Here is a 72089-nt window from a genome sequence, read left to right as displayed (position 1 = left end):
ATTATGTTGCAAAGTACATGTAAAACAAAAAAGTATGTCAAAATGAAATATATATAATATATTATGTGTATTATATATAATATATGCATATATAATATATATGTAATATATGTGTATATATACATATATATACATGTGTATGTGTGTGTGTGTGTGTGTAAAACAAAAAAGCATGTGAAAATGAAATGAAGAAAACTAGAGATTCTAATCAATACCTGGGAGGGGGAGGGAAGGGGCTCAAAAGATGAGGCATATTTGTAATGACATACAAGGAGAACAAAGGATACATGAGTTATTTCAAAGTGCAAATGCCTGAGATTCTCAAAATACTACTGACAGTAATATAAGAAACCTAAATACACAGAAAACGTCAAGCATGTTTAAATATATGCACACAAAAAGAAATAACACCTATGCATAACCACATTCAAGCTTCAAAATGCCAAAGGCAAACAGGAAATCCTGACAGGAGCCAGATCATCAACGTATCCTGCTTGTGGAGGAAGAAGACAACTACAGTGTGCTTGCTAACAGAAGCACATCAGAAGATCAAAAGGCAACTACAGTGTGCCTGCTAACAGAAGTACATCAGAAGATCAAAAGATGGTGTATTTAAATAGAGAAAACAATCGTAAAGAAAAGTGCACAGTTCCTTGCAAGGCACAAATGAAAAAAAAAAGGAAGGAAGGAGGGAGGGAGGGAGGGAGGGAGGGAGGGAGGGAGGGAGAGAGGGAAGGGAGGGAGGGAGGGAGGAAGGAAGGGAGGAAGGAAGAGAGGCAGGCAAAGTAAAGAAGACAAGAAAAGAAGATAGAAAGAACTCTAAAAGGAATATACTCATAGTTCACAGAAATTAAGTGCAACCAAAGAGCATACATGGGCTATTCCATGGCCCCAGTCACATATGTAGCAGAGGACTGCCTTGTCTGGCCGCTGTCTGAGAGGATGTGCCTAAAGGGTGAGCAACTTTATGCCCCAGGGAAGGGAGATGCTGGGTGGTTGAGGTTGGGGAAGGAATGTGTGGGTGAGCCATACCCTCCTAGAGGCAAAGGGCAGAGAGGATGAAGAACTGTGGGAGGAGCCAGTAAGGAGAGGACAACATTTAGAATGTAAATAAATTAATTAATTTAATAATAAGAAATATTTTAAATAACCTTCAGCATTTTGTTTAAAGGAGCCTTTAGATATGCTGAAAATTTATATTTCAAATCTCTTCATTAAATAATAAAAATAATTGAAATGCCAATAGCAATGAAATGAAAATGAGCGAAATGTTCAACTGAAAACAGAGAAAGCAGAAAAAAAAGTACACAGCCGGAGGACAGTGATCTGCCCTGCAGGGAGCGCCATCTTGGCTCCGGGACTCCTCCGAACTTAGTCTGCAGAGGTGAGAGTGAGGACCACAGAGGCAGACAGCTTCTGGGACAGGCGGGAGCCACAGAGCCGCTGAGGCAGCACCCTTTTGGGGCCGCAGACATCCGGCACCCTCCCAGCCAGAGGACAGTGATCTGCCCTGCAAGGAATGCCATCTTGGCTCCGGGACTCCTCCGAACTTAGTCTGCAGAGGTGAGAGTGAGGACCACAGAGGCAGACAGCTTCTGGGACAGGCGGGAGCCACAGAGCCGCTGAGGCAGCACCCTTTTGGGGCTGCAGACATCAGGCACCCTCCCAGCTGGAAGACTGTATTCTGCCCTGCACAGGAGCCCTCTGCCTCAGGAGCAGGGAGCACATCTTGGAGCCAGGACTCCTCTGAACTTAGGAACGTAGTCTGCACAGCTGAGAGTGTGCACCACAGAAGCTGACAACTTCTGTGATCTGCCAAAGCAACACAGCATCTGGGAAAGGTCCTGTTTTCGGCCTTCTTCTTCGGCCAGGAGAAGGTCCAAACGCCAGATATCTGTACACCTTCACTTTAAGAGGAAAGCTTGTCAGAGGGAGTGCTCTAACCACTGAAACTCAGAGGAGAGAGCCTGTCTCCAAGGTCTGCTGACAGACGATACTCAGAATCACCAGAAGAACAACCTCTGAACATAGAATACTATAACAACTCCAGAGATTACCAGATGGCTAGAGGTAAACGTAAGAATCTTACTAACAGAAACCAAGACCACTCACCATCATCAGGACCCAGCACTCCCACTTCGCCCAGTCCAGGGCACCCCAACACACCTGAAAAGCTAGACCTGGATTTAAAAGCATATCTCATGATGATGATAGAGGACATCAAGAAGGACTTTAAAGAACTACAGGAGAACATGGCTAAAGAGTTACAAGTCCTTAAAGAAAAACAGGAAAACACAACCAAACTGGTAGAAGTCCTTAAAGAGAAACAGGAAAACACATCCAATCAGATGATGGAAATGAACAAAACCATACTAGACCTAAAAAGGGAAGGAGACACAATAAAGAAAACCCAAAATGAGGCAAAACTGGGGATAGAAACCCTAGGAAAGAAATCTGGAACCATAGATGCGAGCATCAGCAACAGAATACAAGAGATGGAAGAGAGAATCTCAGGTGCAGAAAATTGCATAGAGAACATCGGCACAACAATCAAGGAAAATGGAAAATGCAAAAAGATCCTAACTCAAAACATCCAGGAAATACAGGACACAATGAGAAAACCAAACCTACGGATAATAGGAGTGGATGAGAATGAAGATTTTCAACTCAAAGGACCAGTAAACATCTTCAACAAAATTATAGAAGAAAATTTCCCAAATCTAAAGAAAGAGATGCCCATGAACATACAAGAAGCCTACAGAACTCCAAATAGGCTGGACCAGAAAAGAAATACCTCCCGACACATAATAATCAGAACAACAAATGCACTAAATAAAGATAGAATACTAAAAGCAGTAAGAGAAAAAGGCCAAGTAACATATAAAGGCAAGCCTATCAGAATTACACCAGATTTTTCACCAGAGACTATGAAAGCCAGAAGATCCTGGACAGATGTTATACAGACACTAAAAGAACACAAATTCCAGCCCAGGCTACTATACCCAGCCAAACTCTCAATTAACATAGATGGAGAAACCAAAGTATTCCACAACAAAACGAAATTCACACATTATCTCTCCACGAATCCAGCCCTTCAAAGGATAATAACAGGAAAAAACCAATACAAGGATGGGAACCACGCCCTAGAAACAACAAGAAGGTAATCCCTCAACAAACCTAAAAGAAGACAGCCACAAGAACAGAATGCCAACTTTAACAACAAAAATAACAGGAAACAACAATTACTTTTCCTTAATATCTCTTAATATCAATGGACTCAACTCCCCGATAAAAAGACATAGACTAACAAACTGGCTACACAAACAAGACCCAACATTTTGCTGCTTACAGGAAACTCATCTCAGAGAAAAAGATAGACACTACCTCAGAATTAAAGGCTGGAAAACAATTTTCCAAGCAAATGGTAGGAAGAAACAAGCTGGAGTAGCCATTCTAATATCTGATAAGATTGACTTCCAACCCAAAGTCATCAAAAAAGACAGGGAGGGGCACTTCATACTCATCAAAGGTAAAATCCTCCAAGAGGAACTATCAATCCTGAATATCTATGCTCCAAATACAAAGGCAGCCTCATTCATTAAAGAAACTTTAGTAAATCTCAAAGCACACATTGCACCTCATACAATAATAGTGGGAGACTTCCACACACCACTTTCACCAATGGACAGATCATGGAAACAGAAACTAAACAGGGACACAGTGAAACTAACAGAAGTTATGGATCAAATGGATCTGGCAGATATCTACAGAATATTTTACCCTAAAACAAAAGGATATACCTTCTTCTCAGCACCTCATGGTACCTTCTCCAAAATTGACCACGTAATTGAGCACAAAACAGGACTCAACAGATACAAAAATATTGAAATTGTCCCATGCATCTTATCAGATCACCATGGACTAAGGCTGATCTTCAATAACAAAATAAATAATAGAAAGCCAACATTCACGTGGAAACTGAACAACACTCTTCTCAATGATACCTTGGTCAAGGAAGGAATAAAGAAAGAAATTAAGGACTTTTTAGAGTTCAATGAAAATGAAGCCACAACATACCCAAACTTATGGGACGCAATGAAAGCATTTCTAAGAGGAAAACTCATAGCTCTGAGTGCCTCCAAAAAGAAACAAGAAAGAGCACACATTAGCAGCTTGACAACACACCTAAAAGCACTAGAACAAAAGGAAGCAAATTCACCCAAAAGGAGTAGATGGAGGAAATAATCAAACTCAGGGGCGAAATCAATCAAGTGGAAACAAGAAGAACTATTCAAAGAATCAACCAATCAAGGAGCTGGTTCTTTGAGAAAATCAACAAGATAGATAAACCCTTAGCCAGACTCACTAGAGGGCACGGGGAAAGCATTCTAATTAACAAAATCAGAAATGAAAAAGGAGACATAACAACAGTTCCTGAAGACATCCAAAACACCATCAGATCCTTCTACCAAAGGCTATACTCAACAAAACTGGAGAACCTGGATGAAATGGAGAAGTTCCTAGACAGGTACCAGGTACCAAAGTTGAACCAAGATCAGGTTAATGATCTAAACAGCCCTATATCCCCCAAAGAAATAGAAGCAGTCATTAATAGTCTCCCAACCAAAAAAAGCCCAGGACCAGATGGGATTAGTGCAGAGTTCTATCAGACCTTCAAAGAAGATCTAATCCCAGTTCTTCACAAACTATTCCACAAAATAGAAACAGAAGGTACTCTACCCAACTCATTCTATGAAGCCACAATTACTCTGATACCTAAACCACAAAAAGACCCAACAAAGATAGAAAACTTCAGACCAATATCCCTTATGAATATTGATGCAAAAATCCTCAATAAAGTTCTTGCTAACCGAATCCAAGAACACATCAAAACAATCATCCATCCTGACCAAGTAGGTTTCATCCCCGGGATGCAGGGATGGTTCAATATACGGAAATCCGACAACGTAATCCAGTATATAAACAAACTCAAAGACAAAAACCACACGGTCATCTCGTTAGATGCGGAAAAAGCATTTGACAAGATCCAACACCCATTCATGATAAAAGTCTTGGAAAGATCAGGAATTCAAGGCCCATACCTAAACATGATAAAAGCAATCTACAGCAAACCAGTAGCCAACATCAAAGTAAATGGTGAGAAGCTTGAAGCAATCCCTCTAAAATCAGGGACTAGACAAGGCTGTCCACTTTCTCCATACCTATTCAACATAGTACTTGAAGTCCTAGCCAGAGCAATTCGAAAACAAAAGGAGATCAAAGGGATACAAATTGGAAAAGATGAAGTCAAAATATCACTTTTTGCAGATGATATGATAGTATATATAAGTGACCCTAAAAATTCCACCAGAGAACTCCTAAGCCTGATAAACAGCTTCAGTGAAGTAGCTGGATATAAAATTAACTCAAACAAATCAATGGCCTTTCTCTACACAAAGAATAAACAGGCTGAGAAAGAAATTAGGGAAACAACACCCTTCTCAATAGTCACAAATAATATAAAATATCTTGGCGTGACTCTAACTAAGGAAGTGAAAGATCTGTATAATAAAAACTTCAAGTCTCTGAAGAAAGAAATTCTAGAAGATCTCAGAAGATTGAAAGATCTCCCATGCTCATGGATTGGCAGGATCAACATTTTAAAAATGGCTATCTTGCCAAAAGCAATCTACAGATTCAATGCAATCCCCATCAAAATTCCAACTCAATTCTTCAACGAATTAGAAAGTGCAATCTGCAAATTCATCTGGAATAACAAAAAACCTAGGATAGCAAAAACTCTTCTCAAGGATAAAAGAACCTCTGGTGTAATCACCATGCCGGACCTAAAGCTTTACTACAGAGCAATTGTGATAAAAACGGCGTGGTACTGGTATAGTGACAGACAAATAGACCAGTGGAATAGAATTGAAGACCCAGATATGAACCCACACACCTATGGTCACTTGATCTTCGACAAGGGAGCTAAAACCATCCAGTGGCAGAAAGACAGCATTTTCAACAAATGGTGCTACCACAACTGGTTGTTTTCATGTAGAAGAATGCGAATCGATCCATTCCTATCTCCTTGTACTAAGGTCAAGTCTAAGTGGATCAAGAAACTTCACATAAAACCAGAGACACTGAAACTTATAGAGGAGAAAGTGGGGAAAAGCCTTGAAGATATCGGCACAGGGGAAAAATTCCTGAATAGAACAGTAATGGCTTTTGCTGTAAGATCGAGAATTGACAAGTGGGACCTCATGAAACCGCAAAGCTTCTGCAAAGCAAAAGACACCATCAATAAGACAAAAAAACCACCAACAGATTGGGAAAGGATCTTCACCTATCCTAAATCAGATAAGGGACTAATATCCAATATATATAAAGAACTCAAGAAGGTGGACTCCAGAAAGTCAAATAACACCATTAAAAATGGGGCTCAGAACTGAACAAAGAATTCTCACCTGAGGAATACCGAATGGCAGAGAAACACCTGAAAAAAATGTTCAACATCCTTAATCATCAGGGTCAAATCAAAACAACCCTGAGATTCTACCTCACACCAGTCAGAATGGCTAAGATCAAAAATTCAGGTGACAGCAGATGCTGTCGAGGATGTGGATAAAGAGGAACACTCCTCCATTGTTGGTGGGATTGCAAGCTTGTACAACCACTCTGGAAATCAGTCTGGCGGTTCCTCAGAAAATTGGACATAGTACTACCGGAGGATCCAGCAATACCTCTCCTGGGCATATATCTAGAAGATGTCCCAACCGGTAAAAAGGACACATGATCCACTATGTTCATAGCTGCCCTATTTATAATAGCCAGAAGCTGGAAAGAACCCAGATGTCCCTCAACAGAGGAATGGATACAGACATTATGGTACATTTACACAATGGAGTACTACTCAGCTATTAAAAAGAATGAATTTATGAAATTCCTAGCCAAATGGATGGACCTGGATGGCATCATCTTGAGCGAGGTAACACAATCACAAAAGAACTCACACAATATGTATTCACTGATAAGTGGATATTAGCCCAAAACTTAGGATACCCAAGATATAAGATACAATTTGCTAAACGTATGAAACTCAAGAAGAATGAAGAGCAAAGTGTGGACACTGTGCCCCTTCTTAGAATTGGGAACAAAACACCCATGGAAGGAGTTACAGAGACAAAGTTCGTAGCTGTGATGAAAGGATGGACCATTTAGAGACTGCCGTATCCAGGGATCCATCCCATAATCAGCTTCTAAACGCTGACACCATTGCATACACTAGCAAGATTTTGCTGAAAGGACCCAAATATAGCTGTCTCTTGTGAGACTATGCCGGGGCCTAGCAAACACAGGAGTGGATGTTCACAGTCAGCTATTGGATGGATCACAGGGCTCCCAATCGAGAAGCTAGAGAAAGTACCCAAGGAGCTAAAGGGATCTGCAACCCTATAGTTGGAACAACATGATGTACTAACCAGTACCCCGGATCTCTTGTCTCTAGCTGCATATGTATTGAAAGATGGCCTAGTCGGCCATCACTGGAAAGAGAGGCCCATTGGACTTGCAAACTTTATATGCCCCAATATAGGGGAATGCCAAGGCCAAAAGAATGAAATTGGGTGGGTAGGGAAGTGGGGGGCGCTATGGGGGACTTTTGGGATAGCATTGGAAATGTAATTGAGGAAAATATGTAATAAAAAATATTAAAAATTAAAAAAAAGTACACAGTGATGCGAAGGAAAATATTTTATATATGTAATGGATATTTAAATTGCACAAATAATCACTTAAATGCCAATTTAAATTGTCATAGGTTGTTAGAGATACAAACCTGGATTGTATGTTACCTATTAAAATGATTCCTACAGGACGCATTTGATAGATGTGTGATTTGATAAGCGTTTAAAATGTAAATTTTAATGACTGAATATTCAGTGAAACCTTCCTACTACTATAGGATACAGAAGCATAGAAGCAAAAGTCTCCATCAAGGAAGCCTTTTATTCAAAAGTAATAAATTCTTTGTTCAGCAAATTGAAATCTGCACTGTGGTTATATGGGAATACCTGTCACTTGTATGAGAGTGACAACAGCCAAATTAATAATTAGAAGTTAAACACGACAAACAATTTTATTAAGCATATGCCCCAGAATCATTAGAGTGGAAAGCTGAAAATAGTAACTCCAGTGGCAGAGGGGAAGAAAAGCAGTAATGTCTTACCTTGTAGGAGGGAAATCCAAACTATGGGTGGGAGGGAAGGCAGCATAGTAGAAGACACAAAGTGAGCATTCTGGTCATACAATGGTTGAGTTCAGTGTCGAGCATAGAGGTGTCTAGAAATGTGGCCCAGCTCTCCTATGGAAATACAGATAAAAATTTGGAAATCATGGGAGATGTTTAGATAATTATAAGCAGTCTTGATAAGATTGCTCCTTTTTAAAATTATTTTTTAAATTATATACACACATATATGCAATGCTTTTGTTCAAATTCAGCATCACTCTTTTCTCTAACTCTATAACATCAATGCTAAAATTTTGTATTTCTGTAAAAATTTGTTTATTATTTTCATAATCTACCAGTTTGGGTTTGTCCTGAGAATATATGCATGTGTGTAGAAACACCTACTTGAGGAACCGCATGATTAAAATAGGCATATTCTCCCTTCCTATCAGCCAACAACAACTGTTCAATCTTCTCAGTTGGAAGTGTGGAACACTCCTCCTTCCATGATGGAATCTTATTATGACTTAATTTAGTACAGCTTCTTGCAGGCAGTCAGAGCACACATCCCTGAGTCCATATAATAGCCATGTCATATTCAGAAGGCAGTATTTTGCTCTGTCTGCACCCTCTTCCATGATATTCCCTGAGCTTTTGGGGGCAGGGGTTTGACAGATATGCCCCATTTATATCTGAAAACCCTTATTCTCTGCACTTTGACCATTTTTGAGTTTCTATGATAACTGACCAGTTTTACATGGAGAAGCTTTGCTGATAAGGACTGAAGTATACACTCATCTATGGGTGTAAAGATAGAGATTCAGAGGGCAGTTTAATACTACCATTACATCACCACTTAGTAAAATGATTACAGAAGGTTCAACTTTAGTGCCTATGAGCTCTTCTGATAGACTGTAGGCAAGATTTAGAGGAATAGTTATGCCTTTCCCACTTTAAATCCAATTAGGGCTCTGACTCTCTCTCTCTCTCTCTCTCTCTCTCTCTCTCTCTCTCTCTCTCTCTCTCTCTCTCTCTCTCTCTCTCTCTCCCTTCTTGCTCTTTTTAATTCCCACCCATGTTCCTGGCCAGCCTCTTTCTTCTTTCTTTTCTTTCTTCTTTCTTCCTTCTTCCTTCTTCCTTCTTCTTCTTCTTCTTCTTCTTCTTCTTCTTCTTCTTCTTCTTCTTCTTCTTCTTCTTCTTCTTCTTCTTCTTCTTCTTCTCCTTCTCCTTCTCCTTCTCCTTCTCCTTCTCCTTCTCCTTCTCCTTCTCCTTCTCCTTCTCCTTCTCCTTCTCCTTCTCCTTCTCCTTCTCCTTCTCCTTCTCCTTCTCCTTCTCCTTCTCCTTCTCCTTCTCCTTCTTTCTCCTTCTCCCTCTCCCTCTCTCTCTCTCTCTCTCCCTCTTTCCCTCCTTCTCCTTCTCCCTCTCCCTCTCTCCCACTGTCTCTACTCCTTTCTCAACCCCCCTTCCCATGTCTCCAAATAAACTTTATACTAAAAAAAAATTACAATGAGGAAGTAATTGGTAACCAAAGAGCATTCATGCTACTATTGAACACACAGGGACATATTCCCAGGTGTGTCATTTTGTAGCTTGATGGGTTTGCAGCTGTATAGGATTAATGATGAATTTACTGTCCCAGAATGTACCAGCATATCATCTTCCACCAGTATTCAAGCTAGTAATAAGGTGTTCACATTAGTTCTTTTGAAAATGAACTGGAAGAGCTAAGACATTGCTGAACTGTGAGTCCAGGATGTTAAGAGTCAGGGAGTCAGAGAAGCAAGACAGCAGTGGCAGGAGGACACGAGTATGGGCATCTCAAGCACAAGTGATATATGCAATATGACTGGGAATATCTCGTGAGGAGTAAAATCAGATTAGCATTTAGAGCATGCACTTTTGCTATGATAATATTGAATATCAAGTCCCTGTACAGGGTGGTATAGGCTAAAGAAAAGAAAACCTAAAATCAGAACTGATCTAAAAGAAAAGGCAAGACTTTTTCTTTTTCTTTTTTTCCTTTTTTTTTTTTTTTTGAATTATCTTTAACCATTTTTGCAGTCCAGTTGTTATCCCCCTCCCAGTCTGTGCTCCAACAGTTCCTCATCTCATTCTTCTTCCCCCAGTCTCCAAGAGGATGTCCTCACCCCCTCCACACCCCACCTTTCCAGGACTCCCCACTCTCTGGGGCCTCAAGTCTCAAGAGAGTTAGGCGCATCTTCTCTCACTGAGGCCAGACCAAGCAGTCCTCTGTTGTATGTGTGTCTGGTGCTTCATACCAGCTAGGGTATGCTGCCTGGTAGGTGGCCCAGTGTCTGAGAGATCTTGGAGGTCCATGGTAGTTGAGACTAGTGGTCTTCCTATGAAGTTACCCTCCTCCTTGTCAGCTTCTTCCAATGTTACCCTAATTCAACCAAAGGGGTCCCTAACTTCAGTACATTGGTTGGATGTAAGTAACTGCATTTGTCTCAGTCAGCTGCTTGTTGGGCTTCTCGGAGGGCAGCCATGCTAGACTCTTGTCTGTAAGCACACTATAGTATCAGCAATAGTGTCAGGCCTTGGAGCCTCCCTTTAAGATGGATCCCAAGCTGGGCCTCCTTTCCCTCAGTCTCTCCTCCATTTTTATCTCTGTAGTTCCTTTAGAGAAACAATTCTGGGTCAGACTTTTTGACTGTGGGATGACAACCCCATCTGTACACTTGATGCCCTGTCTTTCTACTAGAGATGGTCTCTACAAATTCCCTCTCCCCACTGATGGGCATTTCATCTAAGGTCCCTCCCATTGAGTCCTGAGTGACTTTCACCTCCCAGGTCTCTGGTATTTTCTAGTAGGTCCCCCACCTCCTACTGCCTGAGGTTGACTGTTTCCACTCATTCTGGTGGCCCTCACTGCTTCATTCCTGTTTCCCCTCTAATACCTGATCATGTTCCCATTTTCCCCTACCTCTCCTCTCTCCTACCCGTGTCCCTCCCTCCCTCGGTCACCTGTGATTGCTAGAAAATATCCTGAGTGAGGCAATTCAGGCCCCTAAAGGACATGTATAGTATGTACTCACTAATAAGTGGATATTAGCCAAAAATTTACTGAATACACATGATACAATCCACAGAATTCAAGAAAGTTAACAAGCTGAAGGGCCCAAGTGAGGACGTTTCAATCCCACTTGGGAGGGAGAAGAAAGAAATCAAGGCCAAGCTTTTGTATGCTATTATTTTATTGAGGATTTTCATCTGTATTTATCAGTGTTTTTCCATGTTTTTCTATTTTTATTTTGCTTTTAAACATTTTTGGGATCAGAGTAAAATGCTCAATTATTATAAGGAATTTGGTAATGTCTCTTTTCTTCTTTTCTTCCTATTTTATTAAATAGCTTGAAGAGCCTTGTTGATAGCTTTTCTTTTTCTTCTTTTTTTTAAAAAATGCTTGTTATTCTCTTATTAACAGCCCGACCTGAACGTTTCCCCCTCTCTCCATGCCTCCTAGTCCTCCTCCCCCACATCTCCCCTCCCTCAGATCAACCTCTTCAGTTTCTTAAAAAAAGAAAGAAAAGAAAAGAAAAGAAAAGAAAAGAAAAGAAAAGAAAAGAAAAGAAAAGAAAAAGTGAAACAAACAAACAGAAACAAAACACACAAAGCAGGCCTCCCAGGGTTATCCATTGAATATAGCCTAACAAGAGAAAATAAAACAGTGCATAATTCCTCATGTCACGGCTGGACATGGCAACCCAAGGGGAGAAAACACTCCCAAGCATATTGGCTGTTTTTATACTGAAGTTAAGGGAATATACAATAGCAGTGTTGTCAGAAGAGCTTTTCAGAATTTTTGAATTAGCACTACCTACATAGAATTCATAGGTAACAATGTAACCATTATGACAACATGAATCTTGTTCAAGTAAGAGTACAGATACATCTGAAATTTAATTCCTGGACAAGGAAAATTAAGTGGTTATAAGAGAAAATCTGTAACAAAGGCTAACAAGCAAATGAAACAGCGAGGATATTGAAAATCAAGAGATGTATGTATAAAATAGACATCATCCAAGGTACACAGTCACCTTGCATAAAGGGGAAAAAAAAAGAGGTATCTTAATTAAGTTATGCAACATTCCATAAATATTGTCCTATTTTTGGTTAAAAATTTCTGCCATAACTTCTTGACTTGTCCTTTCCTCTCAGAAGACCTCAGTTTCATAACTTAATGAAGGTCAAGAAAGGATCTGAAACACTGTTTATGGCTACAATCACTCCCTCTGTGTCACTGAAATTCTCCCATCAAAAGTATCTTCATAACTACTCAGATGATGAAAAACATCATGGCAATTGAGAAACTGGGACAAAGCTAATCTCAACAAAAACAAATGTGTCCAGAGGGAGCCAATTAGATTTTAAGTTGTTAGTGTGATTAATGACAGAGAAGGTGTTTCCAACGACAGTGGCAGCATCTTCATCTTGGCAGGTGTCCTCATTCAAGTGTCCTTGACATTCCTCCGGATACTTTTTCCTTCAAGAGCTTGGGGTCTGATCATAATCAATTGATTATAAAAGTGTCCTCCATTGATAGGTTAGAAATAAAATGCAACCTTTGTTTCACTCATGGACTACTCTGTCTGAATAAGATGTCTTAGTTTTCTGAGTCCATCAGGCTGAGAGAAAGTGTCTCAGAGGTCAAAACAACCACACACAGATGTTTCTTCAAGCATATTCCTCCCAATTGTCTTCCAGCACAAGATACCATGTATTTGCTGCCAGTCTCTCTCTCTCTCTCTCTCTCTCTCTCTCTCTCTCTCTCTCTCTCTCTCTCTCTCTCTCTCTCCCTCTCTCTCCTAATTTTTAATTAACTAATTAATTAATTTTATTGGTTCTTTTATTTGCTTTTCAAATATTATACCCATTTTCAGTATTTCCTCCATAAACCCCTACCTGATATCCCTGCCTCTATGATTGTGCTCCCCCATTCTCCCGCCCACCCACTCCTGCCTCAGGGCCCTAGCATTCCCCTACCCTGGATCATTGAGTTTCCACAGGACCAAGGGGCTCCCTTCCCAGTGATGTCAGATAAGGTAATCCTCTGCTACATATGCAGCTGGAGCCATGGGTCCCTCCCTGTGTACTCTTTGGTTGGTAGTTTTGTCCCTGAGTTGTTTGGTTGGTTGATAATGTTCTTTCTATGGAGTTGCAACTCCCCTTCAGCAACTACATTCCTTGCCTTAACTTCTCCACTGGATCATGTGCTCAGTCTGATGTGTGACTGTGTATTGGTCTACATCTGTATTGGTCAGGGGACAGCTATAATAGGCTCCTGTCTAGTGTCTAGGTTTGGTGTCTGCAGATGGGATGGATCCCTAGGTGGGATGGTCTCTGGATGGCCTTTCTGTCACTCTCTGCTCCACTCTTTGTCTCTGAATTTCCTTTTGACATGAGAAATTATGGATTAATATTTTGGAGGTAGATCAGTGGCAATATCCCTCAACTGGGGCCATGCCTGGATATGGTCTCTACAGGTTCTCTCTCCACTTTTTTTGTGGGGGGGTATTTCAGCTAATTTCCTCCCTGTTGGGTCCTGGGAACTTCTTGGGTTCCTGGCATCTGGGACATCCTAGAGGTTACTTCCAGTTCTCCCTCCCCCACTGCTACACACTTCCTTTCAAATTCCTGACCGTCTATATTTCTCCCCTATCTCCTCCCATATCTGAATTAGCCCCCCAACCCCTTTTCCCTCTGCCTCCTGTCGCCCTCCCAGGTCCCTCTCTTCCTCTACTTCCAGACTACTTTTTCCACCTTCTGAGTAGGTCTGAAAATATTGTTTTATTAATTATTAAACTATAGTAAGCATGCTGGAGAAATCCACTTGGACGGCCTCCAGAGGGCTCAGCTAAGGCAGGTGGAAAGCTGGCCTTCACTTGATGCTTCAAATCAATTAAAACTGATGATCATTCACATGACTGAAACTAGGTGAGACTGCCACTGAGGCCAGCAGTTAGTTATACAGAACTCCTCCATGTTTGCCTTTAGCATAGATCTTTAAGAAGGTTTCAGGCAACAAATGTCCTAAGAGGAAGTCAACACCATGTGGCATTCTATTACCCTGCACCTAGTGCTTTGGATAAGTTTCATCTTTTTCTCTCACTTGCAGATGGCCCAAAAGTTTACCCAAGTTTAAAACGTTGGAATACACACAGAAACAGACACACAGGTTCTCTCTCTCTCTCATTCTCTCTCTCTCTCATACTCCTCCTCTCTCATCCTCTCTCTCAAATAGATAACTTATATAGATATAATTTTATATTATATAGATTTATTTACATATTTACATGTACTACATATGGATACATAATTCATTATTTATAAGAATATTATATATTATATACAATATAATAATATATAACATAATTAACATATTATTTAACCAATATATATGCTGTTTTAATGAAGAATTTTTATGAATTTTCTAACTTTCTTAGAACTCTTCATTCTATTTATATTATTTAGAAAAAAATTGCAAATTAATCATTGTTTATGATGCCAAGCACCAAATTTACAAACTTCAAAAAAAAAAAAACAAGTTTAACAAAGTAAGGTAGATATTTTAAGTTAGTTATCTATTGCTGTGATGAAACATCATGACAAAAAGCAAGTTGGGGAGGAAAGAGTTTATTCTGTTTACATTTCCATATTTATGTTCATTATAGAAGGAAGTCAGGACAGAAACTCAAACAAGGCAGAATTATGGAGGCAGGAACTGATGTGTAGACCATAGAAGGGTGCTGCTTCCTGGCTTAATTCTCATGGCTTGCTCAGAATATCTTTTTAAAGAACCTAGGACCATAAGCTGAGGGATAGCATCACCCACAATAGGCTGGGTTCTTCCCCCATTGATCACTAATTTAGAAAATACTTTACAACTGGACCTCAGGGAAACATTTCCTCAACTGAGGCTCCTTCCTCTATGATGACTCAAGCATGTGTCAAATTGACACACAAAACCAACAAGTTCAGTGGGGCACACACATCTATGAATGAACCTGTGTAAAGCAGTTATTCATTTTATATAATTATTTTGCTCTTGAGTGCTCAAGTCATGGCCTCATACCTCCAGAGATCTAACTCTTCCTCTGTGTTCTATCTAGAATTCTAAAAACTAACCTTGCTCAGAGTGCTCTTAAGAGGCCCTCAGCTGCTCCCATATTTTCATTCAATTATGTCTGTTCATTCAATTATGCCTATTGGCATAATTATTCAGTCAACTTAGAAGTCTTTTTTACTAATGTTTAAGCTATAGGCAAGAACTTTGTGAGCCATTTTCATTTAAAACCCTGACTTTTGTAATAATCTAGTCTAGAACATAATGTTGTTTTTCATCTTTCCTTCCATTCCTTCTTAGCTACCACAGGATTTCCGAATTTGAAGCATTTGGATGATGTAGCCCGATGCCTCCCAGTTCACTGTGAGTATTTGTGTGGTGACACTCACAGCTGTCTACTCTCAGATGAATGGCTCTCTGATTTCTGAATAAGAAGTTGATCTACCAATAATGACTTCAGACCAAGAACTTTGACAGAATGATTTCATCCACTAAACTTGGCTGAGAGAAAAATTAACTTATGTTTCACATGTGCATTTTTGTGCTACCAAATGATGACAAATATTTCCTGGGTTACTCTAGAGAATAATTGTACGAGTCTTTTATGCCCCTCTCCTCTCAGGGTAAATATATTTTAAGGTATGATTTTCTTTTCTTTGCCACCAGTGTACCTCATCATCACAATTCTGGCCACATTTTAATAGTTTATCTCATTGCAACCCAAACACACCCAATCTTTCAGGCAGCGAAGTAACAAGTATAATTTTGAAAGAAATAATCATTAAATCACAATGATTCTTTGAGATGAGAAAACACTATTATGCCTGCCTTTTGAGTGTACTTCAAGTTTGCCTTTAAATATGATTGCATATCATATGCAAAGTTACTAAAAACTAAATTTAAGAAATCCAAACTACAGTGACAACAATCACTGATGTGTTAAAAGTCATCAAAGCTAAAGAAATGAATATTATAGCGGGAGTCAATAAGTTAAAACATGTGGTCAGTAAATAAATAAATAAAATCTTCCTGTACAAAATATGCCCAGAGAACATATTTGCTGAAAAATGTGTGTTATTAGGAAAAAAATCCAACCTTATTAATAAGGGAGATAAGAAAGAAAATATATGTGGCAGCTTGGGAAAATGTGGTTGCTATTTCATAATCACTTGATTCCAATAACATGAAAGGGATTGTATGTAAAGAACACAAATAATAGATCCAGGTTGTATCTGGGAGAAAAATATAGCATTATAAGGCATGGGCACACAGTAACTCTCTAGGGGTTCAGGATCGCAGCATCCTTGTAATATCCACTTTGGTGTTTTCTGTTAATTTTTAACCAAGTGTCTTAATTAGGGTTTCTATTACCTTGAGGAGACACTATGATCACTCTTATAAGAGGAAACATTTAACTGGGCCTGGCTTACAGTTCAGGTGTTAATTCCTTTGCCTTTGTGCCCAGAAGCAGAGTGCCTTACAGGCAGATATGGTGCTGGAGAAGTAGCTGAGAGTTCTGCATCCAGATCTGAAGGCAACAGGAAGAAAGAGTGACACTGGGCCTGGCTGGAGCATTTGAAACCTCAAAGCCATCCCCCAGTGACACAGTTTCTCCAAAAAGCCACACTGACTCCAATAAAGCCACACCTCCTAACCCTGTGAGCCTAGGGATACCATTTTTATTCAAGCCAACACTTCAGGTATTTTGTGTTCAGATGTGTTGACTTGCTAGTTTTATGTAGATTTGACACAAGCTAGAGTCACCGGAAAGAAGGGAAACTCAGTTGAGGAAATTCCTCCATTAGATTGGGTTTTAAAGTATTTTCTAAATTAGTAATTGCTAGAGGAAGGTCCAGCCCATTCTGGGTGCTGCTATCCCTGGGATGATGAACCTAAATTCCATAAGAAAGCAAGCTGAGCAAGTCATGATGATCAAACATCCAAGCAGCACCTTTCCATGGCCTCTGCATCAGCTCCTACTTCTAGGCTCCTGCCCTGTTTCTTTCCCTGTTCTGACTTCCTTTGATGATGAGCAGTGATATGGAAGTCTAAGCCAAACAAACTCTATCATTTGTAGTTGTTTTGGCCATAGTCGTTCATTATAGTAATACAAACCTTACTTAAGACATGCATATTTATGTTTGTGACCACAGAGGCATGCATATATCTGAGATCAACCTCAAGTGGCATTCCTCAGAAAGACCTCTATCTTTTTGTGAGAAAAGATCTCTAGCTGACCAAGAACACTAGGCCAAAAAGAGAAAGAGGCCAGGGGGCTCCATTCGTATATCTATGTTATTACTCCTGATTTTTTTTTAGGTGACTTCTATGATCAAACAGGGTCCATGTAATGGAATAATTAGCACTTTCTGGATGAGCTATTTCCCCAGACCTTTACTGGTTTCTATAAACCATACAGATACACTGTAAAGTAACCGAAACTAAAAGAAATACTGACATTCACTATTGGTAACCTGTTACCAATCTTTTAACCTTACCTTTTACATATATCTAAGTAAAACCTAGGAAAAGTATTTAACACAACTTTGTAAATGAACTTGACTTTTTTTTCTAGAATCAGTAGACTGAACCTCCAAGTACATTTTAAATTCAGCCCACTGCATTTTCAATAATATTTTAAGTACCAGGCAATTATAATTCTCTTCTAAATCTTTTGACTTTGTGCAAAAAGAATATTAAGTGAAACTGTAGATAGGTCTTAAAATTAGATTGCCCTTTATTTTGCTCTTCAGACCAAAACCAAGACCTGAACTTGGCAATCAGAGCACTCGATGATTATGAGAATATTTTAACAAAAATACGGAACTAGAAAACAATATTTCTCTGAAGAATTAGAAAGTATGTAAATGTATTTCATCTGCCCTCTTATCATAGAAGTACAAAGGATGGGCTGAGGCTGGGAGGGAGCTCGTAGTTCAGTACTATTTCCAAGTAACACTATGTCCTCAAGTTCACCATGTCCACCTGTGTGTGACAGCAGAGAAGTTGCCATATGCCACTTTTTTTCTCATAAGGGCACAGGAGGAAATGTTGAAGTGTTTGTTGGTTGATGTTGCCAGAATCTCTGGTGTTAAAGACCCTTGAGTATCTGAACACGTGATCCTCATTTTCAACCACCTTTATTTTGTAAGCAAACACAGGGACAGTTCTTATTCATTGTTTTTTTGATGTAAGGCAGACTAAGGGCCACTTAGACCTGAAGTAATGGTCTTTTTATAGGCTGCTGCTTTATTACATATTACTTTGGCTTACTCCTTACAAGTTATCAGAGATTTACTGTGTTTCTACCTCTGGGAAAAGTAAACATGATATTTTACACTTTGCATTGGGAACCAGGAGAGTGAGTGGGTTTTCTTCAGTGGCAAGCATTTGTTTCACAGTTGTTCACAGTATATTATTATTTTTTTCCACCTGTACATAAGCTCTCTGAGAGTGAGAAGCTTTGTCTTCAACATATTTGTCATAGAGCAAGGCCCAAAAGAGGGAAAGCATCCAGTGCATTTGTGTGAATTCCTGCACAGACGCAACTATTGAATAATGAAGATAATAATATTCATCTGCATAACACATATCAGGTGAATAAAAATGACTCAATTCCTTAAGATTTCAGCCTTACAGGTCTTTGTAATGCGATTTAAGAATAGTGAAATGAAGGGAGGTGTGTATGTATTTTAATGTACCATTTTTTTCCATTTTTTATTAGGTATTTTCTTCATTTACATTTCTTTTTTTTATTACGTATTTTCCTCAATTACATTTCCAATGCTATCCCAAAAGTCCCCCCCCCCACTTCCCTACCCACTCATTCCCATTCTTTTGGCCCTGGCATTCCCCTGTATTGGGGCATATAAAGTTTGCAAGTCCAATTGGCCTCTCTTTCCAGTGATGGCCAACTAGGCCATCTTTCGATACATATGGAGCTAGAGACAAGAGCTCCGGGGTACTGGTTAGTACATCATGTTGTTCCAACTATAGGGTTGCAGATCCCTTTAGCTCCTTGGGTACTTTCTCTAGCTTCTCCATTGGGAGCCCTGTGATCCATCTAATAGCTGACAGTGAGCATCCACTTCTGTGTTTGTTTGGCCCCAGCATAGTTTCACAAGAGAGAGCTATATCTGGGTCCTTTCAGCAAAATCTTGCTAGTGTATGCAATGGTGTCAGCGTTTAGAAGCTGATAATGGGATGGATCCCTGGATATGGCAGTCTCTAGATGATCCATCCTTTCATCACAGCTCCAAACTTTGTCTCTGTAACTCCTTCCATGGGTGTTTTGTTCCCAATTCTAAGAAGGGGCACAGTGTCCACACTTTGGTCTTCATTCTTCTTGAGTTTCATGCGTTTAGCAAATTGTATCTTATATCTTGGGTATCCTAAGTTTTGGGCTAATATCCACTTATCAGTGAATACATATTGTGTGAGTTCCTTTGTGATTGTGTTACCTCACTCAAGATGATGCCCTCCAGGTCCATCCATTTGGCTAGGAATTTCATAAATTCATTCTTTTTAATAGCTGAGTAGTACTCCATTGTGTAAATGTACCATAATTTCTGTATCCATTCCTCTGTTGAGGGGCATCTGAGTTCTTTCCAGCTTCTGGCTATTATAAATAAGGCTGCTATGAACATAGTGGAGCATGTGTCCTTCTTACCGGTTGGGACATCTTCTGGATATATTCCCAGGAGAGGTATTGCGGGATCCTATTAGTACTATGTCCAATTCTCTGAGGAACCGCCAGACTGATTTCCAGAGTGGTTGTACAAGCTTGCAATCCCACCAACAATGGAGGAGTGTTCCTCTTTGTCCACTTCCTCGCCAACATCTGCTGTCACCTGAATTTTTGATCTTAGCCATTCGACTAGTGTGGGGTGGAATCTCAGGGTTATTTTGATTTGCATTTCCCTGATGATTAAGGATGTTGAACATTATTTCAGGTACTTCTCAGCCATTCGGTATTCCTCAGGTGAGAATTTTTGGTTTTGCTCTGAGCCCCATTTTTTAATGGGGTTATTTGATTTTCTGGAGTCCACCTTCTTGAGTTCTTTATATAACTGGATATTAGTCCCCTATTTGATTTAGGATTGGTAAAGATCCTTTCCCAATCTCTTGGTGACCTTTTTGTCTTATTGACAGTGTCTTATGCCTTACAGAAGCTTTACAATTTTTTCAGGTCCCATTTGTCAATTCTTGATCTTACACAACAAGCCATTACTGTTCTATTCAGGAATTTTTCCCCTGTGCCCATCTCTTCGAGGCTTTTCCCCACCTTCTCCTCTATAAGTTTCAGTGTCTCTGGTTTTATGTGTAGTTCCTTGATCCACTTAGATTTGACCTTAGTACAAGGAGATAAGAATGGATCAATTCACATTCTTCTACATGATAACCGCCAGTTGTGCGAGAACCATTTTTTGAAAATGCTGGTTTTTTTCCATTGGATGGTTTTAGCTCCCTTGTCAATGATCAAGGGACCATAGGTATGTGGGTTCATTTCTGGGTCTTCAATTCTATTCCATTGGTCTACCTGTCTGTTGCTATACCAGTACCATGGAGTTTTTTTTTTTTTTCCTAACAATTGCTCTGTAGTAAAGCTTTTGGTCAGGTATGGTGATTCCACCAGAGGTCCTTTTTTCACTGAGAAGAGTTTTTGTTATCCTAGTTTTTTGTTATTCCAGATGAATTTGCAAGTTGCCTTTTCTAATTCATTGAAGAATTGTGTTGGAATTTTGATGGGGATTGCACTGAATCTGTTAGATTACTTTTGGCAAGATAGCCATATTGAGTATCCTGTCAATTCATGAGCATGGGAGATCTTTCCATCTTCTGAGATAATCTTTGATTTCTTTCTTTAAGAGACTTGAAGTTCTTATCATACAGATCTTTCACTTCCTTAGTTTGAGTCACACAAAGTATTTTATATTATTTGTGACTATTGTGAAAGGTGTTGTTTCCCCAATTTCTTTCTCAGCCTGTTTATCCTTTGGGTAGAGAAAGGCAATTGAGTTCTTTGATTTAATTTTTTATCCAGCTACTTCACTGAAGCTGTTTATCAGGTTTTTGAGTTCTCTGGTAGAATTTTTAAGGTCACTTATATATACTATCATATCATCTGCAAATAGTGATATTTTGACTTCTTCCTTGCCAATTTGTATCCCCTTGACATCCTTTATTGTCGAATTGCTCAGGCTAGAACTTCAAGTACTATATTGAATAGGTAGGGAGAGAGTGGGCAGCCTTGTCTAGTCCCTGATTTTAGTGGGATTTCTTCCAGCTTCTCTCCATTTAGTTTGATGTTGGCTACTGGTTTGCTGTAGATGGTTTTTATCATGTTTAGATATGGGCCTTGAATTCCTGATCATTCCAAGACTTTTATCATGAATGGGTGTTGGATTTTGTCAAATGCTTTCTCAGCATCTAATGAAATGATCATGTTGTTTTTGATTTTTAGTTTGTTTATATAGTGGATTATGTTGATGGATTTCAGTACATTAAACCATCCCTGCATCCCTGGAATGAAGCCTACTTGGTCAGGATGGATGATTGTTTTGATGTGTTATTGGATTCAGTTAGTGAGAACTTTTTTGAGGATTTTTGCATCGATATTCATAAGGGAAATTGGTCTGAAGTTCTCTATCTTTGTTGAGCCTTTATGTGGTTTAGGTATCAGAGTAATTGTGGCTTTGAAGAATGAATTGGATAGAGTACCTTCTGTTTCTATTTTTTGGAATATTTTGGAAAACTGGAATTATATCTTCTTTGAAGGTCTGATAGAACTCTGCACTAAACCCATCTCGTTCTGGGTTTTTTTGGTTGGGAGACTATTAATGACTACTTCTATTTCTTTAGGGGAAATGGGACAGTTAAGATCATTAATCTGATCCTGATTTAACTTTGGTACCTGGTATCTGTCCAGAAATTTTCCATTTCATCCAGGTTTTCCAGTTTTGTTGAGTATAGCCTTTTGTAGAAGGATCTGATGGTGTTTTGGATTTCTTCAGGATCTGTTGTTATGTCTCCTCTTTCATTTCTGATTTTGTTAATTAGGATGCTGTCCCTGTGCCCTCTAGTGAGTGTGGCTAAGGGTTTATCTATCTTTTTGATTTTCTCAAAGAACCATCTCCTCCTTTGGTTGATTCTTTGAATAGTTCTTTTTGTTTCCACTTGGTTGATTTAGCCCCTGAGTTTGATTATTTCCTGCAGTCTACTCCTCTTGGGCTAGTTTGCTTCCTTTTGTTCTAGAGCTTTTATGTGTGAGGTCAAGCTGCTAGTGTGTGCTCTCTCTAGTTTCTTTTTGGAGGTACTCAGAGCTATGAGATTTCCTCTTAGGAATGCTTTTATTGTGCCCCATAAGTTTGGGTATATTTTGGCTTCATTTTCATTAAACTCTAAAAAGTCTTTAATTTCTTTCTTTTTTTCTTTCTTGACTAAGGTATCATTGAGAAGAGTGTTGTTCAGTTTCCACGTGAATGTTGGCTTTCTATTACTTATGTTGCTATTGAAGATCAGCCTTAGTCCACGGTGATCTAATAGGATGCATGGGACAATTTCAATAGTTTTGTATCTGTCCAGGCATGTTTTGTGACCAATTATATGGTCAATTTTGGAGAAGGTACCATGAGGTGCTGAGAAGAAGTTATATCCTTTAGTTAATGTCCCATTTTTTAAGGAGAAAGTGCATAAAACAAATATTAAAGGAAATGCAATATTACAGAAGCCATGTGTTATTGAGTAGATTTGGGGTCAATATACATGCTGATGTGCTTAAATGCTCAATCTAGAAGAATCAAAGTGTCCAGGAGAATTTGTAATTTGCTTTTGCTTATGATGGTGGCTTATTGATTAAATGAGAGGGTGAAAATTATAATTAGGTTGTAATACCATGTTTTAAAGTTTGTGATAGCAATTGAGTAAAACTCATGTGATTCATATATTTAAGATCCAATCTTGAGAACTATAAAGCTTCAGTAATTTTTATTAGATATTTTCTTTATTTACATTTCAAATTTTATCCCCTTTTCCCTATTTGAACCCCTATCCCACCCCCCTCTGCTTGCTCACTAACCCACCTACTCCTGCTATCCTGTCCTGGCATTCACCTACAATGGGGCATAGCACCTTCAAAAGACCAAAGGCCTCTCTTCTCATTGATATCCCACAAGGCCATCCTCTGCTAGATATGCGGCTGGAGCCATGGGTTCCTCCATGTGCTCTCTTTGGTTGGTGATTTAGTCCCTGGGAGCTCTGGAAGTCCTGGTTGGTCCATATTGTTGTTCCTTCAATGGGGCTGAAAACCCCTTCAATCTCCTTGGTTCCTTTCTCTAGCTCCTTCATTGGGGACCCTGTGTGTGTCCAATGTGTGTCCAATGAGTGAGCTGGCAGAGCCTCTCAGGAGACAGCTATATCAGGCTCCTGTTAGCAAGCACTGGTTAGCATCCACAATAGTGTCTGGTTTGGTAACTCTATATGGGATGGATCCCCAGGTGGGACAGTCACTGGATGGCCTTTGCTTCAGTTTCTGCTCCAAACTTTGTCTCTGTGTCTCCTCCCATGGAACATCAATTTTCTTAACCCCACAGATCATGCTCCTGATCCTTTTAACTGATGAGTTGTCACTAATTCAGTATTTTCAAAATGTTGTGTCTGAGAGATAAGAAATATTCATGTTCCTCATACATTTGCTTTTCCAATATATTTTTTTATCAAGAAACTTCTCAGAAAATAAAGAGGTACACAAACACACACACACACATAGATACATAATACACCAATTCATATATGAAAATATATTGTAAAATACTTTTTAGATGAGCATACCGCTTATTTATGCCAAGAAAAGGTAAGATTTCCTTTATAACTAAGAATGATTGCTAAGACAAATCTACTTTAGGAAACTGAATCTCCAACAAAGAGGAGGATAAGCCCTCTACATTATAGATGCAGTTGGCACTGTAAATAAGATATCGAACATGAGTACTTACACAAGTCATTTTAGACCATTTTAGAAATATATATGATATTTTGTATTATATGTGTAGTATAAAAAACATGGATACACCCATATGTTTATATGTTCTTGTAGTCAATGTGCTTAAGGAAACAACCACAAAAGATTAGACTCATAGGAAAATTCCAAATATCTTGATATTTCAATTAATAATGAAAACTTGACTGAAAAACCTCTGTCTTCACAACTTTCAGGCTTATCCCATAAGAATATAGAATGCTCTGTGAAACATTCTAAGGAAATGATAAAAACTAGCAGTTTCTAGAAGTGTGTGTGTGAGAGTGTGAATAGTGTTTCATATCTGAAAATATTACCATGAAGCCCAACCAATTAATTCATTGAGAAAGAAAGACAAGATTCCCTCCTACTGCCCATGAATAATGCCCATGCAAAAATTAGGAGATGACCTTTCTTTCCATACTATGACATTGTATACCTTAGTTCATCTGAATAATATATTTTATTTTCACTTAATATAAAAATGCAGTAATATACCTGCTGTCTCTGGAGAGCTGAATTATGGATTATTGTATCTGAGAATTAGGCAGCCTTTCTTTTAAAAGCATCCCTCTAGCTTAACATCAGCAGGGCTTCATTTCTTCCCCTGCTGATGCTGAGGACACACTGCTTCTGCTGGAGGCTTATCTGTGCTTGTGTTAGAGACTCTATTTCCTGAGGTGGATTTGTTCTAGCACTTCTCTTTACTTACAAATAGAACCCACTCTCACCACACAGAAGTTCAAATAAAAAGGTGTCTTTAAAAAGAGTGTATCGATTTCAAAGAGTGTGGCCAGGTTTTCAAAATGAAACAGTGTGCTATTTTTAATACACATTAAAACTAATCCCATGACCTCAGTGAAACATCCTAGGCTGCAGGCAGGTTCTACTCTCCTGAAAGTAGAAACTTCTGTTTATCAAGTTAGAGATATTGTGGTTGAGGCTACTGTGAGAAAGGGGTTTGTAATATTCACAGTGTGTAAACAGAGGGAATCATTTTCATGGCAGTGTGCTTATTTTGGAGCACAGAGGGAAAGATTTTAAAATCAGTACACTTCATTTGGGGTGAGCATAAAAGAAATTGCAGTGGTTGGTATAAATGATTTCCAGGTATTCCTGTAATTCTTACACAGATGGTGCTTGGTTTTAAAGTTCTAAACTATGTTAGTTTGTCCAACTAGAGCAATGGCAATAATGGATCCTGCTTTTTAATAAAGTTACAGTAGTAAAGATTTTTCTCTAAATGCCCTTAAGGGAGGAAAAATAAATTGTCATACCAGAAACGTAATTAGGAAATTAATTCTCACCAAGTATCTAAATGAAACTTTTAAATGAGGAAAATAATACATTTTTTGACATGGTTCTTTAAGAGATACAGGACAGCCAGGGCTCCACAGAGAAACCCTGTCTCAAAAAAACAAAGAGAGAGAGAGAGAGAGAGAGAGAGAGAGAGAGAGAGAGAGAGAGAGAGAGAGAGAGAGAGAGAGAGAGATAAGGCTGTCACTAGGAAATTGGTAAAATCAGGATGGTGATCACACACATTAGCCCTCTGGCAATATTTATTGGTTTAATGAAATTAGTGTTAGCTTAGAATATACAACACAAGTTATGACTTATTGTAATGTAAATAAGTTAATAATTAGTTCCACTTTTTTATAATGAGATCATGGTAAAAATATGTCAGCAATAGAAGACAACGATAATTAGCCATCTCCACCAAAGACAGGATGACTTATATTAGAGGTTACTTCTTCACAGGATAGCCTGTACTGAGACAAAAAAGAATATTCCTAATGATCTGTCCTAGCATTATTAGAATACAATTTCTTTGTGTGTTTTATCTTTTACAAGTTTTAACAGCATTTTGCTAGGAATAAAGCTAAAGATTAAAACAATAACTATTCTCATTGTTCACATATACGACCAATACTCCTTTGAGCCAGATGTCTCTGGAAAGTGATGTTTACAGAAGCCGTATTTATAAATCTGGAAGCAAGTGCAGAGAAACAAGAGATTCCTAAAATTGAGTCCTAAAAGTACATGTGATGTAATTCTATACCCATTCCTTTTCTGTGATTGATGTGAAATACTGTATAAGCCATGACAGGGAAATCAAACATTTAATGTTAACAGAAGTATTAATTGTGTCTCTAAGATCTATATTTTCAGCTCTCGGCTCTTTTCTTTATCCATAGCATATCACTGTGTTGTACTTTTCTCTTTTCAATAATTACTCCAATCTAACAGGATTTTCAGAATCTTGTAGTTTAAAGAAAAGACACCTGAGTCTTTATCTATACATAAAACCTTGTATTAAATAAGCATTACATATCACCAGATTCAAACAATAGCTTATGAGAATGAGTACTTAAAAATAGTTGGGGCAGATTAGGAGATAACTAGCAAGATGGCTCAGTGTTTAAAATATCTGCCATGAAAACAAATGGTAAAACCACCAGCTCTAACATAAGAATTATGCATGGTTGTGTGTAATATTTGTGGGGTTCATAGACTGGGAGAGGCCAGCTGAGCTGGTCAATCTAGATGAAATGGTGACCTTCAGGTTCAGTGAGCAATTTGCCCCACATCAAAAATGAAAATAGAGAATGATGGGGGAAGACACCTGAAATATTCATCTGGCCTCCACATGTATAAATGTATGTGCTCTCTCTCTCTCTCTCTCTCTCTCTCTCTCTCTCTCTCTCTCTCTCTCTCTCTCTCTCTCTCTCTCTCCCCACCCCCCCTCTCTCACACACACACACACTCACAGACAAAGTCAGGCATGCACATATGTACACACACACTCAAAAAATAAATTTTAAAATATTAAAAAATAATACACAAAAAGGTCTGTGCTTGAACAACAGAGTCTTTTGTCTTCTTATTACATAGGAGATGACTAATTTTCAGTATATAACTGAGTACAAGATCAACAACATGAAACCAGTTTAAAACACTTCAGTGGGTGTTGATAGGCTATGTTAAAATGCTGTATCTTTTATAGAAGGGAGGACTCTGTGTAGCTTATTATATACTCAGAGATCTGAAGCCAGTCTCTGAGAATATTAAAAATTCTTATGTTGTACAGACTAGAATTTTCTACCATTGAATAATTGTTTGTTTGCTTGTTAATTTCCAGACAGGGTTTCATAATTTGGCCCAGACTAGCCTAGAACTCATGTAATAGAAAGTTAATAAATATTTGTTGGTAGTATGTTTTACACATAGCTGTAGACTGTCTTGGAATATTTGAAAAATAAGACATCAACTTTTATGTAATAAGTGAGATTCTGAAGCAAATAAATTAAGGACAAACTACCTATACATGTTTGAGTTTCAAGAAAATGGTACATTGTGCCTGCATATGATACAATATAAGCTTCCTGTTCTTTGTGAAATCTCCAGTTGTAGCCTGCCTTTAGTGGGCAGGAGGGTAAGACTTTGAATGACCTTCACAATAACATAAAGACTATCTCACCATATTGGGAATCCTTGAGTGTGCTTGAGTCACTGAGCTATTTGAATATTATTATATTTTTCATGGGTAACACAGCCTTTATTGTGTTGTCTGTGAGATGAAAAAGTAAAGTTTATATACACCATTTGTAAACTTTTTTATTCTTTGCACTATCGTTTTATTGAATGTGATTTGGATTTGTGTCTCAGTCATGTTCTTTTCAACATCTCTGCAAAAACACCTCAGCTTAATCATGTCAACCACCAACTGCTCATCTACGCCCATCTACACAGTCTGCTTTGACTTTTCCTCATTCCTTCAAGACATCTGCAGCTCAGGCCCTCAAGTCTTTTCTCTCATAATCAAATTAGCTTCAGGATTAGATCCAAGTGGTATACTTTGTTATTCAGACACCTTTAAAGACCCAATTACATGATTAGAACAAGATATGAATGTGTGATAATTAAGGGAGTTTACCAGTTTTCCCATCAACTTAATGAGAAATTTTAGGTAAATATTTAAAAGATAGGAAACATCAATTGAAATAGAAGAAAGAATGTTCACTGTGCTTTGATGAAGCATTAGCAACGAATTTATAAATGTAGTTATAATTATGTAATTATGGAACCATACTCTGCACTAAATGCCACTCTCCTCATCCTTTCATGCAGTTATTATTATGCTTTTTACATTTTAACACTTAATAAGAAAAGTGAAATAGCTAGAAGATACGTGGTCTTCCTTATCTTGCAACAAAGGAGAATGTTTCTACTTATCAGCAAGGGGAAGTTCATGGCCTAAAGAAAATATGTATGTGCTAAGCACACAGAGAGACAGATATCCAAATTTAATTTAAATACTTGGCTAGTACAGGAATCGCTGTCTGGCAGACACTTCATATGTTTCACAGTCTGCTCAATCTTCATTTTCAGATCATGCCAGCATAAATGGTTAGCAGTGGGCATGCACACTAGGCCCACACTGTTCTTTCTTTATTAAAGGTTGCTGTGAATGTCAGGGAGCTGTCTCATTCTATCAGATTCTTACCTACAGTGATGGGGAAAATGTATTTTTGTTCTCGAGCAAGGCAAACAGATAAAAAGAGTCATAACTGGACTGCATCTTGTGATTTTCTTAGGCAATTTCTCTTTTTCTATAAATAACTAAGTTTGTAACCTTAAAACTCTTTCAAATCACTGGGATGACCACAGCTCAGCAGGTATCTACTGGAGTATTTAGAATTTCATATATATTATATTGAAAAAAATCAGATTTCCATTAGGATTTTTATTAATTTTAAAATTAGAAAAAAATCCTCTATTTAAAGGCAGAAGACCACCAACAAAGTCACATTTTATGTTGCCAGATTAATTAGTTTTTATGTGTACTTCAAAATCTCTTTCTGTGACACCAATGCAAATATCTTAAAAGCAGAAATATATGACATTAACTACAATTACATAGGAGTATGCAGTGGTCTCCTTTTTCAGTAGCAATACACATGCCATACTTTTAAAAGGGGCAGTTGAACACGCTAATATAGCATGTGTGCCTTAGGCTAATTAATGTCAAACACAGTTGGCATACATCTATGTGACACGTGGCCTTAGCTGTGTACACTCTGAAAAGGAGGGGGGGGAAGTTACTATTAAGTCTGATCATGATGGAACTAGATGAGAGACTATGATTGGAATGGAGACTAGAATGAAGTACACCTCTGAACACTCTATATATTGACTCTTTTGAAGAGCTATTGGATCACTTGGCCCTACATTTAAACAATTTTTAATTTTTTTTTAACTAACTTGCATTCAAGACTATAAAACAGGTCAATAAAAAATACATACTCCTTTTGTGTTTTTGAGATATGATCAATAGTTTAGATTTTTCTTGAACTAATAATGGCCATGTATTCAGCTTTCTGAGTATTCAATTATAAGCAAAATCCACTACTCCATGCTCAAACATAAGATTTAAACTTTTAAGGTATCACTTCTCAGCCGTTTGGCTAAGATCAAGTGTAAACTTCTAAAGTAAAGAATAAAATGGAAGACTAGCCAGGGTTATCACATTATGAAATATTGGGTAGACACTGAGGAAAAATTGAGGAGAAAACATGAACAATATACTAATAATGTCAATAATTATTTTCACATATTGGTAACAGTATGGCTGATTTATTAAATCTACTTTCAAACTTGAGAATAGTTCCTAAAAATGATGAGATTTTTTTTAATTTATAATATTTTTTATTACATATTTTCCTCAATTACATATCCAATGCTATCCCAAAAGGCCCCATAGTGCCCCCCACTTCCCTACCCACCCAATTTCATTCTTTTGGCCTTGGCATTCCCCTATATTGGGGCATATAAAGTTTGCAAGTCCAATGGGCCTCTCTTTCCAGTGATGGCCGACTAGGCCATCTTTCGATACATATGCAGCTAGAGACAAGAGATCCGGGGTACTGGTTAGTACATCATGTTGTTCCAACTATAGGGTTGCAGATCCCTTTAGCTCCTTGGGTACTTTCTCTAGCTTCTCCATTGGGAGCCCTGTGATCCATCCAATAGCTGACTGTGAGCATCCACTCCTGTGTTTGCTAGGCCCCGGCATAGTCTCACAAGAGACAGCTATATTTGGGTCCTTTCAGCAAAATCTTGCTAGTGTATGCAATGGTGTCAGCGTTTAGAAGCTGATTATGGGATGGATCCCTGGATACGGCAGTCTCTAGATAGTCCATCCTTTCATCACAGCTCCAAACTTTGTCTCTGTAACTCCTTCCCTGGGTGTTTTGTTCCCAATTCTAAGAAGGGGCACAGTGTCCACACTTTGGTCTTCATTCTTCTTGAGTTTCATGCGTTTAGCATATTGTATCTTATATCTTGGGTATCCTAAGTTTTGGGCTAATATCCACTTATCAGTGAATACATATTGTGTGAGTTCTTTTGTGATTCTGTTACCTCGTTCAAGATGATGCCCTCCAGGTCGATCCATTTGGCTAGGAATTTCATAAATTCATTCTTTTTAATAGCTGAGTAGTACTCCATTGTGTAAATGTACCATAATTTCTGTATCCATTCCTCTGTTGAGGGACATCTGTGTTCTTTCCAGCTTCTGGCTATTATAAATAGGGCTGCTATGAACATAGTGGATCATGTGTCCTTTTTACCGGTTGGGACATCTTCTGGATATATGCCCAGGAGAGGTATTGCTGGATCCTCCGGTAGTACTATGTCCAATTTTCTGAGGAACCGCCAGACTGATTTCCAGAGTGGTTGTACAAGCTTGCAATCCCACCAACAATGGAGGAGTGTTCCTCTTTCTCCACATCCTCGCCAGCATCTGCTGTCACCTGAATTTTTGATCTTAGCCATTCTGACTGGTGTGAGGTAGAATCTCAGGGTTGTTTTGATTTGCATTTCCCTGATGATTAAGGATGTTGAACATTTTTTCAGGTGCTTCTCTGCCATTCGGTATTCCTCAGGTGAGAATTCTTTGTTCAGTTCTGAGCCCCATTTTTAATGGGGTTATTTGACTTTCTGGAGTCCACCTTCTTGAGTTCTTTATATATATTGGATATTAGTCCCTTATCTGATTTAGGATAGGTGAAGATCCTTTCCCAATCTGTTGGTGGTTTTTTTGTCTTATTGATGGTGTCTTTTGCTTTGCAGAAGCTTTGCAGTTTCATGAGGTCCCACTTGTCAATTCTCGATCTTACAGCAAAAGCCATTGCAGTTCTATTCAAGAATTTTTCCCCTGTGCCCATATCTTCAAGGCTTTTCCCCACTTTCTCCTCTATAACTTTCAGTGTCTCTGGTTTTATGTGAAGTTCCTTGATCCACTTAGACTTGACCTTAGTAGAAGGAGATAGGAATGGATCGATTCGCATTCTTCTACATGTTAACAACCAGTTTTGCCAGCACCATTTGTTGAAAATGCTGTCTTTCTTCCACTGGATGGTTTTAGCTCCCTTGTCGAAGATCAAGGGAACGTAGGTGTGTGGGTTCATTTCTGGGTCTTCAATTCTATTCCATTGGTCTATTTGTCTGTCACTATATCAGTACCAAGCCGTTTTTATCACAATTGCTCTGTAGTAAAGCTTTAGGTCCGGCATGGTGATTACACCAGAGGTTCTTTTATCCTTGAGAAGAGTTTTTGCTATCCTAGGTTTTTTGTTATTCCAGATGAATTTGCAGATTGCACTTTCTAATTCATTGAAGAATTGAGTTGGAATTTTGATGGGGATTGCATTGAATCTGTAGATTGCTTTTGGCAAGATAGCCCTTTTTACAATGTTGATCCTGCCAATCCATGAGCATGGGAGACCTTTCCATCTTCTGAGATCTTCTATAATTTCTTTCTTCAGAGACTTGAAGTTTTTATTATACAGATCTTTCACTTCCTGAGTTAGAGTCACGCCAAGATATTTTATATTATTTGTGACTATTGAGAAGGGTGTTGTTTCCCTAATTTCTTTTTCAGCCTGTTTATTCTTTGTGTAGAGAAAGGCCATTGATTTGTTTGAGTTAATTTTATATCCAGCAACTTCACCGAAGCTGTTTATCAGGTTTAGGAGTTCTCTGGTGGAATTTTTAGGGTCACTTATACTATCATATCATCTGCAAAAAGTGATATTTTGACTTCATCTTTTCCAATTTGTATCCCTTTGATCTCCTTTTGTTGTCGAATTGCTCTGGCTAGGACTTCAAGTACTATGTTGAATATGTATGGAGAAAGTGGACAGCCTTGTCTAGTCCCTGATTTTAGAGGGATTGCTTCAAGCTTCTCACCATTTACTTTGATGTTGGCTACTGCTTTGCTGTAGATTGCTTTTATCATGTTTAGGTATGGGCCTTGAATTCCTGATCTTTCCAAGACTTTTATCATGAATGGGTGTTGGATCTTGTCAAATGCTTTTTCCGCATCTAACGAGATGACCATGTGTTTTTTGTCTTTGAGTTTGTTTATATACTGGATTACATTGATGGATTTCCGTATATTGAACCATCCCTGCATCCCTGGGATGAAACCTACTTGGTCAGGATGGATGACTGTTTTGATATGATCTTGGATTCGGTTAGCAAGAACTTTATTGAGGATTTTTGCATCCATATTCATAAGGGATATTGGTCTGAAGTTTTCTATCTTTGTTGGGTCTTTTTGTGGTTTAGGTATCAGAGTAATTGTGGCTTCATAGAATGAGTTGGGTAGAGTACCTTCTGTTTCTATTTTGTGGAATAGTTTGTGAAGAACTGGGATTAGATCTTCTTTGAAGGTCTGATAGAACTCTGCACTAAACCCATCTGCTCCTGGGCTTTTTTTAGTTGGGAGACTATTAATGACTGCTTCTATTTCTTTGGGGGATATAGGGCTGTTTAGATCATTAACCTGATCTTGATTCAACTTTGGTACCTGGTATCTGTCTAGGAACTTCTCCATTTCATCCAGGTTCTCCAGTTTTGTTGAGTATAGCCTTTGGTAGAAGGATCTGATGGTGTTTTGGATGTCTTCAGGATCTGTTGTTATGTCTCCTTTTTCATTTCTGATTTTGTTAATTAGGATGCTTTCCCTGTGCCCTCTGGTGAGTCTGGCTAAGGGTTTATCAATCTTGTTGATTTTCTCAAAGAAAGAGCTCCTTGATTGGTTGATTCTTTGAATAGTTCTTCTTGTTTCCACTTGGTTGATTTCGCCCCTGAGTTTGATTATTTCCTGCTGTCTACTCCTCTTGGGTGAATTTGCTTCCTTTTGTTCTAGTGCTTTTAGGTGTGTTGTCAAGCTGCTAATGTGTGCTCTCTCTAGTTTCCTTTTGGAGGCACTCAGAGTTATGAGTTTTCCTCTTAGAAATGCTTTCATTGTGTCCCATAAGTTTGGGTATGTTGTGGCTTCATTTTCATTGAACTCTAAAAAGTCCTTAATTTCTTTCTTTATTCCTTCCTTAACCAAGGTATCATTGAGAAGAGTGTTGTTCAGTTTCCACGTGAATGGTGGCTTTCTATTATTTATTTTGTTATTGAAGATCAGCCTTAGTCCATGGTGATCTGATAGGATGCATGGGACAATTTCAATATTTTTGTATCTGTTGAGGCCTGTTTTTTGACCAATTTTGTGGTCAATTTTGGAGAAGGTACCATGAGGTGCTGAGAAGAAGGTATATCCTTTTGTTTTAGGATAGAATGTTCTGTAGATATCTGCCAGATCCATTTGATTCATAACTTCTGTTAGTTTCACTGTGTCCCTGTTTAATTTCTGTTTCCATGATCTGTCCATTGGTGAAAGTGGTGTGTTGAAGTCTCCCTCTATTATTGTATGAGGTGCAATGTGTGCTTTGAAATTTACTAAAGTTTCTTTAATGAATGTGGCTGCCTTTGTATTTGGAGCGTAGATATTCAGGATTGATAGTTCCTCTTGGAGGATTTTACCTTTGATGAGTATGAAGTGTCCCTCCCTGTCTTTTTTGATGACTTTGGGTTGGAAGTCAATCTTATCAGATATTAGAATGGCTACTCCAGCTTGTTTCTTCCTACCATTTGCTTGGAAAATTGTTTTCCAGCCTTTCATTCTGAGGTAGTGTCTATCTTTTTCTCTGAGATGAGTTTCCTGTAAGCAGCAAAATGTTGGGTCTTGTTTGTGTAGCCAGTTTGTTAGTCTATGTCTTTTTATCGGGGAGTTGAGTCCATTGATATTAAGAGATATTAAGGAAAAGTAATTGTTGTTTCCTGTTATTTTTGTTGTTAAAGTTGGCATTCTGTTCTTGTGGCTGTCTTCTTTTAGGTTTGTTGAGGGATTACCTTCTTGTTGTTTCTAGGGTGTGGTTCCTGTCCTTGTATTGGTTTTTTCCTGTTATTATCCTTTGAAGGGCTGGATTTGTGGAGAGATAATGTGTGAATTTGGTTTTGTCGTGGAATACTTTGGTTTCTCCACCTATGTTAATTGAGAGTTTGGCTGGGTATAGTAGCCTGGGCTGGAATTTGTGTTCTTTTAGTGTCTGTATAACATCTGTCCAGGATCTTCTGGCTTTCATAGTCTCTGGTGAAAAATCTGGTGTAATTTTGATAGGCTTGCCTTTATATGTTACTTGGCCTTTTTCTCTTACTGCTTTTAGTATTCTATCTTTATTTAGAGCATTTGTTGTTCTGATTATTATGTGTCGGGAGGTATTTCTTTTTTGTTCCAGTCTATTTGGAGTTCTGTAGGCTTCTTGTATGTTCATGGGCATCTCTTTCTTTAGATTTGGGAAGTTTTCTTCTATAATTTTGTTGAAGATGTTTGCTGGTCCTTTGAGTTGAAAATCTTCATTCTCATCCACTCCTATTATCCGTAGGTTTGGTCTTCTCATTGTGTCCTGTATTTCTTGGATGTTTTGAGTTAGGACTTTTTGTGTTTTACATTTTCCTTGATTGTTGTGCCGATGTTCTCTAAGGAATCTTCTGCACCTGAGATTCTCTCTTCCATCTCTTCTATTCTGTTGCTGATTCTCGTATCTATGGTTCCAGATTTCTTTCCTAGGGTTTCTATCTCCAGTGTTGCCTCATTTTGGGGTTTCTTTATTGTGTCTACTTCCCTTTTCAGGTCTAGTATGGTTTTGTTCATTTCCATCATCTGTTTGGATGTATTTTCCTGTTTTTCTTTAAGGACTTCTACCTGTTTGATTGTGTTATCCTGTTTTTCTTTAAGGATTTGTAACTCTTTAGCAGTGTTCTCCTGCAATTCTTTAAGGGATTTTTGTGCTTCCTCTTTAATGTCTTCTACCTGTTTACCAGTGTTCCTTTGTATTTCTTTAAGTGTGTTATTAAAGTCCTTCTTGATGTCCTCTACCATCATCATGAGATATGCTTTTAGATCCGTGTCTAGCTTTTCCGGTGTATTGGGGTGCCCTGGACTGGGCAAAGTGGGAGTGTTGGGTTCTGATGATGGTGAGTGGTCTTGGTTTCTGTTAGTAAGATTATTATGTTTACCTTTCGCCATCTGGTAATCTCTGGGGTTAGTTGTTATCGTTGTCACTGTTTAAAGATTTGAGCAGATTCTGTGTTCCACTCACCAGAAGTCTCAAAATCCTGTGGCAGGTGTTGTGGGTAGCTGGTGGGTGTCAGCCAACCCTGCGCTCTAGCTACCCCGGTGCTGATCAGGCTGGAAGAGTCCTGTGGCCCTACTCAGGCCGGTTTTCTGCTTCCCTAACTAATGCAGTCTCAGGTCCCGCGCGCAATTGGATTCGAGCAGAAGCTGTGTTCCACTCACCAGAAGTCTCAAGATCCTGTGGCGGGTGTCGTGGGTAGCTGGCGAGTGTCAGCCGACCCTGTGTCTTAGCTACCCCAGTGCTGTTCTGACCGGAAAAGGCTTGTGGCCTGACCAGATTTCTGCCTCCCCAACCAAAGCAGTCTCAGTCCCGCATGATTGGACTGGAGCAAAAGCTGTGTTCCACTCACCAGAAGTCTTAAGATCCTGTGGCGGTTTGTTATGGGTAGCTGGCGAGTGTCAGCCGACCCTGTGTCCTAGCTACCCCAGTGCTGTTCTGACCGGAAAAGGCTTGTGGCCTGACCAGATTTCTGCCTCCCCAACCAAAGCAGTCTCAGGCAGGTCCCGCGTGATTGGACTGGAGCAGAAGCTGTGTTCCACTCACCAGAAGTCTCAAAATCCTGTGGTGGGGGTCGTGGGTAGCTGGCAGGTGTCAGCCGACCCTGTGCTCTAGCTACCCCGGTGCTGGTCAGGCCGGAAGAGGTCTGTGGCCCTACTCAGGCCGGTATTCTACTTCCCTAACTAATGCAGTCTCAGGTCCTGCGCGAAGCTGTGTTCCACTCACCAGAAGTCTTAAGATCCTGTGGCGGGTGTTGTGGGTAGCTGGCGAGTGTCAGCTGACCCTGTGCCCTAGCTACCCCGGTGCTGTTCTGACTGGAAGAGAAATGATGAGATTTTTAACTATGAAACTTTTGCATTATGTTTACATCTTTATGAGTTTCTTTTAGTAAATCATGGTCAACTATTGAATTTTTACATTTTAAACTTCAGGAAAATCTCATTTTTTTCTTTTTTATTATAATTTTTATTAGATATTTTCTTCATTTATATTTCAAATGCTATCCCCAAAGCCTCCTATACCTTCCCTCCCCTGTCCTGCTCCCCAACCCACCCACTCCTGCTTCCTGGCCCTAGCATTCCCCTGTACGGGGGCATATGATCTTCACAAAAATCAAGGGCCTCTCCTCCCAGTGATGGCCGACTAGGCCATCCTCTGCTACATATGCAGCTAGGGACACGAGCTCTGGAGGGTACTGGTTAGTTCTTACTGTTGTTCCTCCCATAGGGTTGCAGACCCCTTTAGCTCCTTAGGTACTTTCTCTAGCTCCTTCATTAGGGGCCCTGTGTTCCATCCAATAAATGACTGTGAGCATCCACTTCTGTATTTGTCAGGCACTGGCATAGCCTCATAAGAGAGACCTATATCAGGGTCCTGTCAGCAAAATCTTTCTGGCATATATAATAGTGTCTGGGTTTGGCGGTTTTATATGGTGTGCATTATATTTCTAATTTTAATTTCAAATTCGCTGGTTACTTGTTAAAAGCAAACAAAGAGAGGAAATGGAAGTAAGGAAAAGACAAAATCACAGAGACAAAATACCACCAAGAATTCTACAGTTTTATAAACTCAATAGCTGAAGTTCCCACTAGCAAAACAAGTACTAGAGTGGGTCAGACAATTCAGCAGGTACTTACCATCTAGAGCTGCATCCAGCTATAAACAGTTTATAGTTAGCACTGCAATGTTTTAAGTTCAGTTAAAAGTGTTGAATTTTACTATTAGATATTTCTGAATTACAAGAAGCAGTAGTTTAAATTTTTACTTGTCAAGGTCTTTGAAATTGGAAACATTATATAGCACAAGTCTTGTAGTCTCTCTTTGTAGATATGGAAAACTGAGTTTTCCTCAGGTCTTCTGAGTAACTCATCTATGACACTTTACAACGTGTGTCCTGTCTTAATAATTTTTACTTGTTCCTAGCAGTGTGCAATCCTTATAATGTTAATGGTCTTTGCAATCCCATGCAACTATGCATTATAAATTTTGAGTGTTTCAGTGGTAGAAACTTCAAAATGCATATTTAAGAAAGATGTGTCAAGTTTGCTATCTACTGAAGCAAAGGATAGTTGGCTCCCTGTGACCTTATAAATTAGCAATAACAGCAACAATACATGATTACAATGGAATTTCTGCATTTAAAATCAATTCAAAACAATATGTGATGAGCTTTCTGAGAATGGTATATTAAACTGACAATGTAATTATGTTTGTGTGACAGTCTCATTTTCTAACTTCTTCCCCCCATGACTTAAGAAAGTAATTTAACCTAGGCACAAATTAAATGGCTTTAAATCAAATGTGATTCCACATTGGAAAAATTCTTATTTAAAAATAAAATCAGTACCATAGATAAGTATGTAAAATAAGGACACCCTGTAAACAAATCGAAGCACATATCCTTTATAGAAGCAAACAAAATATGAAAGTAGGTAGGACAAAATATGGAGCCAAATGAGACTAATCTGACCTACTCCATAGATGACCAATAACAGTATAGAGTCACAAAGGAATTGAATCTAAAGGAAGGGTGTATTTTCTTTTTAGCAATTAGCAGTTAAACCTCATAGCAAAATGGCATCCCATTAGCATCTTTCATTGTATAAAAGCACTCCTAACATCAAGGAGTCACATAAACTATTAATAATGCACTTAACTGAACTCAAGTGTGGACTGTAAACACAGGGATCCATGGCAGCCACTTCCTAGAGTGCTGGCTGATGTCTCTCCCAGGACATGTGCAAATCAATTTGAGAAAACAATTCTTCACTCTCTAGCCCTTAACTGTGTGATACCTTTTAAACAATCAGGGTGCTTCTGTGCCATTATTCACAGTGTGTAGCAGTAATCCACATTCGAGAGCAAAAGAAAAAAACAATCAGACAAAAAGAATAAGATGCTAGGATGGAATTCACCTCATCTTAAGCATGGAGGAGCATGGCTTGGAAGACAGAAATGAGGAGAAAGGACAAAGTTTGGATTGCGAAGAAAAGAAAACCATGGTCCTTCCTCCTAAATTGAGTTCCACGCCAAGCGGCCAGGTTGCCTTTCATCACTAAATTCCTATGTCATATTTTCTTAGTGGATATTTTATTTACATTTCAAATGTTATCCCCTTTCCTGGCTTCCGCACACCCAAACACCCCGGAAACCTTGTATCCCATCCCCCTGTCCCTAGTTCTATGAAGGTGCTCCCTTACCCACCCACCTACCCTCTCCTGCCCTCCCGCCCTGGCACTTCCCTACACTGGGGCATCAAGCTTTCCCAGGACCAAGGTCCTCTCCTCCCATAGATGTCCAGCAAGGCCATCCTCTGCTACATATGCGGCTGGAGCCATGGGTCCCTCCACGTGTACTCTTTGGAAGCTCTGAGGGATCTGGTTGGTTGATATTGTTGTTCTTCCTATGGGGTTGCAAACCCCTTCAGCTCCCTATATCTTACATGGATGAATATAGTCATGAAATCGGTGAGGTGAGATAGTGTAAGCACATAAGATGCTCATCTGAGAGCAAGCTGGATAGTGTCTGATGCTTGGCGGCTGCAGATGAGTTAAGATGAGAAGGAGATAAGATTTGGTCTTTATCATTATTCTCTTCACTGTATCAATGTCATTTAGCAATCATATTTCCTCATTAGAAATGTACTCTTACACATACCAGATTACATCCACTGATGAAAAAAAGTAAAATTATATTCTTAATCCCTGGGAGACTTAGAATATGTAGATGTTCACACGAATGATCTCTTGACAAAATTAAAAAATAAAACAACAAACAGCATGTAGTACCTTTCCACATTATGATCTTTAAATAAATATAAGGGGACATATTCACATGTTCATGTGAAATTAAAAATGCATAAAAGACATTTTCCATTAGGAATTGCTTTGCTCATTATCATTAAGATAATCAATGGTATGAGAACCTGCACACACCCACTATTTTAAAAAGAAGCATCTCTTTCAAATCCCGAAATTTATTTGAATTATATTCTCATATTTTCTTTCTCAAAAAAAAGTAAAAGTGGTAACAGAGACCACTTCTAGTTGTTTATTTTCTGTCCATATAAAATGCATTATAGTAACATCAGTGTGCTTAGTTTGCAGAGATGTTTTTAAAATACAGTGAGGTTCAATTTGTTGTATCTCAGTGGAACTTTCAATTGCACAATGTAAGCATTAAGTGATTATCACAGTTTTAAAGCAAGAAGTCAAATATGCATCTGTTGCTTTGTACAATAACTACTAAACTTAGCAGTACTCCATCTACCAGATTAATGAAGCAGACAGCAGATTTTTAGAGAAGCATAGGAAATTTTATACATCCTCCTAATGAGTTAAATCACTCACTAAACCTTAATCCATCTACTTAGGATCAAAGTGTTCTGATTTTTAACTGTGATACCTGGGATCCGTAATCCATTCTCTTCCTATCTGGTTGCCAAGACTTAAAAATGAAGGGATTCTAGACCAGTTAATGGTGTTTTGGAGAGAGATGAAATCAGGCCTTTATCAGCATCTAAAAGGTGGCCTAAAACTAATTGGAAATTCTTGCATAGAGGAAATTTCTTTAAATAGAAATGAGTTGAGGGTTAAGGATTTTTTTTCCTCCTAGAACAGCTGTGCAGTTTTACTAAAAGGAGGGATACTTTCTCACAACAAATGTGCTAAGTGGTAGTAGCATCAAAAGCATAATTGATAAAAATCAAGCTGAAGTGAAATTAAAATTAAAGTATATGCTTATTGTGTGTGTGTGTGTGTGTGATGGTGTGTTTGTTCGATTGTGTGTATGTACACACATACCAGATCTGTATAAAGGTAGTTCTAGTCTAAGTGTGATATATACGTACACATATATAATTGATACATATAAATATAAATAATACATTATTAATATATATTACTCACTTTTTCCACAAACCATAATTTTCAGAACCTTCCTGTCTAAGAAGAGTAGACAGTATGGTCTAATTGATTCCAGAGTTATTGGCGATAAAGCTTATCATACTTCAGGTAATACATTAATTTAATTTGATGTTTACAGGCAACACAGAAAATTTAAGAACAGAAGAGAAACTTCAGTTGAATGGCACTTGCTGCTTGGAAGAGTTTCCACAGGAAGACTGCTCTCTCTTAGGTTGTTGCTAAATACTCATGTAGGTACAGAAAATATCATTTAATCCTTGGAATGTTGCCATTTCTTGTAAATGAACCTACTGAAACCTGTGAGGTCTGTTTGTTTCTTTGTTTTTGACAGCTTCCATTTCACTAGTCTGGCTAAATCCAGGATAAAATCAGGAAATGATGGAAGCTGTCTCTGTTCTCCACAAAACCCTGTGAGCCATGGCTTTATCCTCTATGAAGAATTATGCCTAGAGTATTGTCTTAGTCTTATTTCTATTAGTTAGATAAAATACCCTGATAAAGAAAGCAGTGTAGGGGAGAAAGAATTTGTTTTACCACACAATTCCACGTTATAGTTTATAATATGGAGACTTCAAGGCAGATGGTCTATGTGTCAATCAGAACAATGCATCCTCAGTCAAGACCAGAGAGAAGTCAATGTGTGCTTACATTTGAATGTCTGTTGTGTCCCCCTCTATGTCTTCACTGTTAGACAATTCCAGGTCCTTTTCCTAAAGGATGATGCTGCCCCAGTTGAGCAGGATCACCTCATAGCAGCTAACCAAAGTAAGGCAATTCCCAAAAGTCATCCACAGGACAACCTAATGTACAGTATCCAAGTTGTGTCAAATGCCAATCAAAGCTTACCCTAAGCACATTTAGAGAAACATGACAGTATAGCCCCATACATTCTCCTTTCTCCCACCTATGATTTCCACTGATAATAACTTTCTTCTACCCCCAGGAGGTTTGATAAAGTTGAGGCATGTCTATTTGGTATTGTTGATGACTTTACATCTACCCTCAACAGAAAAGGGGAGGGATTCCTTTACCTCTGCTGAAAATGAGCATGTTTAGGTGGCTAGGTAAAAATAGAGTGTTTAGGGAGCCCACATGTCACCCATTCCTCATTGCTGGAGACTAAATACACTTTTGTTTCTAAAGCTTACCATGTTTCTCTATCACTTTATTTCTTTACCTGTAAAATCCTTATTCATCTTGGGATCATAACTGGGAATCACATCATTCAGTACTCCAAGTTTTCTAGTTTCAGTAATAATTTGGCTTTGGACATAAGCATTATCAAATTTCTTTTTATTGTCTTATTCACATACTGAATGTAAACAACAAAATCAATGAACTCCACTATATTAGTCAGTTTCATATAAAATGCCTGGTACTGTTTCAGTCTTAGTGATAGCTTGCCTTTTAATGTGGGTGCCTAACAATGGGTGTGGCACCTAGATCCAGGAGGAGCTAACCCTGAGTCAGCAAGGCCTCTAGTTGACTTGCAGCATGGCTTCTTTCTCTCCAGACAGCATTCTAGGCTCCTTGCCTTCTACTTGTACTCATTCAGATCTGGCATTTTTAGCACTGAGAATATGACCATGCAATCAAGCTGTAGCTTCATTTTCCTTCATTTACAGATGAATGGTTTTATTATTTCTCTTTTTCTTCTTTCCTTTATTCTGTGGGAAACAATTTCAAGGTGATACAAAGATGAGAGACGAAAAACATTATTCTACCAGCTTCTTTTCCAGATTGAAGTGGTCATTATTTTTGGTTTAGAGGTTCAATTCTGGGAGAAAGGAAAAGTATTTTCTTGGTGGGAATCAATTCAAGGCAAATAGTCAACAATTAACTGACTTTAATGGGAATGAAAGCAATTAATTCCCAAACATGAACACTTCTATTTGAATAACCATGGAATTATACTGTAGTACTCTTAACTGCTAAATTACATTTTAAAAAATACAAAATTACTTACGACCTTTTAAAGAGATCAGAATTCAATGGCAGGTTATGGAACTACTCTAAAATTAAAGCCGTGCTCCAGATACTCAAAATGCTGATAGATGATACCTAAACTTCTCTTGTTCACCACCTCTAAAGACCTAGTGCATTAAAATGAGATGTGAAGGATGTGAGTTTCAGTCCCAAATTGCAGATGTATAAGAATATTCCATTTCTGTGGATTTGGTAGTATCAATTTAATTTTGAGGTTAATAAAAGTCTTGATTAGAGAGTTCTCTCTCTCTCTCTCTCTCTCTCTCTCTCTCTCTCTCCCTCCCACCCTCCTTCCCTCCCTCCCTCCCTTATTCAGACCAGATCCTAGAGCACAGTAGTATTGTTCTAATCACTTCAAGCCACTTTTTATAAATTATTTTATTTATTTACATCCCAAATGTTGCCCCTCCTAGAGTTCTTCATCCCATTCTTCCTCTCCTTTGCCTCTTCGAGGATGTTCCTCAAGGCATCCTCCTTCCTTGGGGCATCAATTCACTTCAGGATTAGGCACATCCTCTTCTACTGAGGCCAGACCAGGCAGTTCTTTGGTACATATATTCTTGGGGCCTCGGACCAGCACATATATGGTCTTTGGTTAGTAGCTTACTCTCTGGGAGTTCCAAGGGGTCCAGGTGAGTTAACACTGTTGATCTTCCTATCAGGTTGCTATCACCTTTGGTTCCTTCTCCTAACTCTTTTATAGGAGTCCCTGACCCCTCAGTACAATTCTTGGCTATAAGTATCTGCATCTGTCTCAGTGAGCTGCTGGTGGACTTCAGGCTACGTTAAAGGCCCCAAATCATTATGCATCTTAATTGATTGACATTTAATTTTTTGTTTTGAATGAGGCTGTGAGGTGGAAGCAAGGTGTCTGAAATCTTTTAACCATCTTCCTCCTTGTTTTACCTAAAGCTGCTCCCTTACTTTGTCCTCACCTAGTAGAGTGGAGACATACAATACGCTTCCAGGTCTTCTGAGTTAGGTACCAAATGTGCTTGTGAGGGTCCTTCCTTTAGTTTCCAAAACTCTCATCTCATAGTATGACTTCATTGTGAGGTTCCAAATTCAAAATATTAGTAGAGAATGGATACAATCATCCAATATCATACAATGTTCTTTGGTAATTTATTTATAGAGTCATAATGAGGGCAACCACTGTCTCCAATGCTGAGGTTACTTTTCATCTAAGGAATGTATCTATTTCCTCTTCTTATTTGGAACCTTACACCTTGGTGAACTTCTCTTTTAGTCATTGCTCATATATTATCTTACCAAATAAATGCTACTTGTATTCATATTGCTCAATTCTCTCAAGCCACCTTGACTCCAGTTCAACTTATGTTACTACATAATACTGCCTCTGTTCTGTCTAGTCTTTTCAAATATTTTAAGATCACCTCTAGGCTCAGGAACTCTGAAAATCTCCAAAAAATATTTGTTGAAAAATGTGGCCTGCCTGGTCAAAGATATATAGAAAGTGCTCAATGAGAAACACATCAATGTTTCTGAAGAATATCACCTACTATGAGGATGGAAATTCATTATTATTTTTTTACTCTACAACCTTTTTCCTATGAGGCTAGTTATTACCTATTATTGTACATGTCCCAGAGCTCAGTGCAATTACACTATCAGAACTTCCAACGTGGAATACACTTGTCATGTCTATAAAGTGAAAAATTGAAATAAAAATTATTATAACAAAGTTATTTTCTTTTTAGGTGATATTTAATACCTCTGTGTCAGAAAACCCAGAAACCTGGGCAATGAATCCCAATGGAAACATTACCTCTTCATATGTAATTTCTAATAGCACATATAAACAATTTTTCCTCATAGTCTATTTCAACTATTTGTACTTTGTTAGCCTATACTGTCATATTACCTAATAATAATCTTCCTATCATCTATAAACATTTCAGAATCAGAGTCCAAAGGAAGAATATTAACTGTGTCCTGTGAATCATAATGCTGTAATAGTTTTGACCTAATTTAATTTGATTGCTTGAAGTTTCTTCCTATTTAATTTAAAATCATTTACAGAATTCTGCAAAGAAAGTTGATGTCAAAAATGGAGATGATGGGCATACCCTTGATTTATACACAGAGAATATTTGAGGAGATGTCAATGGACCAGAAAGAGAAAAGAATCGTCCTAGCCAGTCCATTACTGAACCATGAGTAATAGGGGCAACAATAGGGGCTGTAAAGTGAAAAAAAAAATTAATGGGAAAAAAGAGTTTTCGATAAGCCAAGAACATCTTCCTAGCTATAAAATAACACATTTTGAAATAAGGCATAAGTGAATTAGAAGGTTTTATAGTTGGTTGTTTTATGTGTGTGTGTGTGTGTGTGTGTGTGTGTGTGTGTGTGTATGTGTGTACAATATATGTGGTAAAGTTATGCAAGACCAAAAGATGGCTATAGTTATAGGCCCTTGGGACCTGTATAGGAATTGACCTTAGGTGCAGTGTATGAGCAGAAGCACCCATGTGCTGAGTCATTTCTACAACTCCAACCTTAGAAATGGTAGAATAATAATCAAAATCCTATAAAGTAAAAGTTTTCAAGCTATGTCGAACTCCAAATTGGCAAAGCTTGTCTATCATAAACTTGTGTAAATTCCTTTTCTGATCTCAGTTTTCACAGGATTAATGCAATGAATTCTTAGAATTCACCAGAGAAAGCTTATATTAAAAGCGTGTGCTGCTGCTCCTTCTGTTAGTGTGATACATATTATTATCAAAATAAGAACCGTAAGAAGTCAACCAATGCATGGGTCACAAATAGAGATATTTGAAGCTAGTGCCATGATGCAAGCCATTACAAAACCCTGAAGCTTATAGGAAGAGTATTGTTATACCTTATTGTACAAGGAAATGTTTCTAGCTAATTACAATGAAGAAAAAACTTTTTTATTTTAATTATACGATTTTCTTTATGTTGGCTAATACAACAGTTTTACTTCTGAATCAAATCAAATAGTTTTGTTCCAAACTTCAAGACATTTATAATACTCATCAGCTGCTATAATAAATAGTATATTGATGGAATGAAGTCACATACAGATTTATCAAACTTGCCATTTATATCATTGTAAAATGTATATTTTTTAATTTTTTCTAAGTTGCATTGAATTGACAGTGTGCCCAATGCAAAAATGAATTCTTTAATAGACAAAATATATTTTTAAAATTTATTTTTAGTAAATGTATGTATATGGATGATATGTGCATGTGAGTGACGTTGAATGTGTGAGCCATTTGTGGGTGTGGCATCCCTCAGAGCTGGACTGAAAGGCAGTGTTTCCCAGTCAAACATCAATACAAGGCACTACACTAAGAACCTCTGGAAGAGCACTAAATGCTTTTAATCACTGAGCTATCTCTCCACCCCTGGATGTCACATTTTGCCCATAACATAAGATGGTTGCCATCCTATGTTGCCAATGGTGATATGAATGATACCTAATGGCTCCTGCCTTTTTGTTTGTGAGGAAGATTTAGACAAACATGTACAGACAGGGTGGAAATTTACTTTTGTTCTTTTGACTCAAGTTTCATTGACTTTAACTGAGTAAATGGTCATAGCCACATTAGTGCCCTCATTTCAAGATGTTTTTAATTTGCTTCTCTTAACTAAGGTATGTCTTAACTAAGGTATGATTTTTAGAGAGAGTGAGAGGCAGAGAGAGAGAGAGACAGAGACAGAGAGAGACAGAGAAAGACTATATTTACTCACCAAAAATGTTGTTTCAATGCTTTTTAAACAATCAATTTTATTGAACAAGAGGCATATAAAAAGAAAGCAGGGATTGGTTTTGAGAGGAAAGTGAAGTACAAACTGAAGTAGAATGTACTAGAAACAAGAGTTGTCTGTGAGATAACATAGTCACATAGACAACATTCAACAACTTATGGATATTAAATCACATAATCTCCATAAAAGTAAAGTACTGCCTTATGGTGTTTGGGGAACACAGAGATGGGGATCAAAGTGTCGGAAGAGCTGTCAAGTACTTCGACCCTCGTTGTGTGCTTCTGAGTTGCATCATCTCATTTTGTACCAATGTCAGGAGCTTTCTACACATCCTGGCAGAGGAGAGTCTGTATTTGTTCACATATGCTACAATGTTGTTCATCTGGCTTTGCCTGGGATCATCAGTGTTCTGCTTTCATCTTGCACACATGCAATAAGCACTCCCATTACCATCTCTAACTCATCTTCCTCTGGTGTCCAAAGGTCTGAGTCCTGCCATCCTCATCTTCTCAGCTTTCCTATGAGCAATGTTCAAGATTCACCTGGAATGTTTCCTCCCTGTGGGAGCATTTTTCCCCTGGCCATTAGAACATAGCTATATTGTTTCTCAACAGTTTCCACTTCTGTCACTGTTACCCACTGAGTAAAATCATAATTCTTCTATGTCATTAAAATGTCTCCAGTGAATGGAAAAGAAGACAAGTACTTTATCTGCTATATTTTAGTATCCCTATGGCAAACATCTGTTTAGCATTTGATACATAGGAGATACTCAGAAAATGTTTAGTATCAAAGTGATTGATCAGAGGATAACCTGAGACATATTCCCAAGTGTACAAGGCTCAATTAAAAGAAGAAATATTTTTTATCAGATGTCTACTTCATTCTCCAAAATGTCATTTTTTCATACTCATTTAAAAAAAAACAACTTTGTTTCTTTGATTTAAATTTTCTTACTAAAATATATTTCCAAAATGTGTAAATCATTTTTTCCTAAGGTTATCTTTAAGATGCTGAAACTTGCAACTATGCCTATGTACTCATGATCAGTGAATGAACACCCTACACATGGTATTGTTCAGGGAAAAGTGGCAATGTGAGAGGCTTGTTGTCTTTTGTAGAAGATATGTCAAACATTTCCTTCACTTTCATAGATGGAACCATGTCAGAAAATGACTGACTGTGTCATCCTGCTGTGAACCCTCTGACAGCAGGACCACCATTCCCACCTAACTAGTTTCATGAAGAAAACTTTTAAAAGAACCTGTTCCTACTTTTTATCACAAAATTTTAGATTTTGAAGCAGTGCACCCATATGAAGACTAGTGTTTCATGTGCATAATGGAAATTAAACTGGACATTCACCACTTCTGATTTTTATCAAAGCTTCAGTTTTATACCTGCATTGCTCATGAAGTTAAGTGAATTGTGTATCCAACTGGTGAAAAATCAAGGGCTCCCTGGGGCAAAGGAGGAAATTGCAAGTTTCTCATGAGTATATCAGGATGGGTTCACTAGACAGTAGTCAGCATAGAACAAACTGATATACAAAAGAAGCCATTAGATATTTCATTTGAACATTTTGATTCAGTTGCCTAGATGAGCCTGCTGTGTAGGAGGTTGAGCCAAGGCACAATTATTCTAGTTCCTGCCTCTGAGAGACTGCTCCCTCTCACATATGGCAAAGTTTAATGCAAAAATGTTCAGGGGCATCTTCATCAGGAAATTTTAAAGCTTCGTTTTTGCAAGCATGCATCCAGAAACTCCCCGTAATAATGTTGGACAGTTCTTAGAAACTACTATGTATGTCTTAAACATATCAGCCAGAATCTAAATTTCAGTCTTTGAGTCATGCTAATGTGTGGAACTTCAATGTCCAACACTCCAAAAGCCTTTTAATGTGCCAGAAAGTACACAATTAAAACACATGGTTCCTAATAGTGATGCCACTTGACTGAATCTTGAGCCTACAGAAGATCTTGGTGTTTTATTTTCAACATGACATGTACATTAAAAACTTTCTTGCAAAAATACTACAAAGTCACTCAATTTTTTTCATTATTCATCATACTACTCAGTCCACAATGCTTACAGATAGTAAATGATTTTCTTTTTTATTTATTTATTTATTTATTTATTTTTTTAGTAAATGATTTTCAAATAAGTATTTTTCTCATGAGGGAACAATGGATCTGATTGCTAAACCGATGCAACAACCAAAACAAAATCCTGTAGAGTTAAGGTTATTATCTAGTTACATAACTTCCCCTGCACAGATATACTAAGTTAATCAAATGTCTTAGGTCTGCTGCTAGGGCATATACCACAGACAAAGAAGGGAGGACACCAAACACTTATTTCTCAAAATTCTGTTCACTGGAAGTCCAGATCAATGCACAATCAAATTCCACACATGTGTGATATATTTAGGCTTCATTGCCATTTGACGCTTATTTCCTCATCTTTAAATTCTTAATCAGACCTGTAGAATTCTTTTCTCCAAAGAGGTACCATTCATAGTCTCCAGGGATTTGGACTCTTTTTGAGAAGTATATGAAGAATTAGTAAAAATTAAGGGGAAGTGAAGGCAAGGAAAACAATAGTAAAGAAAAAATAATAGAAAAAAATCAAAGAAAGAAAAAAGGAAAGAAAGGAGCAAAGAAAAACTAACAAACACACCCTGGGGAAATAAAGACTGCATGTCTGCTACAAGTGGCCAAGACAGCAAGGCACTGAGCTTGTGGCTTTAACAACCCTTTTCTTGTGCTGGCAGAGGAATTCTCAATTGGGAAAGTGGAGAAGCTAATCTATTCAGCTGGCATTGGACACAGCTGTAATGTAGTTCAGGCATAGTTAGATATGAGTAACGATGATTCTTTTGATGGACTAAATCCAGAAATTATTTGGTTAATGTGAGTGACAGAGTTACCAATCCAACAATGAAGTCAAACATTTAACAGTGATTTGGAAGCAACAGAAAAATCATCAAATGTGGGACAGAAAACAGGAGTCACAATTACTCATAAAGTTCTAAAATTAAAGATTTCTTCAGAAAAACCTAGAATTATAGGAAAACAGAGAGTGCAAGATCTTCTAACACTGGCTCTGATACTATAATGTCCCATATGCTAGTTCAGGTAGCGAAAGGCAGCTATCCCCATTCATCTTTGTAATCTTAGATTTCACACAGCTTTCTGATGCTCCCGAACAATGTTATTCTAAGGACTTCCTTGTGAGTCATTCTTACTCATGATCTTTGTACCATATAGAATACAAATGAATACACAATACCATCCCACTTAAATCAAAATAGTTTTCCCATGGTCAGCTCATTGGCTTGGTGTCTTCAATCACACGTGTAACAATGGTTTAAATGCATTCTAATTTATCAAGACAAGATTGGAGACACTGTGACATGGACTGTCATTTTCTGTACTCAGTGATATTACTGGAGTTTCCTGGGGTCTTCAGATATGCTCTCAATTGTGGCCTTGGCTCTGCAGTTCTCATCCATTCTTGATGTTTACAGACTATATTTGAGTGTCCTTTATAATTTAAGAGTTAATTTTCTAATCTTGAAAGGCTAGCAGATGTTTCATAATAAAAATAAATGACTCCTTAAATCATAAGATCCTTTATGCAGTGAAGTATCTCTCTCTGTATAATGTGAAATCTCAGTGAGTTTCTATGTCTAGGGTCTTTTACATAGATTAGATGCTCAAAAATGTTAAAAGGAAACTGTAGTGTATTTATTGTTTTATACACAGCAAATTAGTAGACAAGTTTCTGGAAATCAAAATATCCAATGTTTGCTTTTAGGTTTTTTTAAAGGCAAATATTTACCAGCTTGAGCAATAGTTTTGAACTCAGTTGTAATTAATACCAAATTTTAAAGCATAATACATTTTTCTTCATTGTTATACTATTAGCTATAAATCCCTTTTACTTGGTGGAGAAAGCCCTTTGTGTTATTCAGTGCTCAGTTGGACATAGAATCCCAGTGTAAAAGACTGAATAAAACCCAGATGAAGACTAATTTGGAAAGGTTTGTCACGCAACCCGATGATAAAGGGCAAGGGAACCAATGGGAGAGGCAAAGCTAAGTGTTGGTTAGAAAGTGAGGAGGAGTATATTTGAAGTGAAGGACTTCCACAACCAAGTCTCACTCACATTTAAGTGTCTACATTTTCCCAGGGACTAGGCTTGCCTTATCAGATACAATATTCTTGATAAATGTAGATAATTGTAGTGATTGAGTGATGTTATACTATCTGCTTATTTATAGACACAAGCTTGGTCATCATAACCAGACTCTCTGCTTTTGTCGTTAGTAACGAAAAGAAGACCAAGTGTTGCATTGTCTCTAGAGGTTGTTAGATTCATAGAAAAACATATGTGGTATTCTACTTCCATCCCAGAGTTAATTTATATTTTATATTTACTCTTTGACAATTTTATATATAATATACATTTTATACTATTTTCTTTACACTCCCATGTTTTCATCTACCCTGGCTTATCTTTTTCTCACCAAGTCTACCTATAACTTCCTTGTTTATTTTCCTATGTGACTAATTGGATTTAATCTGTGACACTCCTGTGGGCATAGGTAAAGCTATCTAATGAGCAACTTATCAATAGCTACCTCACCAAAGATACTGACTTCATCTCTTCCAGAAGTACTCTCCATCTATGACTGAATGATCATTGGCTTAGTCTGTGTGGGGCTTATACAGGCAGTCACAGCTATGGTGAGGTCATGATTCCTAAGCCCATGCAATGCTCATAGGATAGCATTTCATGGTCCTCCTACCGATTACTCTGCTCTAGCACTTTTCTCTCTCTCTCCTCTTGTGCTTCCTAATCCAGTGGAAAATGATATAGTTTTGTTTTGTTTTCTTCTCTATTCCAAAGTTGAACAGTAAACAATCATGCTCTCTGAACATTTTGACTAACCATTATCTGTTTCTTAGCTAATTTGCTTTAAAGATCAAATTCTTTGATTAAGATAAGAACTGAACTAGTATATAGTTACAAATGTTATGATTTAAGTGGCAGCTTGACAACATCTTTTAGCAATACAAAAGTTTGCTAAAAAGTTTAGCAGTTATACCAGTAGTGTCTATGACCTTCTGAGTCATGGACCTTCAAGAGGACTGGGGATAAGCCCCTCTTATCGCACAAGCTTCATTCCAACCAAAAATCAGTTAATTATCCAAATAATATTTTTAATTACTGAATAAGGAGCTGTAAAGATAGCTTAGGGGCCACAAGAAGTTGCTGCTCTTAAGTGAACCCAGGTTTACTCCCCAGCACCCACATGGCATCTCACAACCACTTATAACTCCAGTACCAGATCTGATGTCCTCTTCTGACTTCCATTGGCACCCATTATGTATGTAATACAAAAGCACACAAGAAAGTCAAATAGTAATACCATATATCTACGTATGTATGTATGTATCTATCTATCTATAGATATATACATATATTCATATAACATATATAGATATATAACTTTTAGAGAAACTGCATATAAAATACCATCCCTCTAGAGAGACAGGTATCTGTAGGTTTGTCGAATTTCTAGAGAACTCATTAGGTTTAATGATAAGAGAAGTGGTGTAGGATCAGCACTGGACCTGTGTATGTGGCTTCTCAAAACTGAAGAATAGTCTATCACAGAAAGGTTTTCAGAAGGTGCCTGTCCACAGATATACTATATTCACAACTATCCTTAAGTGCTCAGTGGGGAAATTTATTCAGCTTCACCAAATTGATTGAGAAATTAAATTGAATGTTGTTTGGAAAAGGACACTGTCCTGAAGACATAAAGAAGAGGATTTTGGATTGCCCCAATGTTCCAATGGGCTGTAAGGAGTTTCAAAGAAAGCACTGAGAAAAGATGGTCTATCCAATTTTTTCCTCACTTTGACTTGAGAAACTGAGATAGCTTGTTGATGTTTAGTTTCATGAGCTCACAACAAGTGTCTCTTTTGATTTATGTTAAAACAGCATTGTGTTTTGATATTGAGAAAACAAATAGTTGTCTTAATTTCTTTAGAAGAAAGGCATGCATAGCTACATTAAGTTAAACTTCAAAAAAGTTCATACTGTTACAACTGAGAGATCTATATGTACTTAGTTCTAGTACATGGAAATGTCAATGCTGTGGGATATCCACAACTGCTTCATTTATAAAATGCTTTCTAGTGACAAAAATGTAATATTTGTGTTTTATATCAACACAAATTCATTCCATCTTAGAAATTACTTACAATCTTGAGAAATCTGAAAGTCAAGCAGCTTAGATTTAGATGAAGAAGACATATTTGTGGACAAAAGAATCCAATAAATTTTAATTTAGCATATCAACTCTGTGTTTTGAGCCATAAGTTGATAAATTACATTAATATTTTAAGCCTGCATATTATTGTTGAGATTTTGTGTGTTGCTAAGTATTGCAATGCTAAATACTGGCTCCTAAGATGCAGCTGTCCCAGGTGAGGAGATCTTCTGGGACAAGCAAACCCTGTACATCAAGTAATGATCTATAATCTTGCTCCTTAATTTAAACCCTTGGTTGAATAAAAATGCCTACATCCTATAGCTGGGCAGTAAGTAGAAGAGAAGTAGGTAGGGCTTTGGTTGCTTGTCTTGGAGTATGAAGCAGAGACCACGAGGAGAAGAGACGAAAGGAGAAGAGAGGAGAGGATCCTATAGGGTAGTTGGATCATGAGAATATGGCCATGAGGCTCTGCTAGTTAGCCCAGATGGATCAAGGCAACTTATATCACAGAGTTATTCACAGAGAAGTAGAAAAATAACTGAGAAGGTTGATATCTGCCCAACTCTAATGATATAAGGCTTATATAAATATAATGTTTTATGTCTTTTATTTGAGAACTGAATGATCAAAGGGATTAATTGATTAATTGGGATAGAAACTCCCAATTAATTTTCACTTCACATATTTTATTGTTGTAAAAAGCTGCCAAATGAACATAAGAGAAAGCCTCTCATTAACATTTGAAGCTTACGTGACATATACTCATTTATTATAAGTTTACATTAAAATTAATTTTCATAAACATTGGAAGTACTCACAAGTTTTACTATTGTCTCATAATTTTCTGAAATGTTGAATTCAAATTTTATTTTTCTGTTTATAAAAACAACAACCAAGTTTGGAGATTCAGCCAGCCAGTATCAATGTAAACACCATAGCTCTTCCCATGTCAGACAGCAATGCTTGCTGTGGAGCTATCCACATGAAACATTTGCAGATGAAGGCAGCCAAGCTACCTGTGGAGGGTTGTGGCAGGGGGCTAACTGGAATCCCCAGCAATGCAAGAAGATCAGGCAGCAATCCAGGGATTTCCTTGTCATCTACCTACAGGGCATTCATCACCCTAATGGACTGAAAATGAATGTGTTGCTAATCCTAGCAGTGGAAAACCACTGCATTTATTGCTGTGCTCAACCAGGGAAACAGGGTAGTCTTGGGATGAAAATAAAATCCCTAGCAAATAAACAGATGACCATGGTTTTGTTGAGTTGTAGTTGTTGCATTGATATTACATAATGGATGATATGACATTAGACAACATCTCTTATATGCAATGAAATTGCTTGATAACCTTTGTTTTTACAGGTCTTGATGGCCAAATCTTTTCAGCTTATCCTCCTAGGCTAAGGCATTCTCTTCTTATCTTGATTTGACTCTTATGTCTTCTGCAGTAACAGAGAATACTCTTGAATGCCTAGGGTCCCTGTGAAGCACAGGCTGGTCTTGGTGCAATCTAGACAGACGTTTCTCTCACATGATGATGCACTTCTGTATCTTAGTAACAAAATTCAATTTGATTAGATGGACAAGTATTGATCCCCAGGCCCATTATAGAGTGTTATTCATAGGTGGCATGCTTTTACCTTTGTAAATAAATGATGAAGTGGCTGTGTACAGATGTTTTTTAAGTACTGTGGGCACACACAGTGATATAAAAAATATGATCTTTAACCTTGAGGAAATTACAATCTAGATAGGGAAATGATAGTACTGAATATCAATTTTTATAATTTGTTTTCTTGCCAGTGTTATGGACTAAATCAAGGGCCTTGCTCAGGGTTCTACTACTGAGCTACATTCCTGGTCTCATCTCTAACTTAAAACATATGAAATAAATTTCATGATAAAGGTGACATATGAGGCTCCTCTACAAATTTTGTTCCTTCCCTAGAAGAATTTTGCAGAAGGAGGTTTTAATTTGGGTTTTGTTAAGCCATGTAGCTTATCAACTTTGAGAATAGTTAATGAAAGCTTTAAAGTACAGAAGACGAGAATGTGAGTTTGGTGTCCCAAGTCTGAAATGCCAGCACTTTCAAGACTGAGGCAGAAAGACTGTGATATTGCAACCAGGTTCAGAAATGTAATGACTTCGGGGTTAGTAAGGTTAAGTAGCAGCTCTGTCTCAAAAACAACTGACTCATGAAATCATGCAGCAAGAATGAATGCTCAATAGTCCTTTGCTTTATCTCAGGCTTTTTTTTTGAAATTTATGAAAATTTCAAATTCAGGAAGTGTTTTTTTTTCACATCTACAGCTGCCACTCTGATCTCTGATTTACTGAGCTCTCCATATGTCTTATGTACTTAGAGATAGATATATGTATCAAGGTGGTTAAGGTGAACCAGGGTGACATATCCAACTTGAATTCTCAGTGGCTCTTCTCAAGGCTTGCTTATGTCCCACTTAAATTACAACTTAATCTTCAGTCATCAGGGGACAAACTGAACAAATGTTATTTTCATTGAATCCTGGAGCCTATATTGTGTCCTGTCATTTATCCTAGACTTTTGTTCGGACAAAAAAAGGAAGGTGGAGATTTCATTCTAAGAAGTGATACCACCATTTCAGCTACAAAGTGACCATGACTAACTATGCAGCTCTCGGGGCTATCCTAGGGACTGGAGCAGTAATTGTTCCTGAAAGTCAGTAAGGATCCACATAAGAACTTACTGACATGCTCAATTCACTTATAATGTCTCCATACTAATGGTGCAGGCGCCATGGTGTCCCTCAGCTCTGTTAACTCATTAAAATAACCCACACCAGAACACAGAACTAAAGTAGCCACTGGGAACTGATCTGTTCAGTCAAATAAGAAAAGAAGTGATGAGAAGGATGTTTTTCTTTTGCAAAGTTTTGTATAGATGACATAATTGCACCAGTAATAATAACAATTATTAGTTTGTATTAGTTTATTCTCTGACAATTTCAAAATGTTGATGATACATTCTCATCACACTCATCCCTCTTCCCTCTCTGACCCTCTTCCTCCCCAAATGAACACCAGTTTTCTCTTACCTCCATCAACAACCTTCCTTCCACTCAATTTCAGCACATTTGGCTTTGAAATCCACTGGGTTTAACCAAAGTCAGTCATGTGAACATGAAGGGCTGAGTGTAAAGCTGTTCCACAGAGGAGGTATATCACTGTTGATAATTTTTCCTCTTCTTCAGGTCTTCTCACATGCCCTAAGCTCCTCTGGGTGGCAAGGGTATTATGAGCCACATCTCTAAGTAAATTAACATATTTATTTTATTAAAAGCCACGTATTAGCTACTGGTTAATTATTTGCTTAATATTATATGATTATTTTATTTGAAATATTAAATTCTAGTCATCATTTCTGAAATACAAAACTATTTTAAAATATGCAAATTAGTAGTTGTGTTTCTTTCATTGTATCAAGCACAGGTCATGCACACGTGTGAGTCAATGCTAATATTAACAAAAGGTAGAAATTAAACAATTATTAAATCACATCAAAGAGGAAATATTTCATTGTATTAATTGTACCTTTGCTTCAAAGTACGTTAACAAAATAAAAACTAAAGCAGCAGGTTTATTTTTGTGGTGAGTGTGTGTGTATCTGTGTTTATTGTGATTTTTATCCATGCATGTGAATATGCATTTGGTGGGTTCTGCATACATATGTATGTTTGGTGGGCTGCACAGATTCATGAATGCTAGAGGAAGACACCAGATGCACTGCTCTATTCCTTTCCATTTCATTCCATGAGACAGGGCCTTTCTATGAAATGAGTGGCACATAGACAGTCAGAAAGCTCCACCCATACCCCTGTCTCCACCCTGCAGCATTACAGGTATAATTAAGACCACCCTTGTTTTCCACGTGTGTCCTAAAGATCTGCACTTAGATCCTCATGCTTATACAACAACCTCTGTGCTTTACTGAGTCATCTCCCAATCCACACATGATCATTTTATTGCAACCAATTTAATGAAAATGTCTTATGAATAAGATTAAATTTCATCTTGCAAACAAAAATGTGGCCCCTTGTGGTATTCTGTCTGTCTCATCACATTTAGATTTAAATATACTTAAAGCTCAAGTGGTACCATAAAATTACGGAAGCTAGTCAAACCCTAGCTTTGTTCCTAGGCTTTATAAGCATCCTACTAACGATGCTTTTTCGACATATATTATTATGTATAAGACTATGCAGTGTTATTTAGATACATAAACCATGTCATCTTTCAAAATATTGTACACTAATTGTACACTTATCTGTGAAGTCAGAAGTCCGTAGCTATGACAGGAGACAATTATGAAATAGTGAGGTTTCAAAAATAACTTTCCATGACCAACCTGTAGTATTAGACTGGGGAAATGGTTCAGTGGGTATGGGCCCTTGCTGTGCAAATGTGAGGACCTGCTTTCAACTTCTCTGTACCTATGAGAAAGCTGCATAAAGCTGTATGCTCTTACACCTCGAGCCTTGAGCCTTGGGAGTGTGGGAGAGGCTGAGACAGGTAGACATTTTGGTCATGGCCTCCTAAATAGTTCCGGGTTCAGTGCAACATCTTATTTCAAAAAAGAAAGGGTGAAAAGGGATAGAACTAGACAGCTAAACTTCCTCCTTTGGTTACCACAACTACATAAAACCACAGTGTCTGTAACACATAGACACACACACACACCACAAAAGATAGGGATGAGTAAGATAATTATGATGAAGACAACATTATATATTAATGCTAATTTTTTGGCAGATTAAAATACACATGTGTATTAGAAAAACTCAACCCCAGATAGTGCTGTTTAGATCTTGGACCAACATTACTTACCAGTGTTTAAAATTTCTTTGCCAAATTATCCTAATGGATGGATCAATTTTTAGACGGCTTCATCTTTTCCTAAAAGCTGTACACAGATGATCATTGTCCTAGATTATGTCCAGTTCCCAGAGGACAGAGCTCCCCTCCTTCTTTCTGACTTGTCACTCTTATGAGCATTCTTGGCTTGTATGTACAGCCATGTTGGAAATCAGAGAAGATGGAAAGGGATTAATCATTTGTATATTATGACTCGGGAAGAGTTAGGATACAGAACATACAGTTATGTAATCAAAGAGAAAAAGTATGTGCATGCTAATATATTCTTTGTCACAAAAAGGTAGCATTGACAATCCAAAAAGAAATCATTATCAAATACATGTGTAGACACAACAACTTAAAAAAGCAATTTCATGTGGCCTCTATTCATGATTTTATATTACCAGAATGTCTGATGCTATTATCTAAAGGGGGGAATACCAGACAACTAAGAGTGTACAGCCCTTGTTTTTATTACTAGACACAGGTAGGAAAATCAGTGACACATTGAGATACTGTATTAAGGTTACTGTTGAAATAAAGCTCAATCTGCTTTAACTTGAATGTTAAAGAAAGCCTTTCAAGACGTTAAATACAACCCCATTTTTACCAATAAAGACCTTGGGCCCCAGAAGGACTAGAAAAACATCCAAACTAGAGTACAAAATGACAGATAAATGGGAAAGAAGAGTGCAAGTGACATAGTCGTGTGGTAAGCTAGAGAAGTGATTTCTGTTGTGTCTGAAACAGAGAACTCTAACTAGTTTGTCTTATCTTCAGTGTAGTAAGAGTCACTGAAAACTTTGAATGCACAGGACTTATGACCAATATCCATGTTTGTAGGTTTGTAGATGGTCCCCAATTTGTATACTAAGTCAAGATTTGAAAAGAGAAATCAGGAATTGGTGTTTGCCCATGAGATGGGTGTCAGGGATTCCTGTTTGCCCATGGGATGGGTCCCTTGTTGGGTCAGTTATTGCTTGGCCATTTCCTCAGTCTTTGCTCCATCTACCATTTCTGCATTTCTTGTAAACAGGATAAATTGTGGATCAAATGTTTTGTAGGTGGGTTTGTGTCCCTATTGCTCCACTGAGGTTTCTGCCTGGCTACAGTAGTTGTTCTCAAGTTCTATATCCCCACTGCTGTGAGTCTCAGCTAAGATCACTGATTCTTGGTAACCTCCCCTACTCCAGGTCTCTGGCACTTGCTTCAGATGTTCCTTAAACCCTGACCCCTTACCAATTGCAGACTACATTCATTCTCATGAACATCTTGATATCACCCTTGTTTCTCACCACATCTAATCCAGAAACACTCCCCAATTCCCTCTCCATCCCCTCTCCCAACCAATTCTCTTCTCCTTCTGCCTCCTACAGCTATTTTATTCCCCCATCTAAGTGAGATTCAGTCATCCTTATTTGGGCCTTACTATGATTGTCCACTGAGAGGTTCCATCTAGCAGCCGAACCAGACATATGCAGAAACCCACAGTCAAATATTACATGGAGCTTTGGGACTCTTATGGAAGAATTGAGGGAAGGATTGAGGGACTCAAAGGGAATGGGAATTCCACAGGAAGACCAACAGAGTCAACTAACCTGAACCCTCGGGGGACCTCTCAAAGGCTGATCAACCAACCAAAGAGCATACATGAGCTGGACTTACTCTCCAAATCCCCAAACATATGTGGGTTATGAAAAATGGGACTAGAGCTATCTCTAAAGCTGTTGCTTGTCAGTGGCTGTATTATCTGGCCTCAGAGGGAGAAGTGCCTAGCCCTGTAGAGACTTGATGTACCAGGGTGGAGAATTCCTAGGGAGAACTTATGCTCTCTTGGAGGAGAAGAGGAGAGGGAATGGGGAACTGGGTTGGGGGGACTAGTTTGAGTGAAGAAAGAAAGAAAGAAAGAAAGAAAGAAAGAAAGAAAGAAAGAAAGAGAGAGAGAGAGAGAGAGAGAGAGAGAGAGAGAGAGAGGGAGAGAGGGGGAGGAAGGAATGAAGGAAGGAAGGAAGGAAGGAAGGAAGGAAGGAAGGAAGGAAGGAAGGAAGGAAGGAGAAATGAAAAGAAGAGAAGAGAAGAAAAAGAAATGAAAAGAAAAAAGAGAAAAAATAAAAAGAAGAAGAAAAATGAAGAGGCTAGAGAAAGAGTTGTTGCAATACAGGAAAGAGAGGAAAGAGAGGAAAAGAGGAAAAGGTCAACAATGTGTCCCCCATTTCTGCCAAATTAAGAGGATGAGAGAAATACCAAAGCCTATAAATGCCATATATAGAAACATGGCATATAGAGAAAGACAAATGAGGAGGGAATTTAAGGGTTTTGATTTTAGACATTAAGAATGGCGATTCCTTCAGTGTCCCACAGGAAATTAAGAAATTATAACCAAACTTTCAGAACAGAATTCTGAACTAGAATTATTCAGGAAATATTCATATATGGAATGTTTGCACTGGTAAAGATAGTGATTATATTTTGTGTGAGACAACAATGAACTATGGAACTTTGTTTGCATTTTGTATTCATGATACACTATATAGCAATTAATTTTTGCATTAAGAATTATTTCCATGAGAGTAAGCACTTGAAGGCAAATAAAAGATGTTAATATTGGAGTACTTCAAGTGAATTCTGAAATAGTTTTCTACAAAATAGTATTCTGTATGTCATTAAGATGTTTTTAATGTAACTACAAACACATACAAATTAAGAACTGATACCAGGGAATTAAATACACGATGATAGTTCTCAAACATACAAAAGAGAATATCAGGAAGCTGGAATGATAGCTCAGGAAAGTGCTTGCAGGACAAATACTAGGTCCAGATCTTGACTCCAAAACCCACATTCATAACCTGGACATTTTAGTCTTAATGCAAATCAGTCCTGAAGAGACAGAAACAGATGAATCTATCCAGCTTTCTGGCATGTTCACCAAGCCTAATATGTGAGATTCCAACCAAATGAAAGACTGTATTCCAAAGCACAAAGTAGACTGAACTTGAGGAATAACACCCAAGTATAACATGTGGAGTCCAAGTGTACACTAATACACACAAAAGCACATGATCATGCACAGGTACAAGGAAATGCACAAATGCACACAAGAATAACAAGTTTAACAGAAATCAGTTATTAATAAAACATTTTTATCAAGCAGCTAAAACATTTTATAGAACTGATTTTTAAGCTTTCTTTTCCATAAATACTCTGAAAGATCGACATATTAAATACAGGAGAAAGGAACTGAATTACAGCAAAATAGTTATTGTTTTTCTACAGAATATAGAGTACTTTCATTAGCTAAAATATTACAGTAAAAATAAAATCATGTATAAGACAGAAAATGTAGTCATGTATTCCTACTAAAACATATTTTAAATGATAAAATGATTAGGTCAGAAAATGGATTATTCTTCAAAAATGAATATAAACATAATGAGCTATAATTTAATATTATAAGAGAAAATGTTGGTGTATGTTTATCTTGAGTAAATTAATCATTCCTATCCATGAAATGTTTTATAATTATCTGAATTGTGAAAATGCATTACATTATGGAAGACCTAGTTTAAGACTTTTGTAAGGTGCTCATAAAAATAGCAAAGCTAAATTAACTTAATAAATGCTTAAGTATCATATTACATTATCTAGTGCCTCCAATATGTATCAGCTCAAATAGATTTGTCACTCTAGGAAACAAACTTCTGGGTGTGTCTTAGAAAATATTTACAAGTGGTTTAACTGAGGAAGGAAGATACTCCCCGAGTATGGAAATTCTGGTGGTTTACATGGGAATGCCCCCCAAAATGGTTCTCAACCTGTGAATCTCGACCCCCTTGCCGGTCAAATGACCCTATCATGTGGGTCATCTAAGAGTGTTGGAATGTTTATAGACATTTACATTATGATTCATAATAGTAGCAAAATTACACTTATGAAGTAGCAATGAAAATAATTTAACAGTTGAGAATTACCACAACACAAGGAATTGTATTAAAGTGTCTCAACATTAGGAAGGTTGAGAACGACTGCCCTCCACTCTAATATGTGAATACTTAGTCCCAAGTTGATGGAACTGTTGGGAAAGACTGAGGAGGAGACGTGTCAGGCTTCTAAAAGCTCATGTCATTCCCACTTAGCATTCTCTTCCTCCTGCTTTTAGATCAAGATATAAGTTCCCAGACACTACTCCACTGCCATGCCCAATTTTTCACTGTTCTGATGGTCATGGACACATGAATCTGTAAGCTCAAAATAACATCTTTCTTTGATAAGTTGCTTTGGTCACAATATCTTATCAGCAATAGAAATATAACTGAGATAAGCACCATGATCACAAGGGCTGTGATATCAACTTGAATAAAAGTGTTAAAAGGAGCTTCTTCATGTCCTGTTTTATGTTTTCTCATCAACCCAGATGTAGGAAGTCTTATTGCAGTTTTCTGCCATTGCAAGTTGTACCATACTCTCCCTGCCATAATGAGCACCCTCTCTTAAACTGTGGGCAAGGCAAACACTTCTCCTAGTACATTGCTTCCTCTCAAGCATTTAGCCAAATGATAACAGAAGTATCTAACACAAATAGATCTTTTCACTGAAAATTGGATAGTATGGTATTCTATAATATTTTATTTTATTAAGTACCATCCATTTAATTATGTGCATATGTTTGTGTGTCTGTGTATGGACATGAGTACAAATGCCCGTGGAAGGCAGAAAAAAAACATCAGTTACCCTGGAGCTAGAGTTGCAGGTGATTGTCAGCCTCCTGATATGGTGGAGAGAAGCCAAACTTGGTTCCTTTGAAAGGTTAAGAGCATCACTGGCTCTTAATCTTTGTTCCACCTCTCCAGCCACTCTGCAAACTTTTAGTGGATGGGTCTCACTAATCCAGTATTGCAAATAATACTTCAAAATGAATGTCATGGCCTGAGCATCTGCTGGAGACATCTTAGTTCAAGGATCCCTCCAAGACTAGTATATGCAGGTGAGAGTGTGGACTACAGAAGCTAACAGCTACTGTGACAGGCCGAAGCAACACTGCTTCTGGGACAGATCCTGTTTTGGGCCATCATCTTCGGCCAGGAGGGGGGTCCAAACGCCAGATATCTGTGCACCTTCCCTGCAAGAGGAGAGCTTGCCTGTAGAGAGTGCTCTAAACCCTAAAACTCAGAGGAGAGAGCTAGTCTCCCAGGTCTGCTCATAGAGGGTAACAGAATCACCAGAGAAACGATCTCTAAACAGAGACAACTATAACAACTAACTCCAGAGATTACCAGATGGCAAAAGGTAAATGTAAGAATCTTACTAACAGAAACCAAGACCATTCACCATCATCAGAACCCAGCATTCCCACCTCAGGCAGTCCAGGGCACCCCAACACCCGAAAAGCAGGACACAGATTTAAAAGCATATCTCATGATGATGATATAGGACATCAAGAAGGACTTTAATAACTCACTTAAAGAAATACAGGAGAACACTGATAAACATGTAGAAGACCTTAAAGAGGAAGCATAAAAATCCCTTAAAGAATTGCAGGAGAACATGACCAAACAGGTGATGGAATTGAATAAAACCTTCCCAGACCTAAAAAGGGAAGTAGACACAATAAAGAAAACCCAAAATGAGGCAACGTTGGAGATAGAAACCCTAGAAAAGAAATCTGGAAACATAGATGCGAGCATCAGCAACAGAATACAAGAGATGAAAGAGAGAATCTCAGGTGCAGAAGATTCTATAGAGAACATCGGCACAACAATCAAAGAAAATGGAAAATGTGAAAAGATCCTAACTCAAAATTTTCAGAAAATCCAGGACACAATGAGAAGACCAAACCTACGGATAATAGGAGTAGATGAGAATGAAGATTTTCAACTTAAAGGGCCAGCAAATATCTTCAACAAAATTATAGAAGAACACTTCCCAAACCTAAAGAAAGATATGCCAATGAACATACAAGAAGCCTACAGAACTCCAAATAGACTGGACCAGAAAAGAAATTTCTCCCAACACATAATAATCTGAACAACAAATGAACTAAATAAACATAGAATATTAAAAGCAGTAAGGGGAAAAGGTCAAGTAACATATGAAGGCCAGCCTATCAGAATTACACCATATTTTTCACCAGAGACTATGAAAGCCAGAAGAGCCTGGATAGATATTATACAGACAATAAGAGAACACAAATGCCAGCCCAGGCTACTATACCCAGCCAAACTTTAAATTACCTTAGATGGAGAAACTAAAGTATTCCACAACAGAACCAAATTCACACAGTATCTTTCCATGAATCCCACCCTTCAAAGGATAATAACAGAAAAAAAAACAAAAACAAAAAAACAATACAAGGACAGACAGAAACCATGTACTAAAAAAAGCAAGAAGGTAATCCCTCAACAAACCTAAAGGAAGACAGCCACAAGAACAGGATGCCAATTTTAACAACAAAAATGATAGGAAGCAACAAGTACTTTTACTTAATATCTCTTAATATCAATGGACTCAACTCCCCCCAAAAAAGACATAGACTAACTGACTGGCTACACAAACAGGACCCAACATTTTGCTGCTTACAGGAAACTCATCTCAGGAAAAAGATAGACACTGCCTCAGGATGAAAGGCTGGAAAACAATTCTCCAAGCAAACAGTCTGAAGAAACAAGCTGGAGTAGCCATTCTAATATCTAATAAAATCAATTTCCAACCCAAAGTGATCAAAAAAGACAAGGAGGGGCACTACATACTCGTCAAAAGTAAAATCTTCCAAAAGGAACTCTCAATTCTGATTATCTATGCTCCAAATACAAGGGCATCAACATTCATTAAAGAAACTTTAGTAAAGCTCAAAGCACACATTGCACGTCACACAATAATAGTGGGAGACTTCAATACACCACTTTCACCAATGGACAGATCCTGGAAACAGAAACTAAGCAGGGAGACAGTGAAACTAACAGAAGCTATGAAACTAATGGATCTAACAGATATCTACAGAACATTTTATTCTAAAACAAAAGGATATACCTTCTTCTCAGCACCTCATGGTACCTTCTCCAAAACTGACCACATAATTAGTCACAAAACAAGCCTCAACATATACAAAAATATTAAAATTGTCCCATGCATCCTATCAAATCATCATGACTAAAGCTGATCTTCAATAACAAAATAAATAATAGAAAGCCAACATTCACGTGGAAACTGAACAACACTTTTCTCAATGATACCTTGGTCAAGGAAGGAATGAAGAAAGAAATTAAGGACTTTTTGGAGTTTAATGAAAATGAAGCCACAACATACCCAATCTTATGGGACACAATGAAAGCATTTCTAAGAGGAAAACTCATAGCTCTGAGTGCCTCCAAAAAGAAACTAGAGAAAGCACACATTAGCAGCTCTACAACACATCTAAAATCTCTAGAAGAAAAGGAAGCAAATTCACCAAGAGGAGTAGAAGGCAGGAAATAATCAAACTCAGGGGCAAAATCAAGTAAGTGAAAACAAGAAGAACTATTCAAATAATCAACCAATAGAGGAGCTGGTTCTCTGAGAAAATCAACAAGATAGATAAACCCTTAGCCAGACTCACTAGAGGGCACAGGGAAAGTATCCTAATTAACAAAATAGGAAATAAAAATGAAGACATAACAACAGATCGTGAAGAAATCCAAAACACCATCAGATCCTTCTACAGAAGGCTATACTCAACAAAACTGGAGAACCTGGATGAAATGGACAAGTTTCTAGAAAGATACCAGGTACCAAAGTTAAATCAGGATCAGGTTAATGATCTAAAGAATTCTATATCTCCTAAAGAAATAGAAGCAGTCATTAATAGTCTCCCAACCAACAAAAGCCCGGGACCAGATGGGTTTAGTGCAGAGTTCTATCAGAACTTCAAAGAAGATCTAATTCCAGTTTCTCACAAACTATCCACCAAAATAGAAACAGAAGGTACTCTACCCGCCTCATTCTATGAAGCCACAGTTACTCTGATACCTAAACCACAAAAAGACCCAACAAAGATAGAAAACTTCAGACCAATATCCCTTATGAATATTGATGCAAAAATCCTCAATAAAGTTCTTGCTAACCGAATCCAAGAACACATCAAAACAATCATCCATCCTGACCAAGTAGGTTTCATCCCAGGGATGCAGGGATGGTTCAATATACGGAAATCCATCAATGTAATCCAGTATATAAACAAACTAAAAAAGACAAAACCCACATGATCATCTCTTTAGATACAGAGAAAGCATTTGACAAAATCCAACACCCATTCATGATAAAAATCTTGGAAAGATCAGGAATTCAAGGCCCATACCTAAACATGATAAAAGCAATCTACAGCAAACCAGTAGCCAACATCAAAGTAAATGGTGAGAAGCTGGAAGCAATCCCACTAAAATCAGGGACTAGACAAGGCTGCCCACTTTCTCCCTACCTATTGAACATTGTATTTGAAGTCCTAGCCAGAGCAATTAGACAACAAAAGGAGATCAAGGAGATACAGATTGGATAGGAGGAAGTCAAAATATCACTTTTTGCAGATGATATGATAGTATATATATATATATATATATATATATATATATATATATATAACCCTAAAAATTCCACCAGAGAAGTCCTAAACCTGATAAACAGCTTCAGTCAAATAGCTGGATATAAAATTAACTCAAACAAGTCAATGGCCTTTCTGTACACAAAGGATAAACAGGCTGAGAAAGAAATTAGGGAAATAACACCCTTCTCAATAGTCACAAATAATATAAAATACCTTGTAGTGACTCTAACTAAAGGAGTGAAAGATCTGTATGATATGAAGTTCAAGTCTCTGAAGAAAGAAATTAAAGAAGATCTCAGAAGATGGAAAGATCTCCCATGCTCATGGTTTGGCAGGATCAATATAGTAAAAATGGCTATCTTGCCAAAAGTAATCTGCAGATTCAATACAATCCCCATCAAAATTCCAACTCAATTTTTCAACGAATTAGAAAGGGCAATCTGCAAATTCATCTGGAACAACAAAAAACCTAGGATAGCAAAAACTCTTCTCAAGGATAAAAGAACCTCTGGTGGAATCACCATGCCTGACCTAAAGCTGTACTACAGAGCAATTGTGATTAAAAAAAAAAAAAAACAAAAAAAAAAACCAAAAAAACTACATGGTACTGGTATAGCTACAGACAAGTAGAACAATGGAATAGAATTGAAGAACCAGAAATGAACCCACACACCTATGGTCACTTGATCTTTGACAAGGGAGCAAAACCCCATTCACTGGAAAAAAAGACAGCATTTTCAACAAATGGTGCTGGCACAACTGGTGGTTATCATGTAGAAGAATGTGAATTGATCCATTTCTATCTCCTTGTACTAAGGTAAAATCTAAGTGGATTAAGGAACTCCACATAAAACCAGAGACACTGAAACTTATAGAGGAGAAAGTAGGGAAAAGCCTCGAAGATATGGGTACAGGGGAAAAATTCCTGAATAGAACTTCAATGGCTTGTTCTGTAAGATTGAGAATCGACAAATGGGACCTCATAAAACTGCAATGGTTCTGCAAGGCAAAAGACACTGTCAATAAAATAAAAAGTCCATCAACAAATTAGGAAAGGATCTTTACCTATCCTAAAACAGATAGGGGACTAATATCCAATATATATAAAGAACTCAAGAAGGTGGACTCCAGAAAATCAAATAACCCCATTAAAAAATGACGCTCAGCAAGGAGCTGAAGGAATCCGCAGCCCTATGGGTGGAACAACATTATGAACTAACCAGTACCCCGGAGCTCTTGACTCTAGCTGCATATGTATCAAAAGATGTCCTAGTCGGCCATCAATGGAAAGCGAGGCCCATTGGACTTGCAAACTTTATATGCCCCAGTACAGGGGAACGCCAGGGCCAAAAAGTGGGAGGGGGTAGATAGGGGAGTGGGGGGGAGGGTACGGGGGACTTTTGGGATAGCATTGGAAATGTAATTGAGGAAAATACTTAATAAAAAATATTTTTAAAAAATGGGGCTCAGAGCTAAACAAAGAATTTTCACCTGAGGAATACCGAATGGCTGAGAAGCACCTGAAAACATGTTCAACTTCCTTAATCATCAGAAATGAAAATCAAAACAACCCTGAGATTCCACCTCACACCAGTCAGAAAGGCTAAGATCAAAAATTCGGGTGACAACAGATGCTGGCGAGGATGTGGAGAAAGAGAAACACTCCTCCATTGTTGGTGGGATTGCAAGCTTGTACAACCACTCTGGAAATCAGTCTGGCAGTTCCTCAGAAAATTGGACATAGTACTACCGGAGGATCCAGCAATACCTCTCCTGGGCATATATCCAGAAGATGTCCCAACCGGTAAAAGACACATGCTCCACTATGTTCATTGCAGCCTTATTTATAATAGCCAGAAGCTGGAAAGAACCCAGATGCCCCTCAACAGAGGAATGGATACAGAAAATGTGGTACATTTACACAATGGAGTACTACTCAGCTATTAAAAAGAATGAATTTATGAAATTCCTAGGCAAATTCGTGGACCTGGAGGGCATCATCCTGAGTGAGGTAACACAATTACAAAATGTACTCACTGATAAGTGGATATTAGCTCAGAAACTTAGAATACCCAAGATATAAGATACAATTAGCTAAACTCATGAAACTCAAGAAGAATGAAGACCAAAGTGTGGACACTTTGCCCCTTCTTAGAATTGGGAACAAAACACTTATGGAAGGAGTTACTGCGACAAAGTTTGGAGCTGAGAGGAAAAGGTGGACCATCTAAGACTGCCATACCAGGGGATCCATCCCATAATCAGCCTCCAAACACTGACACCATTGCATACACTAGCAAGATTTTGCTGAAAGGACCCAGATATAGCTGCCTCTTGTGAGACTATGCAGGGGCCTAGCAAACACAGAAGTGGATGGTCACAGTCAGCTATTGGATGGATTACACGGCCCCCAATGGAGGAGCGAGAGAATGTACCCAAGGAGCTAAAGGAATCTCCAATCCTATAGGTGCAACAATAATATGAACTAACCAGTACCCCCCGGAGCTTGTGTCTCTAGCTGCATATGAATCAGAAGATGGCCTAGTCGGACATCAGTGGAAAGAGAGGCCCATTGGTCATGCAAACTTTATATGCCTGGGAGTGGGTGGGTGGGGGAGTGGGTGGGGAAGCATTTGGGGAACTTTTGGAATAGCACTGGAAATGTAAATGAAATAAATACCCAATAAAAAATTGGTGTCATATGTTACTTCAGAAAATCCACTTTTCTGAATCATAGTGAATAAACATGTTAATGTTTTATATTATGAAATTTGCTATTTCATTCTCAAATTCAACATGAAAACAAATATAGAAATATAAATACTTGTCTAAAGATTGTGTGGATATGTTAGTCATCTCTATCATTATGTCAAAATACCTGTTATAAACATCGTAGGAAGTTTGTTTGCAGACATTTTACTTCAAGGTCTCTTAGTCTCCTTGTTTTTGGACTTGTGCTGACCCAGAACGGAAGTGCTTGGTACAGAGAAGTTGCTTACATCATGGCATCCAGGAATCAAATACAGAAAGGAATGGGCAGATATAAATATCCTTTTTAAGGGCACATCCTCCATTCCTTACTTTCTGCAACAGGATTCTTACTCTTAAATATTTTACTGTGTCCTCAATCAACATCAGCTAGAGATCAAGTTTTGAAATATCAGATTCACCATATGTTTAGCAACCAACCCCTTACAATGGCCACACTTTATATATCTTATCAATGGCACAAATTATTTTTATAATTCCCATAAACTATTTAGATGAAGTTTGTATTGTTTAGCTGTTTAGATAAAGCTACGAAAACTTTAAGTATATGTGCCTGTTAGGGTTTATAAGGTTTTGGTTTTTTTGTTTGTTTTGTTTGTTTGTTTGTTTGTTTTTTGAGACAGGGTTTCTCTCTATAGCCCTGGCTGTCCTGGAACTCACTTTGTAGACCAGGCTGGCCTCGAACTCAGAAATCTGCCTGCCTCTGCCTCCCAAGTGCTGGGATTAAAGGTGTGTGCCACCACCGCCCGACAAGGGTTTATACGTTTATCTCACATTGTTAAGTCCTCCATTTTATCTTAAAGATGAATCAAAAGTACCAGTTTTTAATCATATAGTTCTTTATAACTGTCTTTTCTATTTACAGATGAATGGAAGTCATGTTTCCACGATGCTCTGAGATTTTATCCATCACCATGAAAGAACGTACCCAGTATACCCTACTGTCTAAAGTAAATAGACAGTGACAAATGAGTTCATGTACAAGGTGTTTATTAAAATATGAATAAAACAAACATAAGCACTGTAGGGCTATCTGTAAATGTCCACTAACCTGTATGTGTCCATTGTAAAACTGACTCGGGCATTGCCTTTTTTCTAGCAGTTTCCTGTTTTGTCCTAGGCAGGTAGGACTAAAATATCTCTTTTCTATTACAAGTTAAGTTAAACACAAATTATTCAAAAGAAAGTAGTGGTCCATGCTTGTTTGTAACCACTTTGTTCAAATAAAGGTACTAAAACATGAATGAACTCTAAGAAGATGAAAACCATGCAAGTCTCTTGTATCCTGGCTAGCTCAGGAGTGAACATGACACAGCTGGGATTTACCTGAGGGGAGAAGTCTCAGCTAAGGAAAGATCATGTCTTGATTTTTAACTCATGTAGGAGTGGCATAGACCAATTTGGGATCGTTCATCTTTAGGAATGTGGTTCTGGGCTTACAAAGAAAGTAACTTTAATATGGGTTGGTGAACATGGCAGAAAGTAGCATTCCTCAGGGTTTCTGCTTCAAGTTCCTCTTTGAATTACTGTTAGGACTTCCCTCAGTGAGGGACTCTGGCATGGAGGTTTTAGCCAAATAAATCTTTTCCTCACTTAAACTGATCACATAGCATTTTATCACAGCAACAAAAGAGGAAAGTAGACCTTTACATAATAATAAATCCAAATAAAGAGTCTTGTAATCAGGTTGCTTCAGATTAACACTAAGAGAAACTTCCAATTTGACACTGGTATTGTAATATGCTCTATGAAGTAACAGAAATGGTTAAGACCCATTTTAAAAACAAAAGTCACTGCAAGCATAATGGCTGAACTTTAAATACATAATTCCTAGTCCCTGACAGATTTTGAATACCTAAATAAAATCAGGAATGAGGCTGTTGTCCAGTTTACCTTCCACAAAGTTTCCAGGAAAGAGAAAGTATACTTCCAAAGTATGTTTGCAGTATGTTGAGCCTGTGGTCCATAAACCAGAGCCTTTGAGTAACCTCTCGCTACCATCTACACAAGAAATGTTAATTGGAAACAGCCATGCCCCTTTAACATCATCGTGGAATGTTTTGATTTGTAACAACAAAGGTAAAATATTTTAAACTAAGGATGTATATCTGTAACTCTTTTTACTGGTGTGACATTGTACTCTACAGAAAGAACTTGAAAGAAAAGAAAAGAAAAGAAAAGAAAGGAAAGGAAAGGAAAGGAAAGGAAAGGAAAGGAAAGGAAAGGAAAGGAAAGGAAAGGAAAGGAAAGGAAAGGAAAGGAAAGGAAAGGAAAGGAAAGGAAAGGAGAAGAAGAGAAGAGAAGAGAAGAGAAGAGAAGAGAAGAGAAGAGAAGAGAAGAGAAGAGAAGAGAAGAGAAGAGAAGAGAAGAGAAAAGATTTATTTGGCCTGAGAGATAAAGAGCGAGTATAATCTATCATGGTGGTATGACATGGAATCAGATGTGTAAAAGATCTGATCACAGTTCATTGAAGTGTTTTACCATACCCACAAGAAACAGAACAAAATAAATGCTGCTATTTAGCTCAATTTCTTCTTCTTTTTTTCTTTTTAATTCAGTTTGAGAACCCAACCCATGTAATGTTACTACCTACATTTAGTAGCTCTTGGCTCTTTTATCAAATCTTTCTTGAAGCTCCCTAGAAGTATGTCTCTCCTAGATTATTCTAGATACTGTTATGCAGCAGGAATAATGTGCTCATAGGGTAAAAACATAAATCTTAAATCATTTTTCTTTTGCTCCATGCATAAATCATTTGAACTATCCTACTCTCTCTCTCTCTCTCTCTCTCTCTGTGTGTGTGTGTGTGTGTGTGTATTTAAATGTTTGCAGAGTAAATACTTTGGCCAGTATTTTTCTATATATAATTATGACTATTTAGAGAAGTAATGACTCTCTCTTTTGAAAATTGATGGTCTTAAAGTACACTATCAAGAACAGCTTTCACCCTCTACAAAATTACTTGCTCACAAATCAAGTGAGTAACTTATAAATAGCACAACATATTCAGGCAGGAAGCAGGAATTCATGAAGA

General features: G+C 37.9%; 1 long non-coding RNA gene across 3 annotated transcripts; it reads left to right on the top strand.

The window, feature by feature from the left end:
* Window positions 1-12171: 12171 nt before the first annotated feature.
* On the top strand, window positions 12172-69981 carry LOC110299616 (uncharacterized). Of its 3 annotated transcripts, none has more exons than XR_015048751.1 (3): window positions 12172-12276; window positions 15615-15677; window positions 69921-69981. It is a non-coding gene; the product is annotated as an uncharacterized LOC110299616 (long non-coding RNA). The 3 variants fall into 3 exon arrangements; XR_002378496.2 differs by lacking the exon at window positions 69921-69981 and adding an exon at window positions 40905-40952 and having other exon boundaries at window positions 12172-12249; XR_002378495.2 differs by lacking the exon at window positions 69921-69981 and adding an exon at window positions 40905-40952.
* The last annotated feature ends 2108 nt before the right edge of the window (window positions 69982-72089 follow it).

Source organism: Mus caroli, unplaced genomic scaffold, assembly GCF_978045245.1.
Source record: "Mus caroli unplaced genomic scaffold, Mus_caroli_1 scaffold_10, whole genome shotgun sequence".
In the NCBI taxonomy this organism is placed as follows: Eukaryota; Metazoa; Chordata; class Mammalia; order Rodentia; family Muridae; genus Mus; species Mus caroli.
The sequence above is the reverse complement of the archived record's forward strand: the minus strand, read 5'-3'. Positions and strand labels throughout refer to the sequence as shown.